This window comes from Phaseolus vulgaris, chromosome 4 (assembly GCF_051622355.1).
Source record: "Phaseolus vulgaris cultivar YP4 chromosome 4, ASM5162235v1, whole genome shotgun sequence".
Lineage (NCBI taxonomy): Eukaryota > Viridiplantae > Streptophyta > Magnoliopsida > Fabales > Fabaceae > Phaseolus > Phaseolus vulgaris.
The window spans coordinates 48,770,682-48,840,287 of record NC_143501.1 but is presented as its reverse complement, the minus strand read 5'-3'; the positions used below and the strand labels follow the sequence as shown (position 1 = coordinate 48,840,287).

The 69,606-nt window shown below is 29.8% G+C and overlaps 7 protein-coding genes across 10 annotated transcripts; 4 read left to right on the top strand and 3 right to left on the bottom strand.

Moving 5' to 3' along the window:
* Positions 1 to 4,538: 4,538 nt before the first annotated feature.
* Positions 4,539 to 9,999, bottom strand: LOC137838049 (uncharacterized). 4 transcript variants are annotated; one of them, XM_068647262.2, is made up of 9 exons: positions 9,594 to 9,999; positions 8,909 to 9,082; positions 7,903 to 8,311; positions 7,508 to 7,788; positions 7,342 to 7,410; positions 6,734 to 6,790; positions 6,263 to 6,315; positions 6,062 to 6,137; positions 4,539 to 5,761 (listed from the first exon to the last, which is right to left on the bottom strand). In XM_068647262.2, exons 1-9 carry the CDS (start codon positions 9,635 to 9,637, stop codon positions 4,819 to 4,821), a joined length of 2,106 nt encoding a protein of 701 aa, XP_068503363.1. In that variant the 5' UTR covers positions 9,638 to 9,999; the 3' UTR covers positions 4,539 to 4,818. The 4 variants fall into 4 exon arrangements, with proteins under 4 accessions (XP_068503363.1, XP_090157426.1, XP_068503364.1 ...); XM_090301300.1 differs by having other exon boundaries at positions 6,066 to 6,137; XM_068647263.2 differs by having other exon boundaries at positions 8,909 to 9,087; positions 9,594 to 9,913.
* A 6,280-nt stretch (positions 10,000 to 16,279) lies between these two features.
* On the top strand, positions 16,280 to 18,725 carry LOC137838048 (ATP-dependent Clp protease adapter protein CLPS1, chloroplastic). Its single transcript, XM_068647261.2, has 3 exons — positions 16,280 to 16,653; positions 16,868 to 17,018; positions 18,152 to 18,725. Exons 1-3 carry the CDS (start codon positions 16,587 to 16,589, stop codon positions 18,414 to 18,416), a joined length of 483 nt encoding a protein of 160 aa, XP_068503362.1. The 5' UTR covers positions 16,280 to 16,586; the 3' UTR covers positions 18,417 to 18,725.
* Positions 18,726 to 21,760: 3,035 nt separating this feature from the next.
* ASPG1 (Eukaryotic aspartyl protease family protein) lies at positions 21,761 to 23,662 on the top strand. The gene has a single exon (XM_068647259.2). It carries the CDS (start codon positions 22,007 to 22,009, stop codon positions 23,465 to 23,467), a length of 1,461 nt encoding a protein of 486 aa, XP_068503360.1. The 5' UTR covers positions 21,761 to 22,006; the 3' UTR covers positions 23,468 to 23,662.
* Positions 23,663 to 28,168: 4,506 nt separating this feature from the next.
* Positions 28,169 to 42,891, bottom strand: LOC137838046 (protein CASP). Its single transcript, XM_068647258.2, has 19 exons — positions 42,518 to 42,891; positions 42,201 to 42,311; positions 41,942 to 42,120; positions 41,231 to 41,380; positions 40,343 to 40,431; positions 36,734 to 36,843; positions 36,473 to 36,567; positions 34,254 to 34,309; positions 33,043 to 33,208; positions 32,447 to 32,539; positions 32,223 to 32,351; positions 31,800 to 31,919; positions 31,543 to 31,629; positions 30,756 to 30,863; positions 30,482 to 30,625; positions 30,280 to 30,381; positions 29,613 to 29,692; positions 28,611 to 28,703; positions 28,169 to 28,527 (listed from the first exon to the last, which is right to left on the bottom strand). The coding sequence occupies exons 1-19, from the start codon at positions 42,618 to 42,620 to the stop codon at positions 28,467 to 28,469; spliced, it is 2,076 nt and encodes a 691-aa protein (XP_068503359.1). The 5' UTR covers positions 42,621 to 42,891; the 3' UTR covers positions 28,169 to 28,466.
* Positions 42,892 to 44,987: 2,096 nt separating this feature from the next.
* HYD1 (C-8,7 sterol isomerase) lies at positions 44,988 to 47,191 on the bottom strand. Its single transcript, XM_068647257.1, has 4 exons — positions 46,891 to 47,191; positions 45,918 to 46,061; positions 45,706 to 45,814; positions 44,988 to 45,505 (listed from the first exon to the last, which is right to left on the bottom strand). Exons 1-4 carry the CDS (start codon positions 47,042 to 47,044, stop codon positions 45,235 to 45,237), a joined length of 678 nt encoding a protein of 225 aa, XP_068503358.1. The 5' UTR covers positions 47,045 to 47,191; the 3' UTR covers positions 44,988 to 45,234.
* Positions 47,192 to 54,797: 7,606 nt separating this feature from the next.
* Positions 54,798 to 58,386, top strand: LOC137838043 (cytochrome P450 CYP736A12-like). The gene is made up of 2 exons (XM_090301591.1): positions 54,798 to 55,499; positions 57,379 to 58,386. Exons 1-2 carry the CDS (start codon positions 54,957 to 54,959, stop codon positions 58,201 to 58,203), a joined length of 1,368 nt encoding a protein of 455 aa, XP_090157717.1. The 5' UTR covers positions 54,798 to 54,956; the 3' UTR covers positions 58,204 to 58,386.
* A 6,150-nt stretch (positions 58,387 to 64,536) lies between these two features.
* Positions 64,537 to 67,720, top strand: LOC150028150 (cytochrome P450 CYP736A12-like). The gene is made up of 2 exons (XM_090301590.1): positions 64,537 to 65,786; positions 66,772 to 67,720. Exons 1-2 carry the CDS (start codon positions 65,112 to 65,114, stop codon positions 67,594 to 67,596), a joined length of 1,500 nt encoding a protein of 499 aa, XP_090157716.1. The 5' UTR covers positions 64,537 to 65,111; the 3' UTR covers positions 67,597 to 67,720.
* Positions 67,721 to 69,606: the final 1,886 nt, after the last annotated feature.

Sequence of the window (69,606 nt, the reverse complement as noted above, 5' to 3'; positions counted from 1 at the left end):
AATCTATCTATGAAATACGGACACTGACATGACACGGATACAGATACGGAGATACGTATAATCTCTAAAATGTAGGACACGGGACACGGATCTATATATTATATAATTTTGAATTATATAAATTGAAAATAAATATTTATGTGCAAAAGTATGTTTCAGATTCTTTTGGGAGCAGGAAGATATTTTTTATGACTATTCAAAAGAATTTGTTCTTTATTTTTATAATCATAATACAAATTTATACAATAAATTTGAGTTTTTAGAAAATTATTGTATTTATACCTTTTAAAATTGTGTTTGAACCGTGTTAAAATTTTAAAAAATCCAACAAATATTTTTTGAATTGAAGACTTACGAGTGTCGACACCGATACATGTGTCCGTCACGAATACGTCCATTTAAAAAAAGTGTCTGAACCTCATATTATACCATCATAGTAATGACAATATTAAGTTTTTACAATAAAAATATACATTGTAGACATGACATTGGTGTTAATGAATATTGTAGACATTGATAAAAAAAAATAATAATCATATAATAATCTTAATTGAAAATATGCAATTCACGTTCACCGAAACATAATTTTACATTATCAAGAAAATTTTAATTAATATTGAGGGAGAAATAATAGTTATCTATTATAACAACAAAATAATCTTAACAATTTAAATAAAAAAATAAATTCTATCAATATTAATAAAAAAATATTTAATTATTCTTTTAGTTTCTATATTAAAGATATTTCATCCCACATATTAAAAATTCAAAAATATCCAAAGACAATACAAAGAAAATTCAATCACTTTTTAGAATTTAATTTCTTTCAAATATTCTAATCCAAACAATATATTTTATTATAAAGTATTTTATATTCTGTATAAAAAAAATATCCTTATAAAGTTATCTGTCCAAACAAATAGTTAGCCTGTTTGGATGACCCACTTTTAAAAGAAATAGTTTCAATTTTAAAAAAAAATGAAAATAATATTAATATATATAATAACTATATTTAAAATTAATTTCATCTTTGTGAATTAAATTTTAAAACATGTATGTCAATATTTGTTTCATCACATTAAATAATATTAAAATTTTAATTTGTTAGTATATATTTCAGTTATTTTAAAAATAATATAAATTACATTACCTTATTCAAATTAATAATATAAAATGTACAAAAATTGAATTAAATTGTCTAAATTAAATATTTTAAAATAAATAAATAAATAAAATTCCTTGAGTCTCCACCTTACAAGACTGAAGGAGTGATGAAGAGTTCTCCACTGTCTTCATTTTCTGCATCTTCCATTGTTTCTTCACTTTTATCTTATTTTCAGTTCCAGAGAATTCAATGATAACTACCTAAGAAATACTTGAACTTGTAATTTACTACTATGTTTAAGCACTTCTTAGTGGTAATTATTAAACCCTCCAGAACTGAAACCTAAGAAAAACAAGAAATAACAAAGGAATAATTGAAGAAGAAACAGAAAAATGAGAGAGATTAATAGTTACTACAAGAAAAATATTAAATAAAAAATAATTTTAAAAATTAAAATAATTAATTATTATTTGACTTAGTTACTATTTCACTAAGTTAGAGATATTTTATAAACTAAAACAATTATTAGTTTCTAAAGTAGTTTTTATTATTAATAAAAATTTATAAAATAGTTTTTAAATTGGTATCTAATCTCTTAATTATCAAGTTACTTACTATTTTATAGTCTAAATTACTATCTATTAGTATTTTAGAGATCAATTTAAAATCTAAAATATTAATAACTAAAATTTAAATAGTTAGTGTAGATACCAATTTAAAAATTATTTTATAAATTTTTATTAATAATAAAAATCACTTCGTATATCAATAATTTTTTAATCTTTAAATTAATATATAATTTAATTAATATAATAATTAATTATTTTTTATTTTTAAATTTAATTAATATAAAATTAATTATCTCATCTTCACCCAATGGTATATAAGGATCTCGTCTTTATCAAATGTTTGGACATTTCGTTGCAAACATGAAAAAAAGAAAAGATTGCAAACATACATTTTGAACTTAGATATGCACCAAATTAATTTTGAAATTTTCAACATTGATTTTCATTCCAGAATTAGAATTTTCAAATTGAAAAATATATTATGAAAAAAGAAATCCATAAAACTTTTTGCATTCTGAAAATAAAACTCCAAAAAACAAAAATCCAGAAAAGTATTATGGAAATTCAAATTCAAAAATATATTTTGGAAATCCAACTCCAAAAATCTAGAAAAGTGTTCTAGAAATCTAAATTATATGTATTTCAGAAATCTAAATTTGAAAAATTCAGAAAAGTATTCTAAAATTTCAAATTTAGAAAATCTAAAAAAGTATATCAGAAATCCAAATTGGAAGTATATTTCAAAAATTCAAATTTAAAATACATTTTGCCATGCATCACACTCCTAAAAGTGATTTATTCTAAATTGTAAGAAAAATTATATTTGTTCTAAACTGTGAAATCAAAAAATTCAAAACAATATTTTAGATTATACAATCTATATCTATAGTATGACTTTCTAAATTTATTTTAAATTATACAATATTAAACTTTAGAATCATATAATTCAAAAATAAAAATTATATTTTAGACTAAATATATTTTAGATTGCATAATAAAAAATATAGCTTAAAATAATATAATATAAAATTCACATTTGTATGTTAATTTTCAAATTAAAAATACATTTACAATAATTTATAGTATAAAGTCAACTTTAAAACCTTACGGTATATATAAATAAATAAATAAAGGGTATTTTCATCTTTACAATAGTAGTGATAGAGGTGCAGGAAGAATCTGCAAAAAGCAATTGCCTTAATTTGAGAGGTTGTATGGCTCAATTTGAAAATTGGGCCGCGGGAGAAAAATCAATACAATCCGGTAAAGCAGTTTCTTCCTGCACCCCTACATTTTTCTTATTGCACCCTACAAGGTTGCGCAAAGACGAAAATGTCCCTATATAAACTGTACATTTATTTATTTTTTGTATTCCAGATTATGAAATTCAGTAAATTTTCGAACTCTTGGATTGATGCTTCCGATAGTGTTAATCCAAATCCAAAATAAAAAAAAATGCAAAACATCCATTCAAAAAACCATTCTGGATCCGTCAATCCGTAATTCAAAATATGTATTCCGGATTCAGAAATCCATAATTGAAAAAAATCATTCAGGATCCACCAATCCGTAATAGAAATTAGGCTTCCGGATTCAGCAATCTTGAAATAAATAATTTATGCAAACTTTGCTTTCGGAACACCCTCATCCAGAATGCAACATGATTCACTTTCAGATTGATTGAATCCGTAGCACGGTCCCAGATCCCAAAATTGTGGGGGTCAGTTTCAGAATTTACAAAATTGTGAGGGTGTGCATGAAAAAAAATGTAGGGATGCAGAAAGAAAGTGTCATCCGGCAAATGTTCCTTGCACACAACACTTTTCAACTTGCATCCAACATAATTTCAAAAAATTCCGAAAATATTTTTTATTTTAGAAATAAAAATCCAAAATTGAAAATAATGCATTCAAAAAAATATGAACCAAATTTTCTATAAACCAAACCGAATCAAATTTTAAAACCAAAACCATTTTCGGAAAAAAAGCGGAGCAAACAACTTTTTGAAAACGGTTTAAATTGAATCGGAACAATCCCAGAGAGATTCGGTTTATTTCACTTTTTTGAAAAAAATCGAACCGTACAATTCAAATGATATAAAAGGGTCAAATCAAACATTTCTTTTATATGGTTCAATTTAAAAACAAAACAATTTTGCATATTAAGAACCCTAAAACTTGCAAAAGGAATTAACACAAAAAGCGGAAAAGAATAAATAAGAAAAGTATAAAAAAGGGAATAAAAAGGTTACCTTCTCCAATCAGTGTTGTGTTGTTGAGAAACTTTGCAATCACCGATCTCCACATTTCCCCAATTTTGGGTTCTTCTACTTCTCTCTCACTCATTTTCTACTTTCTTCCACTGTCACTGCAACCTTTTTAGAGTAATTAAGCAAAAAGAGGGTTGATTTTTAGTGAAAGAACAAAATGGTGATGATGGTGGCTAGAAGAAAAGCTTGAAGCAGAGGAATAAGAGAAAAGGTTTGGTTGCCCTAAATCCAACGACCCAAAACACACTACTTCCTCAACCATTACATTAAAATTAAATGAATCAAATAATGCATTAATATTTCTTAAAATTCAATAACTATTTTTCAATTTGTCTTAATAAAATAATTGGCACCTTGTACGTTTCATTGTTTGTTTATTGTAAAATTCAAGCGTTATAGTTTTGTTTTTTACACAATATTAAATTTTAAAGATAAATTTACACGTATAATACTTCAATTTTTACATAGTTTTACATGTGTCTAATTTCAAAATTAAAAAAAAAATTGTCCATATCATAAAATATCAAATAAAATTACAACTTCTGCAAAAAAAAAAAACATAGTATCATCTTTATGAAGTGGAAATGCAAATGAGTGAGCCTGTGGAAATCTACTCAGAATGTCAAATTGTGAAAGACAAAAACTACACTCTAGACTCTAATGTTCTGGATTTGATAGTGAGTACAATATTTTACAATGTACAAGTACAACACAAACATATTTGAAGGTCTATTTTTCCTCCAAAACGGGAAACAAAGATTTGAAGGAAATGAAGACCCTAGTAAAGAGAAACTCTATATTCAAGCATACATATGCCAGAGACTCTTGCAAGAAATGGCAGAAGTACTTCAGTAAGTATGAACTGTGTAAGATTTTTAACTGCTGGTTGCAACTTGCCCTTTTCTTTTTGACCTTGCACCCTTTTGATTCACTTGCTGTTTTGGATTAGGATCCACTAGCAGCAAGCATGACATAACAAACGACAAGAGTTCTTCACGGTGGGAGAAGGTGAAATCTAGATGTGCATATTCAAACTCATTATATGAAACATCTACCCCAGAACCCTTCATCAATTTATAGTGTCTCTTCACCATTGAAGGCCTTATCACTTTGTCCTTCTGTCCAGCAACAAGATTAACAGGAATGTCTATGAGTCCATAGTGTTCACCCAACTCCAAAGGCATAGGTGAACCATACACTTCCATGTTGGCAGATGCACTGCCATAATCAAACATTATGAACTTTCCTGAACGCTTCATCTGTGAAAGATGGAGAGCAACACGGAAAGATACTCCTGGCATGTCATTCATGTTATAGTGTGGTAATCCTAAAACTCCAACCCAGTTTGAGCTGTCTCCACCAACAACATAGCTCATTAAGGTTTGAACCAAACCTCCAACTGCAGGTAGGTTATGCAGATCCCGCGCTAACTTGTTGACAAGCATCCGAAAAAATCTGGTTGGTATATAGAAGGCAGGAACAAGAAGAGACAAAACAGGAGCCATTAGAACTAGTAGAAGTTCAGCCACAGAAAAAACCATGTTAGAGTCATCGTGAAACCCAGCTGGTGATAACAAAACCAATCTTGAAAGTCTATGGGGTTTCCCTTCTATCCTTCTAGTAATAACATACATAATCACAGCAGCTCCTCCCAAGCTATGGCAAATGGCACAAAGCTTGTAAAGCTGATCGTCATCAGTTTCCTCCTCTATATCAGGTTTGGTAAGCCTCAGTTCAGCAGTTTTTACTTCATGGATTTTCTCTATCATAGCAGGAATATCCTCAGTCCCATGCTCATTGATGGAATACCGCCAGTATCTGCATTACCATCAATTCTTTCTTAGCAAGATTACATCAGAAACCAAAACATAAAACACAGATTATTCAAAAAGATGAAGATAGGGGGAAGAATTGGAAGGAAATACTTCCCCTTATTTGGGAGTTAAATTTTAAAGAATAGCAAACACATGTTTCTCTTCAGATGAATAAATTTGTGGGAGGGGGTTGAGAACCTCTTTTTGAATCCATCTATTCACTTTTCTTTTCTTTTTTCCCTTTCCATTTCATTCTCTCTGAAATTTCCAAAAATATTCAAATAGATTTACTTTGTGAACTTACTGACGTGATGATATGTTCTTGTTGACATGTTCCCGTGAAACCAAACCACGAAAATTCCCCAGAAATACATCATAACCTGCAGCAGATAGAACAAACTATACATGTAATAATTCCAAAAGGACGAATTGTTTATTGCTCAAGTACAGACATTATCTGTTGATAAAAAAAAGTACAGACATTATCTTGACAAACATAGCATACCTTGATCGTATGCTGCAAAAGCTGGAGAGCCAACAATTCCATTAGATACCCAACTGAAACCAAGAAAAAAAAGGTTAGAATATCACTATCATTTTGAGTATAGTCAGGGGTTAAGAAGTAAATTGAAGCAAAAAATTAAATCCAAAGTCGTAACTCTTCTGAATTTCTGCATGCGTGACTTTAGACAAGAACTCAATATGTTTCTGGGAAGTGTGAACAGGTGATTCATATCCTTCCAATGGTAAGATTCATGAACCTACTGACCTTAATAAAAGCTCATTGTTGTAACAAACACATTGTCCAAATCCACTACACAAAATTAGCTTACTCTGACATCATAACAATGCTCAGGCAAAAATATGTTCTTCAAAACGTGATTTCCAAACATATATATTACTCAACTCTTTTAACCCAGGTAAACTAATAACAGAATCAAGTAAAAACTGTGAAAATATAGAGATAATGACTCACCCCATTGATGAATCCAAAACCCCATGCTGAAGATAAACAGCTTTTCTTGAATCTCTCCTGGGAAGTAAGAACAGACATTAGACACTACAAACTGGATGCAATGAATGAGACCACCTTTTTCCTAGAAATTACATTGACAGCCCTAATCATCTCCTGTTTCCCACATAAATGTGTTTTTCCACTTTGTTATCATATCAATTTATAAAAATGAACTTTATTCATAATGATAACATTATGATACATTTTCATGTGTTTCCACCAGCTCTAGACATGAACATGAATGAATTGTACAAGGTCACATCACATCCCAAAATTGCTATATTTTCCATCAGTAAATATTATTAACAAAGAAAATACAACTGTTCAACAAGCTGATGTAATTCACTCCACACTATGACAAAAAATATGAGATATCAAAACATGCCAACTAGAATCACAAGTAGTGTATCCTGTGTTCATTTATTACTTCTGAAGTGATTCATCATATATAACAATCTGTGATGCACTTAATTTCAGAAGATCAAAATAAGTAAAAAAAAATCAAAAAAAGGGTTATGCAGTTAAATTTATGAAGATCCACATAATTTTCTCAGAAATGAATTTTTTACCTGGGTATTCTTTCCAAAAGAAGAATATATCCATCAGAAGTGATCACACGAATGGCTTCATAGGGATACCTGCCATAAGTAGAATGAGAAAGCATGAGGAAGACAAGCAAAGATCTCAAAACAAAAAAAGAATAAATTATAAAGGCAACTACATGATAGACATTACCCAAGGTCCGTTATGACATCCTGACATGTCCGAGCGTCCGTATTCAGAGGCTGATACTTGACATTTCTCTCTGTGGGTATTGGGTCATTTTCTCCTAAAGTCTCTTTATATACGGAGACGTCCTCAACACCATCATGATCTTCTTTAATAGCACTTTCATGAGCCGAAAATAACCTGAATAATGCCCCAAAAGCTTCTGAAGGGGAAAGAAGAAGATGTGCTGCCTTGTGAAAAACATCGAAGACAGCTTCTATAGATAACTCTATGCCTAGATGAAGATCCTGATTGACAAAATAAACTTACTTAGCAACACAATTTTTACATTTCTATGAAATTTATCTGAAAAATACCAAAAAAACATAATAGAAATTAATATGAAGAAATTGTTGCACAACCTCTACGACTCCACGTCTCCTATCAGTAGCACGGTGGATAATATGTTCCTTGAGACTCAGCACTCTCTTATGTGCATGTAAATGAGAAGGACGCTTATTTCTAGCGAAAGATATGGCTTTTGACACCCCATAATAAACTAACCAAAAAAGATGAAGTGGAATCCACAGCAATAACTTTAAAGGAAACAAAATACATATTAAGATGAATTGGATCCAATCCTTCCGATGCCTACTGAATTTGGTAATACCAGCTTCTGAGGTTCTAGAACTCTGAGATGCAGGAGATGGAGGGTATTCAAGTCCATCACTATATATATCACTATCTTCTTCTTCGGATGAGTATTCAAGGCTAGAATTATCAGAATCCATAGAAAGATCGTGGACGAACTGATTGAAAGAGGATACACCACTAGATAAAAGAAAACAAAAATCAACACAAGAACAATAATATCATGAACAAACTAGCCACATTATTAAGCTGTAGATTAAAAGGTATCCATTCCAAAATGGGATAGAATGCATGATATGAACTCTAAATTTCCAAAGAATCAGAAAAACAACATTAGAAAGAAAAAAAAAGTTGATTGTAAAGTACAAAAATGTAAGAGAAATAATAAAATACAGTACACATCTACAATTTTTTTAATCAAATAAGAATAACCCGGAATCTCTGATAGACTCAAATATCTCCCTAACACAATAACTACCTTTTTCTTTATCCTTGTGTACTAGTATCTTGGCATACATTATTTTCTAGTCCACTTTAACTCATTCTCTGCCAATTCTCTGGCAACATTCTATGTCCTAAATTATTATTTTGCTAATCCTTAATTGTAATAATGGAACTAAAGGCTCTTGGCAAATAAATAGTAATTCTACGACTCCATACCAATAGTCTGAGTTCTAACGTAGCAACATATACAAGTATATAAAATCAACTAAGTGACACTAAGAAAATTAAGAAAAAATCCACACAGAAATTACTGATGTTATGATGGAAACTTACTTCTCCATCCAACGCGGAAATCGTGGTCCACGGAAAGTTGGTCTGAGTTCCCAACCATGGATACCTTCAAGTATATTAGCTTTCCCAGGTAGGAATGCCAACAAAAGGGCAGATACTCCATTGATTAGCCTCACAATATTGTTTAAGGACTCATAAGTAAATGCCTTCACGGACCTGCACTAAAACCAGATAAACATGCTCATCCTTTGCCAAGTGGAAACTGATTAATACATTGAAATAGTTTAGGATTCCAAATTCTCTGCCACAAAACAGAATTATTTTCTGCAAAACTAGTATATTAACAAATAAAATAACATTTACCCCCTTCCCCAAAAGAAAAAAGTGCTTAAAATTGCTCTAATAGCATTGAAGCACAAAAGAAGCCAAAGGACTTAACCCCCTCCAACAAAACACATTGAACAGTAAAAACGATACCAAAAATCCTTGTCCAGGAGGATCAGCAGAATTACAGCCTTAGGGAAAAGAAAAACCACGACCAAACAGAAACTATGCCAATACAACAAAGAAAACAAACATGTTCTTATCATTGAATCATCTCCTCAAAAGAAAAAAAAAAAACATCATAATACAATTAAATTAAACTCCACGATTCATTCAAGACATGGATAACCAACAACCACGATAAAATACTCAAACCCAACATAGATAAGTGAAATGTCCTTACTCTTTAGTTACAGCAAGAACATGATCAACCAAGCGTTGCATCATGGGGTTGTGTTTTTCCTTCCAAAGTTCGGTTTTTTCTTCAAAACCTCCAAATCCAAAATACGCGGAAAATCGAGAAATTGGGCGATACCCAGAATCAAATCAAAATGAAAAATAAGGAATTGAAAATGGATATCGGGAATGGATGGTCATGGAAGTTTGAAATCAGTGACCGACCGGAAACCCAACGAAAGGTTCTAAAATAAAACACCAAATCAGAGAACCTTTGCGACGAGGTCGGTTGTTTTCTGCCTGGGAGCCACGTGGACAACTTTGATTGGCGAAAAGGTCTAGTGTCGCTTTTTTGGCTATAATTTTGTCTATGGATCACGATTACACGTAATGTGTGGGGCCCGAGGATTTATGTGGTGCGGCTATATTCGCCCTCGTTTTATAGGAGAAGATAAGAACCGTCGATCAAGTTTAATTGGTTTTGTGTTGGACGGTTACGAGTGAAGTATAATCAATGATGCACTTGTTGCTTCAAAGAAGAGGCACGCGCCATGTTTAGCACATTAATAATTCATATAAATTCTTTATCTTTTGATAAAATATTGTAGCTAGCATCTTCCAAACCGTCTTAAATTTTACAATAACTATTTTAAAAATTCTATCAATAATATTGTTTTATTAATTAATTGTGCATAATCAAGATCATGTAGTACTTCATAATATAACGTGATATTATGAACTTATCTTATTTTGTTATAATTAATTATTTAGGTATCTCACAAGATTTTTTTTTATTATTTATAATATTTTTTTAGGATTTTTTTAATGATCATAAATAATTATTTACTATACAATGTTCTGTTTAAAAGGAGAACTATTACATACTACCTTCAGTCGGTTAGTTATCTTTATCTTTTCCACTTTATTCAGCAACTTCATCTTATCTTGGTCAATTCTCAATCCTTCACTTTAGTCAAACTTTTTCTTTAGACTCTGGATCAAAAGAAACTTGCTAAAGGTGTTTCGATGATCAATTAAGTAGTTGATATAATTAATACGCGATATTAATATATTTTTTTTTCAATAACTATTTATGAATTCATTATTATTTACCTGATTGATTATGATTAAGAACCCTACCTAATATTTACTTACTGTGTTGATCAACTTCTTTATGGTATATAATTTTAGTTTTGTATTTGTAATTATTCTTCTACTTTTTGGTTACTTTTGGTTTTGTATTATTTATTTGTGATTAGTGTGCTACTTTTAAGACGTGTTATTCCACTATAACAACTATCACTCTTGTCATTGTCCGTATTATTATTATTATGTCACTTTAATAAAAAAAACTAGCTAAGGAAAAGAGAGTGGGTAGCATTATTCAATGTATTGAAAATCATTCTTGACAATATCTACTAAAAATCAAGCATTTATTACTGCTGTCGTAGCTCGATTTTATTATGCAACTTCATTTTTATTTTAAAGTTATAGTTTTTAGATTAATTTATTTCTTACTATTAAACAAAAGTGATTAATCGAACACTTTTAATAGAAAAAAAAGGGACATATCCTCGGAATGGACGGAACTAAATCTAAAAAGAAAATAGAGTGAATTTAGAAGTTCGTGAAGTGGTGTTTTAAGTTACGTTTTAAGTTACTTTTACCTAACGACACATTAATCATGTGTTTCACGAAGAACTTGGCATAAAAATCAACGTGATTCATTTTATGGGAAACTCTAAAAAAGATCGATGGACGGAGTCTTGAAGGAGTTTGTTACTTACACTCAACTATGAGAAGACGAAGGAACTCTCCACCAAATTTTAAAGAGTAAATTACATTTATATTTTCAAAGACTTTTTCTAACTTTTTTTTTTACTCTACTCGTATAGGTTAAATATAAGTCATTGATTTTGAGAAAATCGATCTCCCAAGCTTCATGTTGTTTTATCATTAATTTAAAAAAAATTATTGATCTCTGAAGTCTCCTGTTGTTAAAAAGATAATTTTTTGTTATCAATTTTGAGGAGTCTCTTTTGTCCCATATCGTCTGAAAAATGATTTTTAGTCATTAGTTATGAGAAGATTGATTCTCAAGTACTTTGTTGCGTGAAGAATGATCTCTAATAATTAATTTTGAAAAAATTAATCAATCAAATCCCTTAAACGTATTTTGAATGATCAGACCAATATCATCAGTGAAAATTTCAACAATCGACCAACTAATCTACAATTTTTAGAAACTGTATTTTACTTGTAGGAAGTCTTTTTATAAAAAGAATAAGAAAATCGAATTTTGGTGACCAATTAAAAAAAAACAAAGATAAAGTTAATTTATTATACACCATATCTGAATAAAATATATGAAAGAACATTTTTTACATGCTGTGGTGAATTCATTTGGATTGAGGATAGTTAATTTCTTCATATGCATATAGATTCAAATAAAAGTTAAACCATTTAGATATTAAATCTGATTTAAGTTTTAATCAGCCATTATTTAAGATGTGAGTCATCTAACTAACATTTGACTAATAATACTGTAAAAGTTAGACCATTTAGATCTTAAATCTGATTTAAGTTTTAATCAACCACTATTTAAGATGTTTGACTAATAATACTCCACTACATGAAAAAAAAAATTAGTTATGGGAATATGAATCCATCAACTATGTCTAACAAAGTTGTTATAAACACGGCATCAAAAGGAAAAATTTAGTTAATCGTATGTTTGGTTAGGTAGGAAATGAAAAATATGGATAACAATGTATTTTTTTGTTTAGTAGGAAATAAAAATAAAAGTTGACTTTTAGAAATTAGATTTATTTTATTTTTTATCAATTATAAATTCAAACTTTTTTTCCTCATTTATTGTTTTCCATCCATACACCTAAACATACTATAAAAAGATAAATCATGAATTGACATTTCCTTTTCAAAGTAAGAATAATAGCCTTTCAATTTCGAGATGCGTTCTCCAAAATATATATAATTGGTTTCAATAAATCAAGATACATTTATGATATAAAAAAATTAAAATTAAGAATTCATGTTAACCTCCAATATTAGGGTTACACACAAAAAAAATTGTACACGAGAGTTTAATTTGACTGTAGGTAGTTGGTATCATTAATAATTCATTCATTATACTATAATTTTTAATAATAATTATCTTTATCATCCTGCCTAATAAACAATTGATTGTTTTCAGGGATAAATTTTGATTTTATCCTTCAAATTTTAAATTATTTTCACGTCTCTCTAATTAAAAATAACACTTACTTTAATATTTCTATTAATTTTTTTTATGTAAATTTTTGGTTTAATTACTTTTTTCGTCTCTATATTTATAGTCAATAGTCAATTTGGTACAGTGGTTTTTAAAAAATTCAATTTGGTCCCTAAATTTTTTAAAATGTATTCAAAATGGTCATTTCTGTTAAATATAACCAAACGGCGTTAAGTGGTGCTTATGTGACAGACACGTGTAAGTTACGTGGACGGTGTTTACATTACTTTATTGTATACTGAATTAGGGTTTAGGTTATTCAAATTGGGGATTTTGAATTTCTGATTTAGGATTTCTAATACGAGGATTGCTCCCCTGGTTGGATTTTGTGGTGCGCTTCCCTGCTTCGATTCCATTCGGAGGTGTGCTCCCCTCATTCAATTCTGTGGTGCGATCGTGAGTTACGATGGTTAGTTGCGTTCCCATGGTCGATTTGGAGGAGCGATTATGTGGTGTGGTCCAGAGGTGGTGAAGGGGCGGCGATTGCGATCCAAACCGTGGTGTCGTTTTGTGGTTGCTCCTTTATAAGGTTAGTAATTTTTGACTTAGTTTCAGAGTGGTTCTGTTTTTTATTACTTTTAGAGAACATATACAGAGTTGTTTATGACGTAGGGGATCACAGAATCGAATGAGGGGAGCACACCTCCGAATGGAATCAAAGCAGGGAAGCGCATCATAGAATCCAACCAGGGGAGCAATCCTCGTATCAGAAACCCTAAATCAGAAATTCGAAATCCCCAATTTGAATAACCTAAACCCTAATTCAGTATTCACCAAAGTAATGTAAGCACAATCCACATAACTTACACGTGTCTGCCACATAAGCACCATTTAACGCCGTTTGATGATATTTACCAGAAAAGACCATTTTGATTACATTTTAAAAAACTTAGGGATCAAATTGAATTTTTTAAAAACTATTGTACCAAATTGACTATTGACTATAAATATAGGGACGAAAAAGGTAATTAAACCTAAATTTTTTTCATAACAGATATTTTCAAAGAGAAACAAATATCTGTTCTACAATTTAAGAATAAAATGTAAAATTAAAATAAATTATAATTTATTAATCGAACAAGCAAAATTTCTAATATATTTTAAGCAAAGAGATTAAGACGTTTTTTTTTCAAACCCAAAAATATCATTTTTAAAATATAGAGGTGAAAAAAAAAATTACAAATCCAAAAACATGTTTAAGTAAAAATAAATAAATTTCAACTTTAAAAAAAAAAATATGAGAAGCAACCTTGAATTTTTTTTTTTATTACTATAAATGACCTTAATATTCACCGCATTTAAATATTATCTATTTTAAAATTTAATATTTCTATCATTGTGTTTTTAAAAAAAAAATATTTTATCCTGACTTAGTCAAAATGTGGGAGAGACATGACTATTTATATGTGTTGAAAAAATCCATATAAAAATAAAACTCAAATTTAACTCATTATTCTAATAGGATAGAGACGGGAAGATTGATCTTTTGGAGACTTAATGGCTCGGTCACAGGAAGACTTAATACGGAGAGACTCAATAACTATTTTAGGAAATCCAACCGTTTGACCACTAGAAGATCCGACGACTTGATCACAGAAAGATTCGACGGATTGGTCACGGGAGACCCCACCCAATCTCAGCTATATTTGTGGAATAACAACCTACTTGTAGAAAAATTATAACAAAAAAAATCCACAACTAATCTCCAAATTATAACTAATCTATTTTATTTTTACATAAATTTTCAAATTTCATGGCATAAATAATCTATAATAGAAACATCAATAAAAGAAAAGAGGGATAGAAAAATTATTTTGACTAGTTCAAGAGAAAAAGAAATCACTCTAATAACCCAAAAAAAATTACTTTAAGCCAGAACAATAAATAATCTAAGTGTTAAAAGAGAAGAATTTAGAGGAGCATAAATGTTTTGGCATAGTGGAAGAAGACTCTTGATGACTAAAGTTGGAATCTTTTAGACTAAGTTAATATTTCAATCTTTAAATGTGCTAAAATAATATCATTATGCTTAAAATCTGATATTTTCCTAATTTTATTCTTAAAATAAGTTTTTGGTAGATTAAAAATGTATCATATCTATTTAAAAAAGTTTTTTTTTTCTAGTATACAATCAAGAATCACATCTCTAATAACATTAAAGAACCCAATTTTACGTTTTTTTTAATTTGTTCTTTTAATGTTGAAAAATGATAGTTCATGATTGATTGAAGTATTAGTCCAAAATTATTCTTATGATAAAGTGGTATTTAGGGTTTAAAAGTGAATTTTAAATTTAATTCAAATTGAAGGGACAATAAAATTGAATGAACTCAATAATAATAAAAAAGAAATATTAAATGCCTAAAATTTAACTCATTTTTCTAATTGGGTAGAGACGGGGATATTGACTCTGTGGAGACTCGACGACTCGGTCACAGGAAGACCCGATGGCTTGGCCACAGAGAGACTCAATAACTCGCCTTTTAAGAAATCCAACAGTTCGACCACTAGGAGTTCCGACCGATCACAGGGAGACTCCACTCAATCTCAACTATATTTGTGGAATAACAACCTAGTAGTACCAAAATTTAAAATTTAGAATTAAAATTTAAAACATTAAATTAAAAATAAAAATAAGTTGAAAAAAAATTAAAATATTAATTTTCCTTAGTAGGAAAAATGTTCCATCATGTGACGAACACTGAACAACTTTAATTAATTCCTACCCACAATCACAATCTTAAAGTTTAGTTCTATCAAACTCAGCCTCGTCTAATGTTAGATAAATTGAGATTTTGGATTGCGATTTTGCATCTAATCATAATTTATTTTCTGTAACTTTAAGCTTATTTTTATTATTTTATAGTCAAGCTTCTTAATAAATTTATTTTGCGTGTAAGATCATTTTTTTTAATTTAATTATCTTATATAAGTTAATACAACATTTTCAACATATTCTTTTTATCATAAGGACAAAATGTTATAGTATGAAAGAAAATGTTTTTAAAGAAGCAATTTACCTTATTATTTACGTATTAATTATTTTTATATAGATTTTTTAAATAAAAGATTAACCTTATCAATACTTTCTTTAAGATGTGAAAGAGAAAATGTTCAACTTGATTGATCAATATTGATAATTTATCATAGGAAAGTTTTGCCTACCTAAGTAATTGATTTTTATGGCAATACAAAGGATGTTTTATTTTTTTTTTTAAATAAAAATTTGTAGGTTAGATATCAATATACAACCTGACACCTCAAGTAACAATAATTATTTGTTATCGCATGAATGAAAAAAAATATGAATAATCTTAAATTTTATTTTTCCGAAATGCTTTATTAATAGTCTCACAACCCAACTTCTCCAAACCTGAGTAAATTCTTCAGCCATACAATTCAAGCTAACTTCAGCATTTTAGTTTGTGGCTTTAAGCAGTTTCGAACCTTTATTATCAACAACCTCAAAAATTGTCATCTACACGTGTCACACTATTAACGTGTAAAACCAAATTCAGTGTGCACCTTACAAAATTCTCTTTAGCAATTTTCTCTCTGCATCTCTTTCACCCACCCAAAAAAATCAGTGAGGTAACGACAAAGACAACAATGGATTAATTCTCTTGCATTATTGTTGCTACCCTGCATTGTTACAGGAGCTGTCTGCTAAGTGTCAACTACCACAACAAAGAGACTCAAACAGCAGCAATGGAAGCTGCATTAAGCACTGCACTTGCTCTTTCACCCAACCAAGTTTTCAATGCAGTAAATCCTGGTACTGTACCATGTCCACTTTCTAACTATGTTCTTCCCTTTTTTTCATTAGCATATTTTACTAATTGTTTATACTTGTGTTGTGACATATTTATATTTTCCTATATATTTCAATTCCATTACTTTATGTTGCTACTAGATAGTTTTCATTTAATATACACACCCTTAGAAAACAGAAGGGTTCTTGCTTTAATTGCTGTTACTTTTTGTTGCAGGAGATAAAAATTTTGGTTTGAAATATTGCAAAGATAGGACTGTTGTAGTGACAATGGCAGCCACTGGAATATTGGGAAAAGGTGGGGGATTGGCTGAGAGGCCAACCATAGAGAAAACAACACCTGGTCGGGAATCTGAATTTGACTTAAGGTAATACCAACATCAGGAACAGTAAGCACAATTGAGAGGTTCTTAACACTATGAATTGAAGAAAAGTCTTGAAAATCCATGTGTGTGTCAAGATAAATTTCTTAAAAACCAAAAGGGTGTCAGCTGAAAGTGTAAAATTCTTGCCTTTAGGTGAGTTTGGTTGGTTGCTCAACTTTGATAGTTGTGTTGTTATGTTGAAGTAGCTGTTATGATGCATTCAAATATATAATAAGAATAGAAAAAGAATTTTGGAGTAATCTAACATTAGGAAACTGTAACCCCTAGTTCAAAGGTTAGAAATTTCCCTTGTCAACAATCAACACAAATTAAAAACTATACTTTGGAATCAGTTCATCTAACTAGATGCCACAGAGAAAATGTGTCTTTTCCTCTGTTTGGGTTCAAGTCTTTTATATCAGTTCATCTAACCTTTTTCATTTGTAGTCTATCTTCATACCGATATAGTGTTTTCATTTTGATTTTGTTTCTTGAGTTTATATCACTTTCTAATAATATTTAAACTATTTGAAAAACTATAGTTGCTGCCTCTGAAGTAAGACTTGGACCCTTAAAGTCACACTGTCAATTTAAGATGTGTAGAGAGTAGATGCTTCTATTATTACTAAGATCATGGACTAGTTTTTAAATTCCACAATTATCTTTCAGTTGAACTAAACTGCTACTGCAAGAATTGAAAACCACTGATGAAATGAAAGCAACACGACATATCACATCAATACTACAATTGGAATTTTGGAACTGATCTTGGTGAAAGATGAAAAGCCAAAGTAGTGTCAATAGCAAATGTCCAAATTATGTTGTCATGTTTGTTCAAGGTTTCTTTAGTTGTCTGCCATATTAGTTATGTTATTTCAACTGATAACAATTCAACTTTCAATGGGTGGTTCAAATTAAACTGCTAGTGACAGCAAAACTGATTGAACTGTTTTCCTTCACTGGTTAATGGAAAAGAATTGTTGTAACTACGAAGCAGACAAGTCCATTTGTGGAAACATGATCCATCTTTCTGCTTGTGCTTACTCTTATCTTTGTTGTTTGTTCCTGTCTCATTTCATCACATGTTTGAAACCAAAGGGGAATGATCAAATCTTTGATCACATGTTTTGTACCAGGAAATCGAGGAAAACATCTCCACCATTCCGAGTTTTGCTGCACAATGACAACTTCAACAAGAGAGAATATGTTGTGCAAGTGTTGATGAAGGTGATACCTGGAATGACAATTGATAATGCAGTTAACATCATGCAGGAGGCACATCATAATGGACTAGCAGTGGTGATCATATGTGCTCAAGTGGATGCTGAAGACCACTGCATGCAGTTGAGAGGAAGTGGCCTTTTAAGTTCAATTGAACCAGCTGATGGTGGTGGTTGTTGATAGACAAATACACCATTGGCATGAGCTTGTTTTGGCCTAGTAGTTTCTTAGTTGGGTGACAAATCATATATATCACATCTTGCAAATTACACAGTTCCATAATGTGCTTCTTTCCAGTTCCAACCATTAAAGATGGTTGTATAGAAAAATAATGACTAGTTAAGGAAAGGGGTGGTGGCAGTGTCCTTTATAGCTTGGATTAAGATGGCTGGTTGATATACTGATGCAAAAATTCAAGCACCAATTGGTCATGTAGAATGCTTCATACCTAAAAGAATAAATATCACAGAGAATGACCTTTAACTAGCAGTGTTGGTGTCTTGAAAAGCATTTTAAATATTATAGTTTGCAGCATTAAAAACAAACAGATATGTAATATATGCATCAGTACAACATTAGTTGTTATTAAAAAACGGACTTTAAATCTAACTCAACATCATAAAACCGGTTTATAAAGTGAGTCTTGTATTCATTTATATAGTATGAAATATCTTAATCTCTAGTTGATGTGAATCTCCAACCCACACTCCTCACGTCGAGACTATCCACTCGTGCGTGGGATTATATATTATGAATGATCGTGAGTAGTCTGATAAACTTAACAAACAATAGTTAGGATAGATTCGAAATTAGTTTTAATACCATATTAAGAAGTGGACTTTAAGCGTAACTCAACTTCATAAAATCGGCTTAAAGTCTATTCTTAATGCTTATTACTACCAAAGTTAAATTCAGGTTGGTTGCAATCTATGCTCCAGTAAGCAATGAAAAGTGAAAAAATGAAAAGTGAAAATATGAAAAGTGAAAATATAATGAAAGCTAGATAAAAAGAAAATCTAGGAAACAAGAATGGCAATGACATTGACATGCTTTTATGGCCAATACAACAACCTCAACAACAAAGGTAAATTTGAGGAATACACAAATCTGATGTGTTCGATTCGAGATACTACAAGTTTTCTTTTCTTGGTGCATTGACATGACAACTTTACTTGGACCAAAGCTCTATTTACTGTTCAAGAACTAGTCTTAGAAATTTTGTATCTATGCAGTTTGACTTTGATCAACCTTGTTTGATTCATAAATTCATAATATAACTTGGGCTGGTAAGCTCTTTGGGCCAAAGTAACCCATTCAAGCATAGGCAACTTCTTCTGCACCATATTTATTAATTTTGACCCACACCCTATCATTTTTTAAAATTTCTAAAATTATTCTTGTTCTGGATTTAAAAATCCGGAATTTAAAAAAGTATAATTAAAAGTCAAAAAATACATTATGTAAAAAAAAATCCAGAACACAAAATTAAAAGTGCATTTGGATAAGAATTTATAGAATTTGTAAATGTGTTTTGGAAATTCAAATCTCAAATATTTCCAAAAAAAAAGTTTCGAAAGTAATTTTTTATCCACACTCTCTTTTTATTCAAGGTTATTTTCGTCATTTCATGAGGATATTTTCGTCATTTTAATAGTAAATTGGGTGCATATTGAAATTGATATGGTGCAGAAAATTTTTGCCTCAAGCATATTGGGCCTGAAACAATCTGAAACAAAATCAACAAGGGTGTTTCTTCCTGCACCTACCTGTCAAGAATTTTTCTGCAACCCACCAATTAGGTGAAATGACCAAAATATGCCATTTAATTCTCCATCACTCCTGAAAGCTCTTTCTAGTCTCAAGAATTTATTCTGAAAAACACGTTCCAAAACATATATAATAGTTCAAACAAAGTAAATTATGAAAATTCTATTCCAATTTTTTTTCTAGAAATATATTTTATGAATTCCACAGAGTATGTTCAGAAAACATTATGAAAAAAGTAATTTAAAAACCATTTTTAAAAGGGGTAAAACAGTCATTTCGATAATTAATGGAGTGTATGAAGAAATTTGTTGGGATGCTAGAAGAAACCCATGAAACAATCTCTCTTTTCTAAATTGCTTAGCCCAAATAGCTTTCCCAGGTTGTTGCTATGTGAACATTAAGGTGTTATGCAAGAAAACTCAGTATAGCCTACTATACTCTAAACAATTAAAAGCCTCTTCAATCGATTACCTAAGACATATATATCATGTAATCGATTATGTAAATACATAATTGATATATATATATATATATTATTATATTTACATATAATTGCTATATTAAATATATATTACATTTTTATATAATTATTTTTTACTATTAATTCCTTAATATTTATATTTATATTGTAATAGAATAAATTTGACTAATTGTATAATAAAACATAATAAATAAAATAAAATACAAAATAATAATATTATTAAAAATAAAAATACTAATAAATTTATAAAATAATAATAAAATAAAATATTAATAATAAATTTGTAAAATGATAATAATAGAATAATAAAATTAATTAATTAATTAAACCATAGTAAAAATAATAAAATTAAAGTTATTAATAGTAGAATTATAATATTTTTATTTAGTTAGAATTAATTATAGTAATAAGAATAAATTAAGTAATATATATTATTTTATATTTTTAAAATTTATTATATTTATCAAATTATACAACTTTCTCTACACTCTTCACTTTCTTTCTCTTAATCATGATAGTCTCGTTTTTCACTCATTTTTCTTTGTTTTCCATTTCCTCAAATTCATTTGAGTACAAATAAAACACAGTCACTCAAACCAAAACATAAATATTTTTATTTTGTGTTAGTTTAGAAGTTAACGTAAATGATAATTTAAATACACTTTTCTTTTTAATATTATGATGTATTTTTTAAAGACAAAATTATGATAAAACTTTGAGTTTCAAAATAAACAATACCTCATATACAATGATTGATTCTAATAATATTATTTCAGTAAATTTGAGGTCAAAATATCAACATAATTTATAATAAAAAATGAACCTCACTACCTTAATCCTCAATTGAAATTAAAGGAGTGATTTCTCTTAAACCATAATTAAGAGGTTTATTTTCTTAAATTTAATACTCACACATCATTTAAAAACACTAAAAAGAAATCTAAATACACATCTCACTATCTTTTCTTATGCATCCTTTAAAATTAAAAAGAAAGCCGGAATGAAGTTCCAAGTTTGAAGATTGACATTACCTTACATACAATTTATTAACTCCAAATTTGAAAAGTGAGAATACCTTAAATACAAGTATTAACTCCAACTACACTAATAACACATAATTAACTTGTTGACTTCACACTAATCAATCCTAATTAAGTGTTCCTTCATAATCTCTGATAAGTTACCCAGTACGGTTTAATTATTGATTGGAGCATGCATATATCCAAAATAACGAACATGCACATAAAAACAAAATCAGAGATTAGCCATCTATCTGTCTATTTACAATTTATAATAAATAATAATAATGCAGAAGATGCATTACCAAACTCTTTTCCCCAACTTTAATTTCTCCATCCACCAACCAACAAATCAATTAATCAATCAATGAAAAATGCAAGGACCTCTTTCTCTGTGCCTTCTCCTTCTCTCAATCCAATAAAGCCAATCCAATCACCCTCTCTTCTTCCTCACTCACTCACTCACTCTCACACCTTTTTTTCTTTGAACAACACACACAAAAATGGCACATTTCTCTCTTTCACTTTGCATCTTCTTCACAGTTCTATCCCTCACCTCCTCTTTCACCATCACCACTCCTTCACACACCACCATTCTCAACATCTCCTCTTCCCTTCACCAAGCCCGCCAAATCCTCTCCTTCAAACCCCAACAAGCTTTTCAACAAACTTTAACTCAAAAACAAACACCCACTTCACGTTCTTCCTCTTTCTTCTCCCTTCAACTCCACACAAGGGAAACCCTCTTCAATGCACAACACCCGGATTACAAAACCCTAGTTTTGTCCCGACTCGCTCGCGACTCGGCCCGGGTCAACTCGCTCGAGACTAAGCTACAGTTGGCACTGAATAGCGTCAAAAGATCGGAACTTTACCCGACCCAGACGGAGATCCGACCCGAAGACCTCTCCACGCCTGTCTCCTCCGGCACCTCCCAGGGAAGCGGTGAGTACTTCTCGCGCGTCGGCGTGGGCCAGCCCGCAAAGCCTTTCTTCATGGTCCTCGACACAGGCTCCGACGTGAACTGGCTCCAATGCAAACCCTGCTCTGATTGTTACCAGCAAACCGATCCGGTTTTCGACCCGACATCATCTTCCTCGTACTACCCGTTAACCTGCGACGCGCAGCAGTGTCAGGACCTTGAAATGTCGGCGTGCAGAAACGGGAGGTGCCTCTACCAAGTTGCATACGGTGACGGTTCGTTCACGGTGGGGGAGTACGTCACCGAAACGGTGTCGTTTGGCGGGTCTGGATCAGTTAATCGGGTCGCGATGGGGTGCGGGCACGATAATGAGGGGCTTTTCATTGGGGCCGCGGGGCTTCTTGGGCTTGGTGGTGGGCCCTTGTCGTTAACCTCGCAAATCAAAGCGGCGTCGTTTTCGTATTGTTTGGTGGACCGTGACTCGGGGAAATCGTCCACGCTCGAGTTCAACTCACCTCGACCAGGTGACTCGGTCACCGCGCCGTTGCTGAAGAACCAGAAGGTGAACACGTTCTACTACGTGGAGCTCACCGGATTCAGCGTCGGCGGTGACATTGTCTCCATCCCGCCGGAGACTTTCGCCGTCGACCAGTCCGGCGTCGGCGGGGTGATCGTCGATTCCGGCACCGCGATAACTCGGCTAAGGACTCAGGCCTACAACGCGGTGCGCGACGCGTTCAAGAGGATGACTCAGAACCTGCGTCCAGCGGACGGCGTTGCGCTGTTCGACACGTGCTACGACCTGTCGTCTCTGCAATCGGTGCGCGTTCCGACGGTGTCGTTTCACTTCGCCGGCGATAAGACGTGGGCGCTTCCGGCGAAGAATTATCTGATTCCGGTGGACAGCGCCGGAACTTACTGTTTCGCGTTCGCGCCAACGACGTCGTCTTTGTCGATCATAGGAAACGTGCAGCAACAGGGCACACGTGTGAGCTTCGATCTAGCGAACTCTGTAGTGGGATTCTCTCCCAACAAGTGCTAGGGCTTGTAATTTACCTCTTTACCCTTATTGTTATTAATGCTGTGAAAAAAAAATAACATGAATAATAGTAATTTATAATTATATATATATATATAGTTGGTAGGTTTGTATTATTAATTAATGTTGCCTTGGATTGTGATCCAAAATGAGCTCTTTTTAATTTAATGAAAAAAATGAATACTCCATTCCTTGGCATGGGTTGTGAAATTTGATTAAGGTCAATGCCCTTGCATGTAGGGCACATGGCACACAGTGTGAGAATTTATGAATTTCTTTTATTTGGATAATGAAGGAGATTTGAGGATGTTTGTCTCTTGATCCATTTTTTATTCTTTTAGTTGTGATTTGAGTAATTTCTGAATGAGGAGTAGAAATAAGGACAAGGGTCCTACAGCAAGAGAGGTGAAGGGTAGCATATGAATTTGCAAATGGTGAACATTAAAGAGTGGGGTAGAGTGTCCGTGATTGTAGGGCAAATAATGCATGGATTCGTGGATGGTAGCAGTAAATAGGTTTGGTTTGGTTCTGTCTACTTTGCTTCCTTTAATGTTGTCATGTTTTCAATAGCTGTAATCCACTTTCAATTTCTCTATTTTCTTTTTCTATCAAACTTTTTACCAATTTTACTCTTTCCTATTTTTTATTAATAAATTTCACAAAAATATTACATTCACTACTTTATAGTTAAAATCACGAGTTTATAATGGCTTATAAATACAATTCATTTAATTTCATAATTATTCTATCTCACTAAAAAATTATTTATTTTCTAATATATTCTGCTGTAAACTTCTCAGATTCCTTTTAAAATTGATCTATTTCAGAAAAAAAAAATATTTTTCTTTTCAATTTTATAACATTTTACACTTATACAAACAATTTTTTATGATGGTTTAACAGATTTTTTTATGACAGTTTTACTTATGACATAAATACAGATACAGATGACAAAATATGTATAAAAAAAATAAATTCCTTTTAGATTATAATTAAATTTATAAGAATTTTTTATTTTCAATTATAATTTTCTGATACGTTAAGTTTAATTCATTGTTTTTTTTAAAATAAAATCTCTCTTCTCATTATTATTAGTTAAAAGATGTCACCATTTTTATTTAAAACAATCTCTTGCAATCACACAAATTTATTTGATCCTTCTTTTATTTTATAGGATAATGAGACAAAGCTGGGAGTACTTTTAAGATTTTTTTTTAAGTTATAGGTTATTTACGTATGATATAAGGTTGTTGTCTTTTGTATTAAATTTAAATTTATTTTTAAAATGCAGATACATTATGCATTTTCTTTAAATTAGTATTTTTTTAAATCTTAAATTTGATTAAAGTAACATAAGTTTTTTTAACTATAGTTTTTCTTACGTGTTTTTAAGTTTAAAGTATTGTTTATTTTAACTAAGTTTTACTTTTAACAAATTAAAGTACCAATTAAACTAATATTTTACTTATTTTAATGTATTTTATATATGTTGAATTTCATTAAAAATATGATAAATGTATTATGTACGAAATCTTTATAAGTATTTATTGATATAGTGTTCCTCCTAAAAGTAGATGAAATAAATTAAGGCCTATAAAATAAAACCTCGAGTATCATTAAAGGGTCCCAGTTAACCATTATTAAGTAACTGTATAAATTAAAAAATCATAGTATTTTACATATTAATAAAATTCAAGATTGTTAATTAAAAAAATCAGTAATGATGATATGATTTTAACTTTTCAGTAGAAAATTATGGCATTAAACTATATATAAAGAACATCCACTGTTTCATTAGATGAACTTTTGATATGTTTTTTTTTTATTCATTCAAGTTTTATAATGTTAACTTAAGAAAATAAGAAATTAACATGTCTAACATAGAATCAAAAAATTATTTTTATATAAGAAAGCCTATTTCACGAAAAATACAATGGATGAGTTAACTTTTAAAAAGTATTATATCATTAATAATTTTATATTAAAATAATATTAATTCAAATTTTAAATCATAATTTCATATCATTATAATTATTTGTATTAAATATTTTTAAAATTATATAATAATAACGTGATCGTTATTCATATTTAACTATATTTTAAAGATGAAACATTAAGTTGATTTTAATTTATAAAAATTGGACATTATTTATAAAAATTGAAAGTGGTGGTTGGGATGTTGAAGCAGAGTGGAAGAAAAGAAGGAGTTTATGAAATGATGCATTGAAAAAATGGTTGAATGCAGGTTGGTCAACTACAAATGCTGCATAAAGTAAGTGCAATGCAAGTTCCAAAATCTCTTGGTTCACAGGTAAATATCTTGCACGTGTTGTGCCACTAATTAATTAATAAATAACCCTCAAATCATGCACCTTTTTCCTCATCCATTCTTTCCTCTACCATGCCTCCTGCTTTAAGGATTATGGTTGGAGACAAAATATCAAACAAAACTAAGAAAAAATTGTGTAAAGTTTTGTTTTAAAAAGTAGTGTTTTTGTCACGATTTTGTTATTAAAAAGCATTTTTATGAATAGAAGGAGAAACGAGTTTATAAGATGTCATTAATAATGCATACCAGAACAATGGTAAACATTTCATAAATTGAAACATAAAATGTTTGAGTTCAATTGAATTTAATTTAATCATTACTATGAATAGAGAACACTCTAAAATTATTATTAGATAATTTAATTTTGATTATGAACTATTTTACATGAATCAAATTGACTTAGAGTATAATTGAATGTATTTCTATAACAAGATTAGAAATTCGAACAGAATAAAGACCAAAAAAATCATAAACTCAAAAAAACTAAAGATTCGAAAAAGACCAAAGACCAAAAAAATCAAAGATCTCATATCTCGAATTTTGATCAAACTAAGGAAAAATTTAACCTGCAAGAATAATTGCTATTTGTTTAAAATTGTATTATTAATATAAAGCTTTTACACATTTCGTTGATAACAAACACAACTTTAAATGACTATTTTTAATGGAATCTTTTTTTTTTAATTATATTTTTCACCCACAAAACCATTCAAGACCTTACTGTTTGATACCATTTTTCAATTAATGATTTATAGTTCACTTTACGGTTTTATGATGCAAAAATCTATAAAGTGTTTAAGGCAGGAAAACTTTTGTATGTTGACCACTTGTTACACATTGGGATCATCCAAAGAGGTATGATGAAAAGAGTGTGAAAAAGGAGAGTAAGTCAAAGAGGAAAAAGTGGGGTTGATTAAAACTTGATTTCAAAATCAAGCACTTTATAAAGATAATTTGATTAATTTCCAACTACTATGAGACTATTGTTGAATAGTATATTACTTTCTGTGAACATAGTTGTTCTGTTCTGTTCCCCAAACTATTTTGGAGGTGACTTGATATGGCAACTGATTCAAGTCTAGATAAAGATAAAAGATTGAACCCTTTTACCCATCAACAAGTTTAAGAATGCATTTGGCAATTTTTTGCAAAAGAAATTAACCTAATGTATCAAACGTGCTTCTGAAGGAAGTTGACAATTTCCATTTTCAGACTGAAGGTGGGGTGTGCACATTATGAACATGACAACAAACCTTGCAAATATTTCTTTATTTTCTCTGATATGGTCAAAAAAGGAATTGTATAATCTCAATTGAAGAGTAGAACTGTCCAAAAATTCAATAGAACAGTTACCATGTCGCAGACTTTTTCATCAAATAACACAACAAACTTTCTTTGAAGTGTGGTGGCTTCCAGAGCTAACAATCAAAGATGGTTTATTTTATTCAAAACAAGAACAAAGAAGTTATTTGATCTTACCATAAAAAGAGGAAATGAAGTTTAGTTCTGAGGTAATTTTAGAAGACAACCTTGTTTGTTTCTGATTCAACAACTCTCCACTCATGCTATATATTTTTGGCAATCATAACAATACTTGTATTTGTCAAATCCCTGCAGAAAAATACTTGTATTTGTCAAATCCCTGTAAGAACACAACCTATTTTAATTCTTTTAGAATCAAAATCCATGTGTTTTGGGTCCTTTTGTCAAATCAGATATTTGAACAACAGGAAGAACAAAGATAATCATGCTTTAGTTCTTCATTTAACATGAAGACTAGTCAATAAAAGTGTATTATAATAGTATAAGATCAACACAAGAATCATGACACGCCTTAAGAAGAGAAACACTGCAAAATATGCATTATCAATTCAACCATTAAGTAACATTATTGCAATAAAAATGTATTAGAATTTTAAGCAACTTAGATATTCTCCAACACATAATTTTATGATACTAATAATATAAATGTTTTAATAGCATCATACAATACAACATGAATTAGTTTTAAAATTTAATTTATTTAATGATTTTTTAACAATTTAGTTGCTAAAATTTGTTTGTATAAGTCAATAAAAACAAAATTTTATCGAATTTATTAACTGATCCAATTAATCATATCCCATAAGAATAGTCTATAATTAGAGTACTCCAGAGGTATTTAGAATTAAACAAGGTTGTATAACAATGTTTTCAGCATGAGTTAATTGTTTCTATGAATAACAAAATACTATTTTTCACATACAAAATTTAAGGACTTAAGCAAACATAATTAAAGCGAGCTTTTATAGAAATTTCTTAAATCTATATACCAATTTAAGACACAAATTTAAGATAAGGAACTAATTCAAATGCATGTTCAAGTAACAAGACTGTGAGTTAAAATTTGTTAATTTTCAGTCCACACTTCTTTCATGGGCCCGTGAACAAGGACTTTATAGTGGTTTGCTATTGTCGTGTACAAGAAAAAAAAAATCCTCTATATTTCATTGCAACAGTGTATAGAGTAAAACAACAGCCATATGTACAATACATTTGATATTTGAATATTGACAATATGTAATCGTTTTGTCTGCAACAAAAAGACCACTGAAAAGAGGTTGCATTCCGACCACATGCACCATTCAATTTGAGAAATCGATCACTGGAAAAGGAAACTGAGATGCAGATCCACTACAGTCCACGTGGAAGATCCACGTTTTTATCTCCAACAAGGAATTCCTCTGGGCCATTGCTGCAGGAAAAGGGAAGGGTAAGAGTGGCTGAAATCCATCTATGATAGTTATAACAGTGAAATTAGTCATAAGATATTTTTACCTAAGATAACTGAGAGCAGACATTCGGTAGAGACAGGTGAAGACCAAGATATGCAATCCAATTGTATAAAAGAATGCGAAAGTTCGGGCATACCTGCAAGTGCATTCTTTATCAATTAACTTAAAGGACAACCAAGCCAAAGACTGGTAAAATAAACAACATTAAATCATTACAATTTTTCATTAATATTTTAATATAAAAAGTATAGGTATATACGTGGTTCTGAAAAGCTTGGGGGAGCCATGGCTCCTCTCTATCCACTCATAGCTTCACCCGTTTAGGGCAGTAGAAAGAGACATTGTTTTCGGCAGACAGAAGCAGCAAGAAATTGGAGATTCGAAAGCATGAAAGCTAACCTTTTTCAAAATTAATGGTTGGCGAAAAAATTAAGACTTAAATATGCTTCAAGTCCCCGTATATGACCGATTTTTATTTTGGGTACCCGATAAATTTTTCCTTTAAATTGGATTCTTAATAAATTAAGAATGTTTAAGTCTCTTAGATGAAATATTTATTTTGGTTCAATTCCTTGAAATATTTCTATTTTTTTAATTCCTCGGTATTTTATTTATCATAACAATTGATATATTTTTCATTATATGATGACGGAAAATGTTAATACAAGTAACAAAAGAAACTTAGTATACAAATCATTACTCAACACAACATATCTTGTGACATGTTTGACAACTTAACGGTCACGTGGACCATAGAACTGATGAAAGAAACGAAAGGGACTGAACCAAAAAATTTGATTAAGTATTCAATTTGAAAGAAAATTGTATTGGATATACTCAACACAAATCCTTTATATATTGAAGAGCTGAGACATATTTAAGCCAACAATTAATGATGAGTTATGAGCTTGCAAGTCAATGCATTAGAAGAATTGAGAATTTTTTTTCCCATTAATTTGATATCAAACGGGTTAACAAATAATTTAAGTAAAAGAACAGGAGCATTGGAGAATGTCAAAAATATTGTAGAAGCATTCAAACATACTTGTTACCAAGGAGAAAACGCCCACTGCTGAGTGTAATTCTGTCCCTGAATCCCAACTCCTTGTATCTTTGATCCCTTTCCTAATTAAATGAAAATAGATGAAACGTTCTTAATTAAAATTAAATAACATTGATAAGAGAACACAATAAAGATAACTTTTACATATTTCCAACTAAATCACTTCTTTCATCCAGTCCCAATCTGCCCTCCCTTTTCTAGGTGAGGTGCTAAATAGGAGACGGAAATCTATGCATAAAGAGAATCCAGTGTTTAATAGCAGCTCCAATAAGCAACAACAACTATTTAAATGCATGTTTAACCAACAAAATTTAGATTCTCAATCAAGGACATAACAGGTATCTTCCCTGTACCAAAGACTAGTCAGTCACGTACAATTTTTTAATACCAGTAATAGTACACCTGAAAACTCAAGTTATTTCACAAACACAAACATTTATAAGAAGTCAATTTTGACGGCAGCATCAACCTTAGATAGAATTCATTCAAAGATTGTATTGTATGGTTTTAGGCTTTTAGTTATCTTGGACAGAAAAACACCACAGCATAAAAATGTGTATTTCATTAAGGCAGTGACACCAATACAAATTATAATGTAAGAGCCATCTTTTAAAATGCCTGGTTTCATTACATTAGCAAGCTGGATCACCTTTTTCGAGAATGCAGCAAAAGGATTTATATCATCCTCATATATCTTCTTGTATTTAGATTCAACATCCGACGAGAAACCACTTTCAATATCTTCAGCATACTAAACAAAAATCACAAACAAATCTCAAGTTCAGGGTAAAAGGTAAAAAATGATCTTGTTGAAGAAAGAAACATAATGATGCAAGCACAATTTAAAAAACCTTTTTCGAACCCCTTGAAACCACTTTCTCAATATTATAATCTTGTACATAACGAATCTTCCCATATAGTTTGACATTATCAGCTTTACTCTTTTCCACTTCCACTGTTAATACCCCGATCTTCTCCTTCAACTGCCTTATTTCCTATTAAAAGCAAAAATTTCACCCAGGTCAACACTTGTTACACTGCCATATCCATAATCTAAAATTTGGTTTAAATAATATTAGATAGAAAGAAATAAAATAAATGAGGTAATGTTGATTATACATATACCTCTTCTGTCTCTCGCAAGCGGTTCCTAAATCGATCTCTTTGATTACAAATCACTTTAAGCATTGAGCTCTGATCTTGGTCCAAGGATACTTGCCTTTGGTCTGTATTCTGATGAAAAAGAGCCAATTTAAGAGTTCTTCAAATCTAATTTTAAAGAACTGCTACATACAGAAGAATATTTGGGTGTGTGCACTACTTAATTACCCAGTAAAATAATTTTTTCATTTTTCCCAAAATCTTAATCTTCTAATTGCAAAAATCAACTTTTGTACCTAAAGGCATCATTAAAAAAAATCAAAGAAAGTAGATTGTATCATTAAACCATCTGATCTAACTCAAATCTCAAGCTGTAAAGAAAAAGTTGAATAATGGTGTACATCTCTTCAAAGCATGTTAACTTGAAGCACGTCTAATGTTCATCTCAGTTTGAATGTGAGAATGCGAATCATAAGAACCAATCTATCAATTGTTTGGTCAAAGAAGCTTTCAACCACCCCATGAACTAGCTATCCCAAAAGCATAAGTTGGAACAGGCTTGTGATGAATTTTGCTTATATCTCTAAGAGATGCATCTGAAATTAGAATTATATTTCTCCATTGTTATGCACACTCAATTCAACTCCACCCAACAAATCACTGATTAAGTTCTTTTGTTAACCTAAAAGAAAACAACACTTGAGGCAGCATCTATTTCCAATTTCTGAATGCATGACATTAGTTTCTTTCAAGATTATTCTTTGAAAGAAATAAAATCCAGAAAGAATGGAAGCACGAGAGAGGAATCTACCTCAGAAGCTTCACCCCCTCCTGCTTCTGAAAGATCCCAATCATCAAGGAAGTTCCCTTTACGATCTTTTGAATTGGAACTATATCCCTGTATCAAAAGGATTTAAGTGCATTAAAATAATAATAAGCACAAAATTTCATCATAATTCACAAATACATAAACAGACTAACAGAGATTAGCAAAAGAGAGCAATTCATATTCTACTCAAAGTGGGGAAAATGAATGTAAAAGTGATGCCAGAGACAATTATTCAAAACCTTCAATATGTCATCTTCCAACTTCTGTATCAATTTTTGTTGTTCATTAACCTTTGTCGTAAGTTCTGCTATCTTTTCTTCAGCTGTTTCCAGTAAAGATGTTTTCTCAGAAAGTGTGACCTGAAAATGTAGAACTTCATCTGAATAATAAAAGTAAAGGTCTTTTGAAATGCACAGCAACAACACTTGTTATCATCTTAAAGAGCATCCTTCTACATGATATTGTCATTGAATCCACAACAGGAACAATGCTCAAATAAAGGAAGTACAGAGGATGCTTTTGAAATTGGTCTTGTTTTCTTCAAAAGAAGGCCGGTGCTATGTTTGTTGATAATTTATTTCAACCTATTTTTTTCAAATTTTTCTTTATTTATAGGGGCAGGAGGACTGGATGTCCCATTGCTTAATAAATCACATTCATACCTTCAACTGTGTTAGTTCATGTTCCATTTTACGGTTCTTATCAAGAAGAAGAAACTCCATCTTGCTCATCTCTTCCCCACTTGTAGCCACTTCCCAGTCTTCAGCCTCAATTGAATTATAACCCACTGCCTGTATGTATAGCTCACAAGGAGTTACATAAATAGTGAAATTACAAGAGGTGGCCAAAATAATAAATAAGAGAACGCAAAGAACAATAACAACACCTGCAAAATTTTCACTTTCTTTCGCAAATCATCTACTGTTTTTTCTGTAGGTCTTGCTTGAAGTTCTTTCTTCATCTCCTCAAGGGCAGCTTCCTACATCAAGAGAAGGCAATAAGATGTGTGTTAGCTCCCAAAATAATTTAGAGGCTCAAATCAGCAGACATGTTCATACTATTAGCTTTTGATAGACAGAACAAATGCTTGTAAATCAGGGCATCATGCACAAAGTTTCACAAAGGAAAAGCACTATCAAGTTGCATTTTTATATCTCAAGTAATGGAAAAGAAATTTCCATCATTAAAGTAAAAGTTCACAGACCCACATGCCAAACCACAATTTGAATTGAGAATTTTGTGACGGGAATAGTTAAAAAATAGTTTCAAAGTTTCATGAACATGAAAGAACAAAATTATGTGCCATGTAATGATGCAGATGGAATATCAACTGAAATGCATCATTTACTGTGGGGCCTGTCCAGTTTGAAACCAAATATATTGGATCAAAATAAGTGCATATTCATAAATCACAAAAACTTGTAATGCATTAAAGTATCATTAAGGAGGTTGGCTGTAGACTTTGGCAAACCAAAATATTACCTTTTCATTGAGCATTGCAGTAAGTTTCTTGACATCATTAATGTGTTCATCTCTTTCATTTGATAAGGTTGTTTCAATATTGTGTAGTTCCAAGTTCAATTCAGAGATTTGCTTTTCTTTGGCATTTAAAGAATTCTCAAGTGCACTAGTTGAGTCTAAACTATCACTGCAAAAATAAAAACAAACAATAATCCGAAGACTGTGATCCAGTGTAAAAGATAGGAAATTAGAAGGATTTGAGCAGTATCAATGAGTAAGTATGCATATCCTATAGGATCAGATAGACAGAAAGCACAAACAAGTCAAGTTGCTCTCCCCACTGAAAAACTTTTTGGAAGACTAATAGGTTGAGAGGTCCAAAAATCACTTCTGTTAACAGAAAGAGATAAAACCAAAGGTGAAATGGATTTTGCTTCACAAACCATGCTCTGAATTTTATCAAGAGAGTTTTTTTACAAGCTTTTAAAGCTGAATAAAATAATTAAAATAGTAACACATAAAGCTAAAATTACCAAATTAGAATGATAAGACTAGCAGAAACAATGCTATATATCCAACAACTTCTGGTGTGTTGCTTAGCATATTCAGAGAATTGTTATAATTTCTTCAATAAGCACCTTACTCATTTTGGAACAAGAAGCTGCAACTTTCACTTTCTTCCAAGAAATAGCAAATTGATCATAAGAATAAAACTGGATTTCTTGATGAAAACATGAATTTGAACTGGGATCGTCTTTAATTATCATGATTGGAAGAAAGAAGACCAAAAGATCTTTAAAGGAAATGCAGAGCAGAAATACTACTCAACTTAAAAGGGATGCTAAAGATGGATAGTGTACTTACAACAAATTGCTCTGGTTTAAGGTAAAACTTACATACGGTTCAATAACTGCTGTTCTTCAATTAGAATAGGAGTTTCACCTTGTTAATATGTGGAGAAAGCTTTACATTAAAGAATTATACATATTACCAAGGTGAAACTCCAATTCTAATTAGAGATCAGTACAAATCACATCCATAGAAGCGTAAGTAAGTACTGCTTAGTTCAACTACCAATAAAAAATGTTTTTGTGGAATTTGGAAGTTAGAAACTTGAAATGCAGATAATATTGATTTTAGAAAAAAGAAGTTGACTAATGCTTTGTATGTCTCAGTAACAGAATAAGAATAATAACAATAACAATAATAGAAAACAAAGAGGACTGACATACCTATTCTTTGTTTCAGTATCTTCATTTGCTGTTTGTAACTGCGATCGGAGAACCCCCTGCATAGACACAGAAGTATCACAAGCATAAACAGTAAGTCTGATTGAATATGAAAAAGCATCAGCACTCAGCAGCTTGAGACAATGAGACTCATAAAATTCTCTTCCTCTCTACCCTTAATTGATACTAAACAACCAATCCTTTTGTTCCCCTGTTCCTTCCCCTCTAACCCAAAGTTTGCATACCAAACAGGGCCTTAGTTGTTTTAAGATTTGATCATGAGCTAGTAATAACTATCCCTACATTAAAGACCCAAGAAAGTCCAAACAGTTCCTTCAGCATAACAATTATAAAATATATTTAGCTTACAGTCAATGATAACCTTTGCATATAATAGCATATAATATAATCTAGTAATTCAATTCTTTATGCCTGGTGGGGAGAACACTGTTAGTGAGACCAGAACAGTAAAGAATATTGAGGGGTAGATTGTAAATAAAACTTTAAAGTTGATTATAACGGATATTAAATGAAATTTAAAAGAAAGGAATTTTCTTTTGAACTCCCAACAATTTAATAACTAACAAACCTTATAAGAGTTGGATCTGCCGTGAATGAAGAAGCCCAATCCAACAGGCCTAAAAGGATCGTCTAGCAGAAACGTGACTCTGAATGAGTTTATAATAGATAAAAGAGCAATAGTGGTTCTAGAATATAGTTCTGATATTACGCAGCTAGCTGACAATTTGTTAGGACAAATTCTGTTAGAATGAGGCATGGACTACTAAAAGATTCGGACCCGGGACATTCGCAGGTAAAATCTGTAATGGATACTCGTGGGTGGTGGATACGGATATTTTAATTACTTGCTTGTTAATGGGGTGGGTACGGTATTATTTTATTGGAATTGTACTTTTAAATTTTTTTTATCTGAGTGACTTGTTTTTAAATAATTTTATTTAGAACTAAAAAAATAAAAATAGAAAATATCTGCGGGTATAAAAAATATCCATGGGTATTTTCTCATGGATACCAAATGGGTAGCGGAACAGGTAATGGGGCAATTTTTTTTAGACGGGTGGGTAGCTAGCGGGTACCGTACCCGCCCTCTTGCCATCCCTGTATATAACCATGTACTCTAATATTATGAGATATGCTGAATATAATCTGAGAATTCCTTCAAATTCAGAGACCTTATTCCCATCAAGTTCACTACAAGAATCAATTAATAGTTGAATACTCAAACCCATGGAATAGTTAAAGAAGGATTTAATGTTAAAAAGCCTTCTCCCTTGGTTACCAACATATTTTTTCTTTTCCCACTTTTGAGTATAGAAGGAATCTGATGGGAATGGGATTCAGAGCAAAGTAGTCACAGCAGTCATCGAATTAGTTAGAGTTGTTAATAGTAGGATGGGAATGAAAGGAGAAAGCATTGAGAAGTGTTGGTATTGGAAAACAGAGAAGTAGCTCAGATGTGAAAGCATAAAAAGGGAACCCCTTTGTCAATGGGAAACCCTTAGAAGGAGATTTCTATCTTTCATTCTATTCTTAAATTCTAGATTGTAGGTTTGTAAAAGACTCCCAGCTATGTAATTAAGATGCATATGGAACATGAATTTATTGCAGCAGTGACAATTTTTTTAAATGATAAAAGCAACAAACAGTTACAACACAACAGAGCACCTAATATAGAACAAAAAAGAATACAAAAAAACTCAAGCCTTATCTCACTAGAAAATGTTCGCACCATGGATCCAACTCTGCCACTAGGCTCTATAAAATCTATTTTTTCAAAAGAGCAATTAGAGCAAAGTTTGTCTTAATAGTTTCTCCAGAAGTTTCCTCTTGGGTTAACCATCCTAACTCTTTTAAATCAATTTGAATTCTATCTGATTTCAATTTTAGAAACTGTTAATCAACTCATATCACCAAACCACCTTAGTTGAGGTTCTGTTCTGTCATCATCTCAAAATAGGTGCTATTCTAATTTATTTAAAATCATATTTCTGATCTGGTATGTTCATTCAACCACCTCAACATCAATCATCTTCACTACACTTAAATAGATCTAAAGACAGTGCACTATACTATTTCATAACTTCTAAAACAAATAGAGAGAAAACCGAAAAAATTGAAGAATTTGATCAAACAGGTAAACACAAATACAAACAATCACACTTCACAATCAAACTATTCAGATAAAAGTTTGTAAATTGCACCTTCTCTCTTTCTAAACTAAGAAGCATTGTTTGTGCACGTTCCACTTCATCCATCAGAAGTGTAACCTCAGATTGCTTAGATGCCCTCTCTTCCTCTGAAGTTTTCAAGAACACAGGAGAATCATGGTCTTAATTCTAGATAAAATCAGGAGAATCACGGTCTTAACTCTAAATATGCAGATTATAAAGTAATGAAAGAACCAATGTTACAGATTCAAGTGAAGTGTACAACTATAATTGCAATCAAAACTATTAGATTACCAGATTGGGCACGGAGTTCAAACAACTGGTTTTGTGCAATTTCGTGCAATTTCTGCATATTAGAAACACTGCCCTTGGCATGCTGCAACTGGTCTTGCAGTGCTTGTTCCCTGCATACATAAAGAGATCATCATACTAGGTAAGCAATGCCAAAGCAGAGGACAGTTCTGATGCAGTAATAGTCAGTCTGTATGTACAGAACAAGAGGGACAAACTAATGGGAACCTGGGTATTTCATATTTGAATGTAGAAAAAGAGGGATAATTCCAAATAGCATAAACAGAACTCACAAACATGGACTCTCCGTCACTCACGGCAAACAGAAAGCAAACGGAAAAACTTACACACAAAGGAATAAAAAAAAAAAGTCAAGGTCATTCAAGAGACCTTAACATCCATCCAATCTCACACTAGGTCCTTGTTTGCCCCTCCTTTCCCTGTCAGACCTTCTTATACTTCACATCATAAACAAATTTTGTTTCTTCCTCCCACCACCTTGCCATGTGTGCAGGTAATACTTGGAGCCAGTGTTTATTTGGCTCACACAGGATGCCGAAGCCATACTTCCCCTCCCTTCTTTCAATGGTTCACATTGGCAACAGTAAGAATACTACAAACATATACCTAATGCAGCTTTTGCATGTACTAAACTGAATAAACAAACATTAAAGGAAAAGAAAGAATAGGGTAAATCCCTTGTGTATATTGAACACATAGGGTTATGTTTATATAGGAAAAAGAAACATATGGGCTAAGCCCATTACATAAATATGAGATATCTAACAATATCTATAATATCTCATAATATCAAATAATATCTAATTATATCTAATAATATCTAACACTCCCCCTCAAGCTGGTGCATATAGATCATATGTACCCAGCTTGTTACAAATGTAATCAATCCTAGGTCCTCGTAAGGGTTTAGTAAAAATATCTGCTAATTGATTATTTGAATTAACAAACTCAGTCTTGATATCTCCTGATATAATCTTTTCTCGAATGAAATGACAATCAATCTCAATATGTTTTGTCCTTTCATGAAAAACTGGATTTGAGCTAATATGAAGAGCAGCCTGATTATCACATATCAGTGTCATTTGAGTAACCTCTCCAAATTGCAATTCTTTAAGTAACTGTTTAAGCCAAATAAGCTCACAAGTAGCCGAGGCCATAGCTCTATATTCTGCTTCTGCACTAGATCTTGCCACAACACTTTGTTTCTTGCTCTTCCAAGAGATCAAGTTATCACCAATGGAGACACAATAACCAGAAGTTGACCTTCTATCAGATGGAGATCCTGCCCAATCAGCATCTGAATAACAAACGACTTTAGTATGGTTATTATGACCATATAACAAACCTTTTCCAGGAGAGCCTTTAATGTACTTCACTATACGAATGACTGCATTCCAATGATCTTCACATGGAGAATTAAGAAATTGACTCACCACACTGACTGCAAAGGAAATATCAGGACGAGTAACAGTGAGATAGTTCAATCTTCCAACTAATCTCCTGTACTTCTCAGGATCTGAAAGAGGTTCCCCCTGATTGGGTAGAAGCTTGACGTTGGGATCCATGGGAGTATCAACAGATTTCGAATTCATCAACCCAATTTCCTCCAAAATATCTAATGCGTATTTTCTTTGAGAGATAACAATACCAGTATTGGATTGTGCTACCTCAATCCCCAAGAAATATCTGAGTTTGCCAAGATCTTTGGTCTGAAAGTGTTGACAAAGGTGTTGTTTTACTTGTGAGATGCCATGGTGATCACTGCCTGTAAGAACAATGTCATCAACATATACTACAAGATAGATACACCCAGCACTCGAGTGACGATAAAAAACTGAATGATCGCCTTCACTGCGAGTCATACCAAATTGTTGAACAACATTGCTAAATTTTCCAAACCAAGCCCTAGGAGACTGCTTGAGGCCATATAAGGATTTGCGAAGACGACATACCAATCCAGAAGACTCCCCCTGAGCAACAAAACCGGGAGGTTGCTCCATATAAATTTCTTCCTGCAAATCCCCATTAAGAAAAGCATTTTTAACATCCAGTTGATAAAGAGGCCATTGTTGAAGAGCAGCCATAGCTATGAATAAGCGAACAGAGGCCATCTTTGCTACTGGAGAAAAAGTATCACCATAGTCTAAACCAAAAATTTGGGTATAACCCTTAGCCACAAGACGAGCTTTGAGACGATCAATAGTACCATCAGGACCAACTTTGATAGCAAAAATCCACCTGCAACCAACAACAGATTTCCTAGATGGTAAAGGAACAAGTTCCCAAGTTCCATTATTCTGAAGCGCATTCATTTCATCAAGCATGGCCTGACGCCAACCAGGATGGGCTAAGGCATCACCTACAGATTTTGGAATTGATACAGAAGAAATAGACGAAAGGCAGGTATAAAAGGGGGAGTACGATCATTATGCTGAGATACTAAAGCAGAAGAGTCATCAACATGAGACGTTATATCAGCGGTGTGTTTACCTGGCACGCGCAAAAGGGTAGAACAAGTGGAAGTAAAATTGGGCACAATAGGAGATCCCAAAATTTGATCACGAACGTGAGAATAATCATCAGGAAGACCATGTAAACCCAATAACATGAAGAACTTGGATCTTTGTTCTAGTTCTTGAGAAGGAGTAGAAGCAGGAGGTAATAACTCATTAAAATCATGAAGAAGAGCATGAATTTTACCTAGATATTCTGCCATTGTACCATCAAGACGTTTGGGAGCAACAATTGTGAGAAGATTTTGACACACACCATAAAGACGTTGAGTATCATTGGTGTATAATAATTTTGCTTGTTCCCAAACTTCTGAACATGTTTCATAGGTACGAAAAATTTGTTTTAAAGATGAGTGAATGGTCGATTTGATAACAATGCATAATTGAGCATCAATTTTCGACCAACGAACAACCTCATTTTCAGCAAGAGTAGGATGAGTAAGATGATCAACATAACCTTGACTCTTAAGCCATAATTTAATATCTGATGCCCAAGTGTCATAATTGGTTCCATCCAATTTGTCAATGGAAAGATGAACATTGACGTAATTAGTATAAATAGATGAATCCGGCATAATGACTAAAGAAGAAGCCATAGTGGCAGCGGAAGCGGAAGAAGCCATAAAAGATAAGGACAAATCCAGTCACCGGTTAATTGGCGGGAGCAACAAAGATGAAGGCTCCGATAGCGATTCCGGCGAGATTCCGGCGAAGGTCCGGCGGAGGTCCGGCGAAGGTCCGGCGAAGGTCCGGCGAAGGTCCGGCGAGACAGTGGGGGTGGTGGCTGGAAAATTCCAGTGAATAGTGGATTCACCAATAAAAATTGAACCCTAAACCCTAAACTCTAACCTTATGCTCTGATACCACATTAAAGGAAAAGAAAGAATAGGGTAAATCCCTTGTGTATATTGAACACATAGGGTTATGTTTATATAGGAAAAAGAAACATATGGGCTAAGCCCATTACATAAATATGAGATATCTAACAATATCTATAATATCTCATAATATCAAATAATATCTAATTATATCTAATAATATCTAACAATTCTCCATAGCAGACAACATTGCAGGATACCTTTCTTTCAGAACTTCCAATGTTTTCTGGTTCTCTTCTGCCAGACTGCGTTGTTTAATCTCCACAATTTCTTTCACTTTCTCTTCCATCTAATTCACATAAATTCAAGTGAAAAATTAAAAATCATGAAAGAAAACTAGGTCTAATTTGTAATTGAATTTAAAGATATTGGGGATCTAGAGCACTCGAATAACTGCAAATGTCATAAAATAACAAAATATCAACATACAGATTGCAAGGAACTTTATCAATTTGACAGTAGGGAGTTGAATTCAGTTATGCTAAGATAATAAACCGGCATAAAACATGGAAATGCATCCCATATTCACCCGCCTGCACCATATATGCATAAAACAGGCATGAAACATGGAAATGCAACTCAAATTGACAAATTAGCAATTCATGAGAATTTTTTTTACTTAAAAATAGGGTACAAAATGAGCAACTTGGTAAGTCCTACTTTGCCCCTTTTTGAATAGATTTGGGAAAGTTGTAGGATACAGTATTAGATAAAACACATGTAAAGCAACCTTTAGTCAATAATACTATACTTGTAGTTACAGTACTCCTAAGTTTATTCATCCTTAAATTATTAAGAAATTAAATTAGAGAAGAAACATGATAAAGGATTAGGATTTAGAGATTTAATATATTAAAAACCATTGTTGTGCTTTCACCTAAAAGCTTAAGCTTTTGGGAAAGTGGTTTCAAAACAGAAATGAAAAACAGGTGGTCAAAATAGGATCCCGATCCCGACAATAGACCAGTGCATATAAGATTGAAAACAGGAAGCAACATATAAAGACATCAACGGGTATTGTCCTCAAGAAATGAAAGAAATCGTGACATTATGTAACTATATACAACAATATCAGAAGCATTAATAACCTGTTGCTCTAATTGCCTATTTCTTTCCTCAAGCCTTCGTATTGTAGCCTGCTGATTTTTCAAGTGAGTAGCCTCTGTTCTGAACTCCTCAAGCTCAACTTTCATTTTCCGGTTTTCAGATTCAAGCTCAGATAACTTGAGATCTTGCTCCTGTACAACGAAAACATATCAGAAATATGAACAAGCATCTGTAAACATGCACATGGTTTTCCCATCGTACATAAAACATATGTGCCAATGCACAAAAGCATTGTACGTACAAATTAGCAAGCAACAAAAATGGAACTGTTTAGTTGCATAATAAATTAATGATGGAGGCCTAAGTTGATAATCTTTAAATATACAAACTAAGAAAGTATGGTTGTCAAACTCTCTGAAAGTCAAGATGAAAAGGCGTTAATTAAAGCAATAATGGGCAGAACACAAAAGAGATAATAGAAACAGAATATTGTCTCAACATAGATTTGATGGCTCGGAAACACATTAAAGTTGCATGTATTTCAAGATGGAAGGACTGCCCAGTGCTCATTACTAAAAAAAAGCATTATTACATCGGTATATCTAGATCAGAGAATCATGCATTCATTATACATAACCAACTCGTGCATGTATATGTAATTCATCCAAAAACATTGCATGAGTTCTTTCACGTACGAACAAAAAACTGAAAATAAAAAGAACAGGGAACGTAAGCTAAATCCTAGAACTCACAGCAATCGATGCAAGAGCTGGATAAGGGTCGGGAGCTTCATAGAGCTTTTGATAGATGTTGAGAAAAGCATTTTCTCCAAACTTGGCTCTCTTAGTAAGATTATCAACCTCTTCCTGGTAGCCCTTAAGCAAGGAACTGAACAAACTTAACTTATCCTCCGGGGAAGCCTTTCTGAAATCTGTAAGAAGCATAATGTGTAATTTCTCAGATACGTCCATTTAAAACACCAAACAATAAATAAACACTAACTACGCATACCTCTAGTGTTCTCTGCAAGCTTGCGTCGATTTTTCTGACTGTTCTCCTGATTCTCAGCAATTCGAAGCCCTTGCTCATCCAATACAGATTTCTCCTTCTCCAACTCAAAATCTGAAAATACAAAAGAAAAAAAATAAAGTCCCGAAACAATCGTAATTGAAGCAATGCGGCAACGCATCATGGATTAGAGATAACAAAGTCAATTGCCGCACACAGAAACACAAACTAAGAAGAAAGCTGCGAATAATATTAATGGAAAATTGGAAAGGGCGAAATGGAAGAATTAGCGAGACGTGGAAGTGAAGTTTCGATGATACCTTTCCAGAAGGCGGAGACGACGGAGATCGGAGAAGAGGATGGAGGAGCGGTGGATTTGTCCCTCTCGGGTCCGGATCCGGATCCACCTAACTGAGCCTCCATTTTGTTGTGCAGTGTCTGAATTGGTTGAAGAAATTGTATTGTATTTTGTTCTTCTCTTTTTTTTTTTGTCTCGGTTTCGGGTTTTGTATTCACCTAACCGGAAAACTCTTCAATGTGGGATCAGAAAAACGGATCTGAATGTGTTGCAGAGTTAATTAAATTAAGTAGTATTGGTTTAGCTGGGTTGATAACTTATCTATCTCATTATTATCAATTTTTTTCATTATCCATGAGTAATTTTTACATTTACAGGTGAGGTTTTGAAGGAGACAGGTTCTTGCTTGTAATAATTGGGCAGAGTTGGTCCTCTGGGCTTTGGGCTTTGGGCCCACGCACTTTGAGCAATGTTGGCCCATTACCTTCAATCTTATCGGGCTTTTTCACTGCACCCCATAATTTCTAGGCTGATTCTCCCTGCACCATATCAATTCAGATCTCCACTCAACGCACTCACGTGAAATGTCAATTTTATCTTTAATGATTTTAAATTTTTGTCTTTCGGATATTCATATCCATAAGTTCAATTACAAAGTTTTGGATATACAAATCCGGAACTAATATGTCACTTCTGGATTTCACCATCTGGAAGCTTATTTGGACAGCATAAATTACCTTATGGATGTCAAAATCCGTAAGCAAATAAAAATAAGTTTCGGATCTCAATCTTCAGTACCATTTACAACACACCATTCCGGATATGAAAATCCAGAACTCATAATTCACTTCCGGATATAACCATCCAAAAGCTTAAATGAAATATGAAAATGACCTTCCAGATTTTGAAATCCAGAATGTATAAAAATGACTTCCAGATATTGAAATTCGTAAGCAAATGTGTGAAAATGACAGAATGGATTTTTAAAATTTTTGTTGGATGCGAATCAAAATTGATTGGGTGCAGGAACAATTACCCTAAACCCTAAACCCTAAACAATTACCTAATTTCTAACTGAATCGCCATAACTTTTAACTTCCATAATGTTTAAAATGACCATTTTACCTTTTTTAGTGACTTCCGAAATATCTCTTCTAGAAATCTCCTAGAACAAGTTTTTCCAAAAAAATTGAAATATGATTTTCTCAATAAAATTTTAGACACATATGAAATGCAATCTAAAATGAGCTTTTCAAAACAAGATTTTCATGATAAACTTTCCAAAATATGAGATATTTTTCAAAAACAAAATTTTCAGTAGAAGTGCGCTTAGTAATTATAGGATGGAGAAAGCAAAAGCATCTTGACACCTTGAAAGTCATGGGTATTTGTTAATTTTGTCCTTTTATTTATCTTAGAACAAACTTTTATAACTTAAGAATTAAATTTTTAATTCCTAATATTTGAGGTGAACTTAAAAAAAATTAAAATACATTTTAGTTACAAGTACAATATTTGAGATTAGAATAAATTTTTCAAAATTGTTTCATTTTTTAAAAATGCATTTGAGATATTAATTTTTTTTAAATTTGAAAATTTGGGAACCAAGCTAAAATATATTTGTAGTTTTGAAGAGTAAACTATTATTACTTTTATTGATTGTATTGGGAAATAAAAATAATAATTTCCAAGAGAATTTTACACAAAATTATATTAATATTTAATTGATAATTTAATTATATGTTATAAACCTATTTAAATAAATACAAAAAACATTTTAATAATATTGTTGTTGTTAATTTTATTAATTTCTTAATTATATACATTTTAAACAAACAAACAGATTTTTACACTCTAAAAGAAATTGAAACCACAAAAAGTACATATTTAGATTGAAGTCCAAAACACTTAAAAAGTACTTTTACATGAAAAGTAACCACTTTTGACTTTTCAATTCATTTTCTTTTCTTTGTAGTAGTGCATGTCAAGAGACAAAACATTGTTGGAACAAAAATGGACTGAAGTGAAAAAAACAAGGTTTTCTTCTACCTATCAGAAACTTAAAAGGGTATCTCAAAGCTCAGATGCATATATGTGATTTCTCAAAGGATATAGCTTGCTAGGTTTCTGTTGGATGTGCAATCTTATTAAATGTTTTCTATATGAACAGTAGACTGAAAGGTCGAATGACTTTTAGAACAACCTTAAAAACAAAACTGATTTAAGGTTAGGAGAATTTCTACAGATACCTCAACCCTCTTATATCGAAAAGTGGACAATCTATTCAGTGTTGCAGAGAAGGTAGATCAGAACTAAAGAAAGTTACTAAACTGAAGAACAAGTTACTAGGAGGAGATCCAATAATCAAAGATACTCTTCCCTACATTTTGTGCAAGAACACTGTACTTTTTAATGTTAAGAAAAAAAAGTTTCACTCTTATTTAATCTAAATATCTAGATGTGCCAATAAATAAATAAACACAATACCCAGCTTTAAACAATCAAACTTTCTGTTTTCTAAATAAAAATTACACCAATGTATATATGCTGCCATGTAGCACATAACATTCCACATCAATGTTTCAGAAATACTTGTTCAAAACATAAAACATCACCTCCTCAAATTACAGTGGCTTTTTCTTTTTCTTTTCTCCTTGACAAGTGTAGTTCAAGAGAATCAATTCACATAAATCTTACAACAATCCTATCCCAAACACCCCTAAGAGTCAAATGTCTGTCTCAATGAACTTTAGGCCTTTTTGTCTGGCCTCCTTGAAGCCGAAATGCTGTACAGATCTTCTTCCAAGAGCGGATGGCAATGATAGAGGGTATTACAATCCAAGAGGCATTGGCTCCAATGAAGTATGAATAATAGTAGAATGTGTTACTAGAAAAATTATCACCTTCCAAAATTGCTGTGATAAAATAAACAGCAGTTCCATATAGTTGACCCAAAGAAATGGAAAACTGAAGTATGTGGCTATATGACTTTCCAGTAGCAATTGCATATCTGTCATCCACAAGGGCAACACAAACAGTAAGGAGTAATGAAAAACAAGACAACATAAACCATAGAATTTTATGTAAAATTACTGCAACAACAAGAGTCTTGTCTTATGAGATTGGAAAACATAAATCAGTCACATTACTAAAGCAGTGTCACACTATAGTTATCTTAGTCATGTCTTTTGTTCTTTAAGTTCAACTTACACTGCTAAAAGGCTAGCTGGACCCTCCAAAACAGCTGTTATTCCTTCAACAGTGACCACCCCTGCATCCCTTCCTGCATACCTTGAGTCCCCTTTGCTATATTCCTTCCCTGTTCATTAAAAACTTCCATCAACTAAAACAATGCAAATACCTTAAAGGGAAATCCAAATTTCAATTTCTATACATTTCTGCTAAATGCTAAAGAAACTTACAAACTTCAGCCAGGTAGAAGCCACTCTTATCCTTGAAAAACTCAGGTGAGAAAACAAAATAGCCCTCAAGAATCATGTGTGTAAGGCCTGTGAAGGCCCACCAGCACATCAGCAGTCTGTCAACTTTGCTTTTCTTAAGACCTCCTGAGAAAATACAAAATCATCTAAACACAATCAGAAAAGAAAACCTACCATCATTCCCACTAATCAGCTCACAGAAATTCAAATAACAATCATAGTGAAAAGCCATAACGGATAACCTAAACCTTGAACTTCACAACAAATGATATAGCATATTAGCATATAGAGTAAATGATACAGGATACCACTCATTGGACTTCCACTCTCCAATACATTATACGTTGGTCAACTGATGAAATGTGGACAAAACTTAGATGCAAAAGTGCATTTCGTACTGTTCTCCAATTATAGGACAAATCTTTATTATTTAGATTACCAAGATAAAACTTCTACAGCAAATCTTCATTGAAAGCACATATTGTATATAATTCTGTTCTATTACACAATTAGTCACTATGCAGGTGGGTTTGACAGTCACTGTGCAGGACTAAATCATAGTTAAACAGTAAATCACATGCATAGCAAATGCAATTCAAGACTAGATGACAAAAAGATGACAAAAAAAGAAAACAGATCTATTCAAATGTTTGACAGATGCAAATCAAAAAGAGGATAAAAAAGCCGTCTTTTCATTTCAATCACCCAAATGGTCGCACCTGAAAATGCTCTCTCAGTAACATTAAAAATCAAATTTTGAAAGTAACCCATCACTCAATACTCCAGCTTTAGCTGAAAAATGAAACGTTTCAAACAAAGGGTTTTTAATTGTGACCAATCATGGTCACAAAAAACCTCCCCAAACACACACCCAATACGCAGCTTTATAATCTGTTACGGAAAACAATTGAAATGAGAAGGGTTTGGATTAAGGTTGGGAAGAAAGTGCTGGAACCTGAGAAAAACCAGATGAGTGAGACTATGAGCAATGAGGAGAAGGCGAAGACGAAGAGAATGTTGGACATGGAAAGTGAGCAGGGAGAGTAATCGGGTAGGTGCAAATCCAGTGGGACATAAGGGTGACCCTGCGAGACTTGGGATGGAGCCATCGTCGTCGTCTTCTTCTTCTTCTTTTCGGCGTCCGCAATGGCTATAGAGAGTGCCCACTGTTGACTGATGAGTTTGAGAGAGAGAGAGAGAGAGAGAGAGTGTGAAAGGAGATTTGCTATTTGATTGGTTAATGTATGACAGAATCATTCATTCATGTTACCTTCGTTGTTTCTGTTTTTTTAATTAATTAATTAATTATGGTGAATAGATATTTTATTAACAATATTTTTATAAATATTTAGAGTTTAAGGTATTGGTGTTTCTCTCTATTCACATGGACCAACTACTTCCTTTTATTAGGGAGTTTTTTCCTCCACCACAACATTACCCTTTCACAATTTTCACAATTTTGGTGATTTCGAAATAGAAGTTTTATAAGAAAGAAGTGTTTTTAAATAGGGATTCTATAAATAAGGGGTATTTTTGGAATAAGAAATATCGAAAACAAAAAATTATTTTGAAATATCTTTTATCGAACATAATTTTTTATTATTTCTAAATTGATAAATTAATAAAATATGTTTCAGAAAATATGTTTTGAAAATATTTTGGAAAGAACAATACATAAGTCGTTTTTAAAAGAGGTAAAACAATTCAAGTGTATTTTAGGGTTTTAAAAATATAAGAGGGATATTTTGGTCTTTGCATAATATTTTGGGGTGCAGGAAGAAAAATGTAGGGGTGCAGGAAAAGAAAATCCAAAAAATATGGGATGCAAGGAAGAAACAACCCTCTTATTATTAGGTCAATATTAAGGAAATTACTTCATGCACCCCAAAAATGTTGAACCTCACCCTATGCTAAAAATGCCCTGCGCTAATGTGAAATGATAAAACTACCCTTAAATAAGAGAGGGTGTTAGTGCTCATGCATTTCAAATTTCATTTTTTTCTTGAATACGATTCTTATAACACTTTTCTGATTTTTCAGAATTTGTTTTTCATAATATATTTTTGAATTTGTTTTTCAAAATTTATTTTTTTATTGGGTTTTTTTAATGAGATTTTGATTTTTTAATTTGATTCTAAAATTTCATTTTCATAATATAAAAATCTATTCTAGATTTGTTTTTCAAATATATATTTTTTAATTTTAGATTTTCAATCCTCAAATAAAAGACAATTTTGGAAATTTTAAAGTGAATCGGTTGAAGGCCACATTTTATAAGTTGCATTAAGAAGCAACCGAATCACTCAAACTATAAAATAAAATAAAATCAAACAGATCTACAAGATAATTTAATTAATTTGAAAATTGATTAAAATTGATCTTTTATATTTTTTTAATATACTTTTCTTTTTCATTAATTTGATACGGATTTTGGTTTAAAAATCAATAATTAAATCAAACTCTTAATTTAATTTCAACATAATGCATATATATTTAAAGTTAATTAACAACTAATAAATGTTTTAAAAGTTATTTTACGGTTTATTATATTTCACTCACAATATATTTATCAAAATATAATAGTATTTTTTTGTATAATTTATAACAATAAAATTATGTCATTTGTTTATCAATTGATCAAATTAAAATCATGAATATAATAATATTGAGAAAAAATATCGCAACATATATTTTTATTTAACAATATTTTTTGTCAAAAAATGTTTCATAATTTTATAACTAATCCGAATTGAATGGAATATTACAAGACCTAAATTTTATTTAAGATAATTTTTAAAGAATAATAATTTAATGTTTACTAACAGAAAAACAAGCGTTTCTTGCATATATCTGTGTTTTATATTTTATATTTTTATTATAAACTTATGTATATTTATATTTTTAAATATTATTATAAATTTATATTATAATATTTTAATTTACTAAAAATTTATGTATTTTTATTTTTTTAATATATTATTATAAACTTATAATATAATATTCTAATTAATTATAAACTTATGTATTGTATTTTTTAATTTTTTTAAAATATTATTATAAACTTTATGTTTGTTATAAAACTTATATTGATCAAAAACATAGCTAATACAGTAATAATAGTTATAGATGGTAAATCTTATAAGTTTTTATTCTTCTACATAGTTCATTTATTTTTTTTAATGATCATTATTCGTCCTTTTATTTACAGTATTTAGTCTCTATGTTTGTTTTAGTGTTTATCTTTTATCAGTTATATTTTTTATTTTGTTATGAAATCTATTAAACTGTAAAAAAATATAAACATTAAAAATAAGATATAATTACCTTTTTAATCCTTACATTTGTGGTCAATATCTAATTTAATATAGTTTTAAAAAAAATCATTTTGGTCTCAAGATTTTTTAAAAAGGTTGTTAAGTTTCCACCAACGATGTTAACGATTGATGATGTGTCATGATCATAGTACACATGGACATTGGTTCGTAAGCGTGAATTGAAATTTTAAGGTTTAAAAATTGAAAAAATAAAATTCCACGGAAAAAAATTGAAGTGGGTATGTTTTGACTTTTTTGAGGAGGAGTGATACTTTCACCATAAAGTAAACTACATCTACTACTCAACTCGAAATGTTAATATTTTATTTTTAATTTAAAATACTATTTTTTGTTATATTATTAAAATAATTGTCAAGTGAATCAAAGCAATCAAATATTAAAAACATGAAGAAGAAAAAAAACTAGAAGTTTTAATTGTTTAAACTTTCTCCACAAGGAAATATTTGTAAATAAATTCTGGATTATATAATTACTATTATACTAAAAAATCATTAATTAAAAATTAATTTTAAAAAAATATTAGTTTTTATATTAAATAAATTAAATATTTTTTTATAGATTAAAAAAATTAGTGATTATTAAATTAATTTCTATTATTGATAAATATTTTTTAAATTAATATTTAATTAATTACTTAAGTTTCAATTATTAGTTATTTAGATTTTAAAATTAACATTTAAAACTTTGGTATTTAATTATATATTGATTTAAAAATTGTTTATCAATAATATAAATTAATTTAAATACTAAGAATTTTTTTTAAATATAGTAGTTCATTATATTTTATTTTTAAGATTAATTTTTATTTAATAATTTTTTTTTGAAATGAATGAAATGTAAGTGAGTTTTAAAAGAATTTTTTGTGTAAGAAAGATGAGAATGGATTTGTGTAAGAAATTTTTCAACATTGCATACACAAGCATAATTGAAAGAAATGGATTTGTGAAACCAATTCACCACATACAACACACATAAATTATGATTTAATATCACAAACATGAAATAGAAACCAATTTTAATGACAAAAAAAATAGTTGCTATAGTAATTAAATTAGAGACCATTTTAGAAACTAAAAAAAAATGGTTTTAAATTAATATCTAATTAGAAACCAAGGTTTTAACTACCAACTATTTAGTTTCTAAATTTGGTAGCAAAAACCTTGGTTGCTAATTAAATACCATTTTTAGAAACCATTCAACAATAATAGAAACTAAATTAGAAACCAAAATTTTTTTAGTCTCTAAAATAGTCTAATTTAGTTACTATAACAACTAATTATTTTTTCTCACTAAAAATTAGATTCTATTTCATTATTTTCAAGTAGTGTATATATAATATTTAGGATTTGTTTATTAATTTTTAATATTTTTCTATTATAAGAAAACGAATAATTAAAATAATGTAATTTAAATTTTGATATTTTATAAAAAAAAATTATTTTATTATTTTAAATATAATTTTTATTAGTATTTTTTAATTATTTTTAATTATTTTATTTTATCACATCAATAAAAAACACTCACTTTTCATACATGTTAAATAATTTAAAAAATTATTATTTTTCTCTATTTTTTCTTGCCTTCGTGTTCTCCTTCTCATCCTCACAAACCTCAAAGACAAAGATAAGATAGTAAAAAAAAAGCTTACCTAGTGGTTGCCAGCTGTTATCCTTATTCCAATCTATAATAAAGGTATACCGAAGTTATTGTATCTTACGAAACAAACAGAAACTTATGTCAGAAAACAAAATAACCATTTTACCTTATCTATGTGAAACTATGTATCTAGTCTATGAAACTGAACCAAACACAAAACATGTGAAATATTAACAATAGTACGAAACTATTATGATGTGTGACAACAAAAATTATTATTCATACAAACATTTGTTTTTCTTAGAAAAAAATAATTATCATTGCATGTGATTCTTATATTTTTTAATTATCTTTGTTTACATAAACATTTATTTATGAAAAAAATATTTTAATTAAATTTGAAGTTACTTGTAAGTTTAATATATTTAATTATTTTTTTATTATTAATCAGCAAAAAATTTATATTTTTTAATTTAAGTTTTTATTGTTAATTGGAGTGGCATAATAATTTAATTTTATAAGTTATTTTATCATACTATGATGACATTATATATTTATAAGAAAACTACTTTATTAATTATTTAAACATAATAGAGTTACGTATATAAATCTATAAATAATACTAATGTAACTTATTTTCAAGGTATCTATATACATTGACAATTAATGATGAAATATTTTTAGTTGTTTTATTATATTGTATTTTTTAATTATTGTTACTTATATGTTTAGCTTTTTTGAAACTGAGAATTGTGTGTTTGTGCAATGTTCATTTACTAAGTTAACGTAAGGTAGTTTATTTTTTTTTTATAATTGAGATTTGATTCAATATTTGAATTTCAAAAATAATATATTTGTTTTAAAATATTTTATATCAATTATCTACTTCTCACAGTATTAAATTGTTTTTGTTCTATAATGTTTTTTAATAATTGTTTTTACTCATTTACTAATTATATTTTTGATTTTACTGAAAACTTATTAAAAGTTGTGTATAGTGTTAAATGATAATTTATTAATTATTAAAATAATAAATCTCTTCACTCTTTTGTAAGAGTTGAGATATTTTATAATATTTAAATTTAAAAAACAATAAATTTGTTTTTAATATTTAGAACTCATTATGCTTTTATAATATTTAATTGTTTTACTTTATCGTGTTTTTTTAATTATTATTAGTATTTCATTATTCATTTACGAAATATTTGCTTGGTTTTATTAGAAATAAAAAAATTACTATAATATTAAATTATAATTTATTGAGTTACGAAAAATTAAAATTTATTTACTTCTTTTAATTATTAGGATTTGTTTCAATATTTAAATTAAAAAATAATAATTTTTTTCTGAATATTCTGCCTCCATTATTATTTTATAATATTTAATTATTTTATTGTAACATGTTTTTTTAATTATTATTTTATGTTTAGTTTTATTAAAAATTAATTTTTTTTCTTTTAAATAAAAACTTTCATCTGAAATTAAAAAATTTATTAAAGTATTAAATAATAATATGTTGAGTCACCAAAAACATGTTTTTTATTTGTTCTTATCTTTTTCAATTATTGAGGTTTGATCTAATATTTAAATTTTAAAAAATAATAAATTCTATTTCTAAAGATTTTTACATCAATTATCTCTTTATAATATTTAATTATTTTATTTATCATGTTTTTGTTAATTATTATTGTGCGTATAGTATTATTATAAAATTGATTTTCTTTTAAATATTAAATAATAATTAGTTGAATTATCAAAGTGTGATATCAATTATTCTTTTTAAATCAGTTAAATATGTTTCAATATTTTAATTTAAAAAATATGTAAATCCATTTAATACTCAACAATCAATAGAGAGTAAATAGTTGCTTGCGAGAGTTTCTTAATCCTTAATTGTTCTTAATTACAAAACTTAACAAATGAGATTACCGAAAGGTTCCAAGTTTATTACTTAAAAATAAAAATATGAAATTACTGAATAATTTATTCTAAATTATTTAATTCTTACTCAAATAAAAATCTAAAATAAATAAAATTTTTAAATTATTCAAAATTTCAAATCAATAAAATTTTAAATTACTTAATGTCTTACTTAAATAAAAATTGAAAGTAAATAAATTTCTAAATTATTCAAAATTTTAATAAATAAATTTTTAAATTATTTAAGGTCTTTTTAAATGAAAGTGTGAGATAAATAAAAAATTTAAATTATTTAAAATTATAAATAAACATAAATTTTAAATTATTTTATGTCCTACTCAAATAAAAGTTTAAAATAAATATTTTTTTTTTAAATAAATAAATTTTATAATAAACTTTAATAGGAATCATTTGATAAAAAAAAACATTATACACGAGTTTGTTGATAATGTTATATTAAAGGTGGATGTGAAGGACACGTGGTACTCAAATTCACATCACAAACAGTAAAATTTGGTACCATTCATTCATGTCCTCTCAAAAATTCTTTTTACAGTAAATTATTAGTTTCATTTTTCTATTTAAAATTAATATCCTTGTAAAATATTATTCTTCATCATTATGTCTCTTATACTATTTTGATTTTCCTCTGACATTTTTCATTCAATGTGAGTCACATCTCATCCACATTGTGATGAAAAAAATTCTAATAAAGTTATTTCATCTCTTTAGTAAGATAACTTTTTATTTATTTTAAAAAACTATTTATATTGAAATTTATATTTTACTATGCTTTTATTTATTATTTTGAAATAAATTAATTTTACCAGAAACTTTTAATTATTTTTTTTCGATTTTTTCCTATTTTTTAAACTTTCATACAACTTTACCCATAGATTCTCTCGATACTGTATCAATCGGCGATAAAGATTAACAACAAAATCTTAAAATTCAAATCTCACGCTATAAAAATCACTAAATAAAAATTAATTTTTGAAATAAAAAACAATTAATTAGCATATTGAATAAATTATATATTACTTTATAAATTAAAAAATTATTAATATTTAAAATATTTTTTTTAATATTAATATAAATAATAAACTAATTTTTAAACTGAGTAGTGTCATTATTTTAATTAATTAAATATTAATTTAAAAACTAGTTTATAAATTTGTATTAATAATCTATATTATTTTAGATATTAATAATTTTTTAGTTTATAAAATAATATTTAATTTAGTCAAAATTATTATTTTTTATTTTAAAACTAAATATTTTTTTTGGCATAATAAATTGTACTTGTTTGGATAATAATTTAAATTTATTTATTTGCTATAACAGAGATAGTAAATGCATATAAAATTATCATAACTAAGTTAAAACCTAAGAATAATCCAAATAACAGGGGAAATTTAGTTTAGTTTGAATTTAGCAATAAGAATTAAGAATATTCAAATTATTGTTTGGTTTCAGATAAATTTGAGGCCAATCAATGCAAAGCATTGGACCCACCTCAGATGTAGTTCCCCACTCCTTGCAGACCAATCATAATGGCAACTATCTCAGAGCCACAAAAATAGAAGGAAAAATAAATAAATATACAATTAAAGTAACTTTTATTAAATACTGTATACAATTTCAGGAAAGTAGCTGGCCACTTTACTGTATTAAGAAATTTGAAAACGACAATTGTTTTTTATAAAATTTCTCCTGTTTGTTTTTTTGTTAAATCAGAATAAAAAATGAAATATTTTAATATCATAATTTAAATTATTCATTATAAATTTAAAATACAATTTATACTTTTAAAGGTATTAATCTATCTGGAATTTTAACTATAACATTTTATATATATAAAAAATATTTATTATTACACTTTATTTATATAAAAAAATATTTTTCCTCCAGTTATTATTTACCTTTTATTAAAATCTATATATATATATAATTTTATTTTCACATCTTGTTGTGTATAAATACCCTAAACTCATCTCTTATTTTTCATCAAGCAAAGAAACAAGTAAACAATGTTGCTTCAAGAAGTAGCTATCCCTACAATATTTCTTGTGACCATATTCTCTCATTCATTGTTTTTTTTTTCCAAAAGAAAAATGATAGAAAAACTGCACCAGGTCCCAAACCCTTGCCAATTATAGGTAACCTTCACATGCTAGGAAAACTCCCACATCGAAACCTTCAATCCCTTGCCACAAAATATGGTCCTATAATGTCCTTAAAGCTGGGGCAGGTCCCAGCCATAGTGGTCTCTTCCCCAGAAACTGCAGAACCGTTCCTCAAAACCCATGACACTGTTTTTGCCAGCAGACCCAAGATCCAAGCCTCTGAATTCCTTTCACATGGCAGCAAGGGTTTGGCTTTTTCTGAGTACAGTGCATACTGGCGCAACATGAGAAAAGTGTGCACTGTGCAGCTTCTGAGTGTCTCAAGGGTTGAGATGTTTGCTCCTATGAGGAGAGAGGAGTTGGGAGTGTTGGTGAAGTCTCTGAAACGTTCTGCTGCATCTGGTGAGGTGGTGGATCTGAGTGAGTTGGTGGCGGAGGTGGTGGAGAAGATGGTGTTTAGAATGATGTTGGGGCGTGTGAAAGATGATAGATTGGACTTGAAAAAGCTTATTCAAGAGGTGATGAACTTGGTTGGAGCTTTTAATCTTGCAGATTACATGCCTTGGCTAGGGTTTTTTGATCCTCAGGTATCAAATTCAATTCAATTATATATGTTATATACTCTTTAGTGTTTAGTGTTACAAACTAATTTAGAATTAAAATATTAGTAATTAAAATTTTAATATTAATTTAAAAATTATTTTAAATATTAATAATTATGAGTAAATTCTACTCATAATTCTTTTGAAATTTATCTATATGCAAAAATTGAAAAAAAATGTACCATTATAATAAATTGATATGAATATTTGGTATAAACAATTTTCTGTGAACTACTTTTACATAATGCTGCTAAAGAATATAGAAAAATTTAGAACAGTATACGCAAATCATAATATTTTCTATTCGAATTAAAACACAATTAGTGATTATAGTAACTAATATAAATGATAAATATGATAAATAAAAAAAGTTTAGAAAATTTGGATTAAAGTGAACAAAAAAACTGTCTTCATTAGATAAATATATTCCAGTAATAGTTGCAACTTTAAGCCATCATCGATCATAGATTGAAAAATATAAAGTTGCGTGGCTCTTAAGAATGGTTAAAAACTGTCGTCTTTTTGGTTAAAAAGTATTATTTTTTAGGGTTTTTGTAATAATTTTTTTTTCAAGTTTTAATAATATATTTTTTATGTTTATTGTGATTTTTTGTTTTACTTTGGTTGGGCATGATTTTTTCAATTTTAATTATTTAATTCTTTTAAAAAGTTCTTGAATATAATTTTGTAATTTTAGATAATTTAATCAATTAATGAAATACAGTAATTAATGGAATGCAATTTGGAAAATTTGAAACACTAGTAATAATATAAAGCCTTTATTGTAATAAAATAAATTCAATTAATGGAGAAAATAGATTTTATGAAAAATATTTTTCGTTGTCCGAGAATTTTTTGCTATTATCACCTTCATTCCAACAATAAAATTTGAATTTTTTTTTACTTATTTTAAGTTAAATAATTCATTTAGTTATTTTTATCAGTAAAAATAATAAATAAATAAGGTATTTCAGACATATCTCAACCTTATACAAAATTCACTAAACCAATCTACAAGCTTCTAACACAAGTCAAACATATACTATCTATCATTTCTCAACCGAACTTATACAAATTCATTTAATTAGTATTTGATCTTATTCAATGTTTAAAATTAATGTGAGAGAGACATAATTAGATCAATAATCCTGATTTTTTCCCTAGATTATAATCTATTAATTTTATTGCATTTCATTACTTAATTAAATTATTCAAAAAATAAAAATTATGAAATTATATTAAATATTTTTTTTAAGTTAAAAAACACACCCAACCTCAACCAAAAACATCACAATTTTATAACTTGAAAATGACAAAAAAAAATTATTGAAAAAACCCGAAAAACTGCAAAACCATTTAAAATAAATAAAAAATCATAAAAAAGCACAAAACGTGCCTAGACACACGATTTTACTTTTTTTTTAAAAAAAGAGAAAACTGCCTAGTGGTACGATAACAAATAAAAACTTTTAATAAACTAAAAAACGTCACACTAGGCACGAATTTAGAAAAATAATTAAAAAAAGTTTAACCTAAAAGAAGTGTCATTAGGCATAATTTGATTTAAACAAAAATCTTGAAAACAAGTAAACACAACTTCAGAAAATATAAAAAAAAAAAATTGAAGTAAAATTGTGCTAAAAAAATTGTACTAGTAAGTTTGTCACTTATTTATATTAGTGTTTATCTAAATTTTACATTTTTTTATTAAATAAAATTTGCATGCGACTCCATAAATAAATAAACCAAAATATATAAACCAAAATGTTTGTTATCACATTTGTACGAAATAATATAAATGAATTATATGTGCTATTTTATTTTATGAATATGGAATATTTATACATATGTAACTATTGTTTAGGGAATAACAAAAAGATTAAAGAAAGCAAGTAAATTATTTGACGAAGTATTGGAGCAAATAATCCAAGATCACGAGAGAAATTCATATGACAAAGATAATAAACGTAATATGGACTTTGTGGAGATTTTGGTGTCACTCATGCACCAATCCAATGATGTTCACAACAACGAAAACATCATTGATAGGACAAATGTCAAAGCTATCATATTAGACATAATCACTGCAGCATTGGACACATCTTACACAACGATAGAATGGGCCATGTCAGAACTTTTGAGGCACCCAAGTGTGATGAAGAGACTTCAACACGAGCTAGAACATGTGGTTGGAATGAATAGACACGTGGAGGAAAATGATTTAGAAAATTTGTCTTATTTGAACATGGTGGTAAAGGAAACACTAAGGTTGCACCCGGTTGCACCTTTGTTAGTACCTCGTGAGTGTAGAGAAGATGTTATCATTGATGGTTATTTCATAAAGAAAAAATCAAGGATTATAGTAAATGCATGGGCTATAGGACGGGATCCTAAAGTTTGGAACAATGCTGCGATTTTCAATCCTACAAGGTTTGAGAATGACAACATAGATATTCGTGGAAAGGACTTTCGCATTTTACCATTTGGGTCTGGTCGAAGAGGGTGTCCCGGGATTCATTTGGGTTTAACCACGTTTAGCCTTATTTTGGCTCAATTGGTGCATTGTTTTGATTGGGTGCTTCCATTGGGCATGTCTTGTGATGAGTTAGACATGCAAGAGATATTTGGACTCACCACACCAAGAAAGAAGCATTTGTTAGTTAGACCGGTTTATCGACTAACTGGTTAGGTTAAGATAGAGGATAATAATGGAAAGCAAGGTCAATCTAGATATGTTTGTGGTTGATTTCAATTCCAATTTCAATTTGAGACATATTACACATTTAGCCATATGATAAAATAATTTGAATAATGATTTTGTTTTTCGATGTAAGTTATCAAGAGTTTTATCAGTTCAATGGTTTAAGTATAACTATTTTTGTTTGTGACACAACTCGTGACGGGTGAGAGTTTATCTATTTTTACAATTGTTGTATCCATATTTTCCATCGATGTCATTGCATTTTATGTTGGACGAGTGAAGAGCCAACACAATTGTCTTTTATTTAGCTTTTGTCTCATACTATCACCAACGAATAGTTCTTAAAATAAGAGCTAGTTCAATTGATAATTTACTAATGAAGACAATTTTCAGTTTAAGATTCCCTAATTTAACTATCTTGATTTCATTTACACAATGATTCCTTCTTTAGTATAGTAGTTAAAATCAATAAATTTAAAAAGCTCTGGGTAACTGACAAAATTCATATAATTGTTATAAAATGCATAAATATCATTGTTGTCAAAATGTAATTAATTTTGTTGTTGTTTGATACTACTCAGGGGTAAAACCAATCTGTCGAGACTACACTTTTGTCTTTGAACTTTCATGATTTTGCTCTTCATTATTAGAATATTGTTTGTAAGAAGAAATCATCTCTTGACAATAAGAAATATAAATCATGTCTCCTTATGAGAACCTTTCCTTTAAATCATTCCCATATGTCAAAGGTATCATCCATACAAATGATACTCTGTACAATGGATGAACAAACAACATTGAGCATCCAGGAAACAACCAACATATTGGCTCTCTGCCATGCTAAAAATAATAAGCTAATATGAGTGGGAGTATCTATGGTTCCATCAATAAAACCTATCTTATTTTTTTAAATAAAAATCATTTAAAATAAACGAGATCAATTATGATAGTTTGGTTACTCAATAATAATGAAGTCAATGAAAAAAGAAGAATTATAAGATGAATTAACGTAATAACATAATAAATAGAACAAAATTTGTAAGATTCACATAAATATGAAATTTAATATTTACTCAAAAAGAAATAGAATGTGGTGTTAAAACATTTAGGCTTCTGTAAATAGAATGCATTCGACCCATCTACACAAGGTCAGGTTTGGTCCAGTGACAGGTAGTACTAAATAAATAAAGTTGATTAAAACAAATAATAAGGGTTGAATTTGGATCATAGATTAGAATTTATGAGTATCTAAACTAATCTTAAAAAGAATATTTTAATATTTATAAATTTGTAAGTATATTTTAAATTTTAAAATTTATTTTTGGTTAATACTTTTTAAAATTTAATAATAAACTATATAAAATTAAATAATCATTAAAATCACACATATGATTTTTTTTAAAGATTTGGTGTATTTATTTCATTTATTTAAAATAAAATATTTTATTAAAAAAATAACTTGATATGAATTCATAATCTGAATAATTTGTTCAAATTAACTTGTAATTTATATTTGACTAACTCAATAAATTAAATGACCGGATATAAAATTTAAAATATTCAATTTAGATAATATTAGATTGATCAAATTGGATCTGAATTCGACCAAATTCGATCCAATCCATGATAAATAAAGTGTTGATAAATAAGATAATTTTTTTATAAACAATCAATTTCTTACCTTTCATATTATATATGTAATTTTTATATAAGCTTTAAGTAATGAAACATTAGTTATTTCTTTTATAGTATTTTTTTTTTAATTTAAAGTACATACAAAAATTAAAGAATACAAATATTAATTAATAATTAACGATAATGAATTTTTTTTATAAAATTAAATAATTAATAATAGATAAAAAATTAAAGATACTGACCAAATATATTGAAATATAAAAAGAATGAACTACAAACTATAAATTAACAGCTAATTTATTAATCTTACCGTATACATTAAAAATCAAACTCTAACATATTTAATTAATATTAATAACTATTTAAACCCTTGCAGGTATATAGTAAAATATGTATGTTCATCATTTGTAAGTATCCACATATTCTGGTTTTATTTTATTTAGTGTAGATTTGATATGCATATATTTGAGGAAAAACGGAATTTTCTTCTGACGTAAATGAGAAGATTTTTACCACCTCTTAAGTATACTAATGCATAATAAACTATTTATTTTAAAATTTTAATAATTTCGTTTTGATTTCTGTTGAGATAAAATAATTAGGAATAATCACTCATTCAAAATATTGCTTACTTTTTTTATTAAATAAAAATTTTCATATTAGACATCATTATATAACTTAAAATATCAGATGTTGATACTTCAAGTAACAACAATCATTTGTCATCACATAAAAAAATATTTTATTAAGGAGACTAGACAAAAACTCACATGTTAACAAAAAAGATACATATGTAGACTATACATATTCATAAAGAATTCCAAGAACAGACTAGATGGAAACCTATTATACCAATGAAAAGATTTTCTATGAATAAATCATAAATTAGCTAACTTATCAATTACTGCATCCAAAATATTGTCCACTTTGGAGCTCAAAGTTTCATTACGTTTTGAAGGATTATAAGAGTAATGTGTAATTAAATTATCCATGATCTCGACTCATAAGCAATGTGAGACGGCTGGATGTTACTGAACAAGCCCATAGTCAAGGACTAAAGATAATGAGAGTTGTCTTTTAATATAAAATAGAACAAAGATGAACAAAAGAGAAAAATGAAGGCAAGAGACGCGCACTGCTTTGGTTTCCTTTTCCAGTTGGTGTTTGAAACCTTTGGAATATATGCGTTTGGTTATTTGATGTTTTTTAGGTTTTTAGGTTCTTAGTGTGGACTTGCCTGTTTGGTTTGGAGGGTCGTGTTAGACGTTGGATTATGTATTTCTTGTATAAGGGTTGATCCACCCCTGAAGTGGTTCACTTTTATTTAGTTGTTGTTGTTGATAAAAAAAAGAGATGTGAGAAGGAATAATTCTTCTATTTTTCTATTGAAATCAAAACAAATAGTCTGAATATATACAATTATTATACTCATCTAGGTCTAGCTAAGGAGAGAAAATGGAAAATAAAAAGTCAATCAATAAAGACTAAAATCTGAAAAGACAAAATAAAGGTTATACACCTTTACATAGACAAACAAATAAGAATTAGAAAAAACACAATTGATATTGATTTTTTTATAGAAATCTTGTATCCATATCATTTAATATATTTGAAATCATTTTTCAATTGTCATAGATTACACCCATATTTCAACCTCAAATATTTTGAGATAACATCAGTCAATCACGTCAAAAAGTTTTGTTACGATTTTATCCTTACAAAATGTTTTAAAGTACTAAGAAAGAAATATGTATTAAAATTATACTTGATCTCATCTCCTAGATAATGTGAGACTATTTGACTCAATTGAAAATATTCATACTTATAAATGACTTAAAATTTAACTGTATCGACTAGTCCTCGGTCATCGACTCCAGAGAGGACCTCAGACATCAGACATCGGTGTCAAATAGTAAAGATGGACCACGTAAGGTGGGCCCTAGAAATCATATTAGTTATTAGATAAAACACTCAGATATCAGAAAGCCTAAGTCACAAGGGATCCATGCATGTGGGGTGTATGACACATTTGTGCACAACACAAGTAAATAACTCTTAGAGGCGCTAAGGCCCATTAGAGTTAGGGTTTCCAAGGGTAGGCTGCATGCATGGCACACGAATACTTGGGGCACCCATAGAACAGATGACCCCGCCGCATTGGTGCATGAGTTGGTACCTTGGCGACCATTCTGTTAGTCGTTGCACTCCAGTAAAGGGAAGTCCTATGTGCCAGATTATGCTAAGATTGTGTAATAGCGGCGCATGAACATTCTCCAAGGAACCCTAGATGTGGGTAACAGAACAGAAGTAAACCCTAGTTACAACCTATATAAAGGGTGGTAAGAACCCTAGCAATGTACACAGTTTCTAAGACTGAAAATACTTTATACACTTATTGTTTTTTGCTCCAGTACTGACTTGAGTGTGAGAGTGCAAACGGCCGCCAAGACGCCCTTTGTCTTTGCAGGTAAAATGTTCTTCAACCCTAGGAAGCATGATTCACAGGCGGAGACAGACGGGGCATAGACTGCCGTTCGAGTCAACCGACAAGCGAGTCAACCGACGAGAACATTAACTAAGTATTTATTTTTGTAATTCTTATTATATGTAATTTTATATAAGTTTAAGTAGTGAAACATTAGTTATTTCTTTTATAATATTATTATTTTTAATTTAAAGTGATAAAGAAACTAGAGAGTACATATATTAATAATAATACAATAATTAATTGTTCTTATAAAATTAAAGTAATGGGTAAAAGATAATTTTTTTTAAAGATACTAACCACATATATTAAAATATAAAAGATAGTAATATATATTTAAAATATAAAAATGATAGCTAATTTATTAATTTTACCATATATAGTTAAAATATTTTGATATCATTTTTTGGTTACATTATAGTAAAAAGAGGAAATATTGTAACATCCATTTTCGCTACTCTAACTACTCACAATATTACATTAAAAATTATTTTCCCTTTTTATAGAGATTTAAAAATGTATATACATCAAAAGATTCAAATTTTTTAAAAAATCTCTATTAACTCTCCGGCTCCTCAATAATAAGATCCATTACTTATAATCTCTACTCTTTTTGTAAAGCACGATCATCTTCGGTTTTAAAAAATAATAATAACCATAGACAAAAGAAAATGGGTAAACTAGTATTTCATTATAACATCTGAAACATCACACTTCATTTAATCCAATGAATGCAATCACAATTTTTTATGTACTACACAATCAAGTGTCTACATTTTTTCACATGTTCGACATAACTCATGCTAGAAATCTACTGACATCCACACATAGACATTTGACTCTACTTTTGGAAGAACCATTTATTGAAATTATAGCACTTAGAGACTTGCACTTGTCATGTTATCATGTTCTCATCACAACATATAGTCTTCCCTTCAGGAAATCCATCACATATGATACGGGTAATTCCATATAATTTGCTTTGATAAGTTCTTTCAAACTGCATACTCAGTCATATGAACCTCTCTCGATACTCGCCACCTGATACCTGTCATCTACATGATTCCAAAATATCACTAGAGTCAGGATCGTCCCTTTCACATAGTACTCACAAATAAATACACTCTCCTAACAATATCAACACGGTGTTTGCTTTCCTAAAAATACTATGTCTTGGTTACATTTTCACATAAATCATATTCCATACCATACATCAATACACCATTAAAACATACAAAGTTTAGAATTTTAAAAATCCAAAAATATTCAAGAAATTACATAAACATATAATCAAATGCTTTTTCAATTACATATATGACTAAAATTTCAAATAAATTTAACAAAGTAATAGACAATAATAAAACAGTGTTTTAGAAGCAATTTTTCAAAATTGAAGTTTTTTTTAGCTTGAGCATAAATGAGTCTCACCTTAGTAAAAATCTCGTCGTTTGAGTGAAAATAAATCCAAGAGCACCCCAAACTTTAGCCCCATTTTTTCTTGAGCAAGATTTGCTCTCGCTTGAGCGAAAATGAATACGAGAGACTCTATTTTTTAACTTGAGTTAAAAAACTTCACTTTAGTGAAAATAAGTTTAGGAACAACCCAAAATTCACTGTCTACTTTTAGCTTGAGTGAGGATATTTCACTTAAGAAAAATTATCTCACTTAATCAAAAAAAATTACTGATTTAACTTTCATAAAAACTTATATTTTTTGAAGCCTTCTTTCGAGAATTCAATTCCGAATCTATATTTTTACAAAATCTAACAGCCAAAATAGATACCACCTTGCTTATGATTAGACAAATACTCTCTCAATGAGCTTATATACTAAACTATATATCTATATATTCATATTCAAACACCCAATAATCCCAAATCTTACATTTCAAATAAATCATAATATAATTAGAATAAATTCATACACTTTCCATCACAAGACTTAAAAAAGCAAAACTCACAAAATTATTCCAACACATAATAAAAGGTGAAGTTTAGTTGAGTTTGAATTTCGTAATAACAATTAAGAATAATCAAATTATTGTTAGGTTTCACATAAATTTGATGCCAATTAAGGCAAAGCACTTGGACCCAGCTGAGATGTAGTTTCCCATTCCTTGCTGACCAATCATAATGGCAACTATCTTAGGGTTCAGGACCACCAAAGACAGAAGGAAAACAATTGGTCTATGTTACTTAATAAATAAATAAATATACAATTTCTAATTATATTAACCTAATTTTTATTAAATTACTATATACAATTCAAGGACTTATGGAAAGGAGTACTGAATTAAGAAATTTGCAGCTACCATTTGAAAACGACATTTTTTAAAATTTCTCCTGATCAATTTTTGGTCACAAAAAGATTTATATAAAATACAAATTGTTTTCCTGCGCAATCTAAAATATCTTCTATTATTATTATTTTTTATAACAGATTTCCAACGTTAAATTTTAGAGATTTATTTTAAAATTTTATAACGATTTTTTAAATTTTTTTATAAAAATTAAATAAAATAAAGAAGATTTTTTAACTTTAGTTAAATTTTAAAAGTTTATTTTAAAATCTGAATAAAATAAAGAAGTTTTTTTCTAAAATTTCAAATGTTTATTCTAAAATTTCTAACAAAATGTTTGTTCTAAAATTCTTACAAAATCACTTATTCTAATACATTTGAAAGTCTCTCTCTATGTACAGTATGTTATATATTAAGGTCTATAAATACCCTAAACTCATCTCTTAATTCTCATCAAGCAAATAAACAATTTAGAAATGTTGTTTCAAGCACTAGCTATCCCTATAATACTTCTCTTAATCTCATTCATTGTTTTTCTGTTCCAAAAGAAACATGATGGAAAAACTGCACCAGGTCCCAAACCCTTGCCAATAATTGGTAACCTTCACATGCTAGGAAAACTCCCACATCGAACCCTTCAATCCCTTGCCACAAAATATGGTCCCATAATGTCCTTAAAGCTAGGGCAGATCCCAGCCATAGTGGTTTCTTCCCCAGAAACTGCAGAACTGTTCCTCAAAACCCATGACACTGTTTTTGCCAGCAGACCCAAAATCCAAGCCTCTGACTTCCTTTCACATGGCAGCAAGGGTTTGGCTTTTTCTGAGTACAGTGCATACTGGCGCAACATGAGAAAAGTGTGCACTGTGCAGCTTCTGAGTGCCTCAAGGGTTGAGATGTTTGCTCCTATGAGGAGAGAGGAGTTGGGAGTGTTGGTGAAGTCTCTGAAACATTCTGCAGCATCTGGTGAGGTTGTTGATCTGAGTGAGTTGCTGGGGGAGCTGATGGAGAAGATGGTGTTTAAAATGGTGTTGGGGTGTGCAAAAGATGATAGATTGGACCTGAAAAACCTTATTCAAGAGGCTCTCAACTTGATTGGAGCTTTTAATCTTGCAGATTACATTCCCTGGCTAAGAGTGTTTGATCTTCAGGTATCAATTTAATTATATATATGTTGCAACTAAAACTTGTTATAGTATATATGCATGCATTATAATATATAATATATATAAAAATTTATAAAATGACAAATTTAATATTTCTTTTATAAATATTTAAAAAGTCTAAAATTTGGATAAATTATGAAAACTAATTTTGTTTATATGAAAATATATTTAATTCTTCTTTTATATTAATACTAAAATGATAGTAATTGAGGTTCTTATTAACTGCTTATTGAACAACCATTACATCTTGGCTGTGCTGAGGGTTCCGGCACTTGCTCAAGTTATATCTCATAATACGAATTTTAAGTTTTTTTTTTAATAAAATAATATTTGGAAACACGTTTTCTAGATTATTTTTTTAAATATTATTTTATTAAAGATGTATTAAGTGGTATGTTATAAAGTTTTAGTTTTCCTTTTTTTTAATGTGAAGTTATGACACTAGACACATTTTTACTATTTATTTTGGTTTTTTAAATCATGCCTCTTGGCTAGTTTTTGTGTTTTATTTTATTTTTAATGTGATTTGTATTTATTTTAAATGGGTTAGAATTATTTAGGGTTTTTTGCAATAATTTTATTTAATTTTAATATTTTAATAATATTTTTTATGTTTATTTCTGATTTTTTTTTACTTTGGTTGCATGTGATTTTTTCAATTTTAATTATTGCAATTAAAAAAAAAAAATATAACTTTTTAATTTCACATAATTTAATTAATTAATGAAATGCAATTTGGAATAAAATAAATTCAATTAACTCGAGAAATAAATTGGTGTAAATTGAAACTAAATTCGTCTTTATTCATACTAGTGTTTATCTAACTTTTGACATATTTATTATTATTGAATAAAAATTACTTGTGACTCCATAAATAAATAAATCCAAATGTTTGTTGTCATATCTGTACCAAAGAATATGTTATAATTATATTTTTTTTTTCATATTTATCCATGAAAACGTTGTTCAGGGACTAACAAAAAGATTAAAGAAAGCAAGCAAGTCACTTGATAAAGGCTTTGAGCAAATAATCCAAGACAAAGAGAGTAATCCATATGACAAAGATAAAAAATGCAACATGGACTTTGTGGAGGTTTTGCTCTCACTCATCCACCAACCAAATGAAGTTCACAACAACCAAAACGTCATTGATAGGACAAACATCAAAGCTATCATATTAGACATAATTGCTGGAGCATTAGAAACGTCTTCCACAATGTTAGAATGGGCCATGTCAGAACTCTTGAGGCACCCAAGTGTGATGAAGAGACTTCAACACGAGCTAGAACATGTGGTTGGAATGAATAGACACGTGGAGGAAAATGACTTAGAAAATTTGTCTTATTTGAACATGGTGGTAAAGGAAACACTAAGGTTGCACCCGGTTGCACCTTTGTTAGTACCTCGTGAGTGTAGAGAAGATATTATCATTGATGGTTATTTCATAAAGAAAAAATCAAGGATTATAGTAAATGCATGGGCTATAGGACGAGATCCTAAAGTTTGGAACAATGCTGCGATTTTCGATCCTACAAGGTTTGAGAATGACAACATAGATATTCGTGGAAAGGACTTTCGCATTTTACCATTTGGGTCTGGTCGAAGAGGGTGTCCCGGGATTCATTTGGGTTTAACCACGCTTAGCCTTGTTTTGGCTCAATTGGTGCATTGTTTTGATTGGGTGCTTCCATTAGGCATGTCTTCTCATGAATTAGACATGCAAGAGATATTTGGACTTAGCATACCAAGAAAGAATCATTTGTTAACTAGACCAGTTTACCGACTAGCTAGTTAGGTTAAAAGAGAGGATAATAATGCAAAGTTTGTGGTTGATTTTAATTCTAGTTTGAGACATGTGACACATTTAATCATGTGTTCAAATAATTTGAATAAGCGATCAAGTGTTTTTATCAATTTAATGGTTTGAGTATAACTATTTTTGTGTGTGTCATAAACTATGACAAGTGGGAGATTCTTTGATTTTGCAATTGTGGTACCCATATTTTGCATTGTTATCATTGCATTTTATTTTGAGTGACTGAGGAGTACACATGATTGTCTTTTATTAAGCTTTTTTCTTATACCACCACCAATGAATGGTTGTTAAAATGAGAACTAATTCTATAATTTAATAATAAAGACTATTTTCAGTTTAAGATTCTGACGTTGAAATATCTTGATTCCATTCGCATACTATTTTTTTTTCACACAAATGGAGGAAAAAAAAAAGAAAAAACTATAAGAAAAATGAAAAAATTATCTCATTTAGTAGAATAGTCAAAATAAATAGATTTAGAATATCTCGTGTAACTCGAAAAATTCATATAATCATTATAAAAGAATAAATATCATGCTTGTCAAAATGAAATTTATTTTTTTAAAACATAGAAAAATAAGTAATTATTCCAATAATACATTATTTATTTATTTAATTGAGTAACACATTTTATTATTCCTAGTGAGAAATGGGCTGAGAAACCTACACAGTGGAGGAAAGACCATTTATGTATGACCTCCCTAACCACGACATTAAAAAAGCCAGGTAAATTTTTTGAAGTGTTTTACATCGGATCATATAGGGTCTGACTTTCATCATATTTTCCACAATATTCACCATCTGTATCCAACCTGACAATTTTCACATTTCTGCCTAATTGTCTTTCCACTTCATTTATATAAATTTCTAGGACATTCACTGCTTGAGATTTCTCATGTAGTAAATAGACATATCCATAACATGAAACCTATAAGAGTATCCAACAACATCAAGTTTAGACAAAGAACTAAATTCCTAGAAATGTTAGGTACATAAAAAATATCAAACAAATATAAATAAAATCCAGTGTTAATGATTAAACGATAAGTCCTATAGCTTTACATGCAACCTTCACTCTATTTCCATGAAGACAAATTTCTCATTTGTGTTTATGGTTTGGATTAAAAGGAATTCATACATCATATTAGAAACATCAGTTGTACATCCATAATAAATCCACCAAATTTTATAGCGAACTTCAGTTAAGTTTGATTCAAAACATACATAAGCATTATGCTCACCTTTATTTTAAACCAAGCTTTACGTTTGGGGCAATTCTTTTGCAAATGTCCAAACTTCCCACATAGCAGAGAACACACTAATCTTTAATGGTTATTTGCCATTTTCATGTTGTTTATCAACTTTATATCCAGCTCTTAACTATTCACATAATGAATAAAATGGTACCTTGATTCTTAAGTTTGGTTTCCTCATGAACTTGTGCAATTCAAGCATATTCTATTTCTCTTTCATGGTATTATAGTTCATTTAGAAATGACTTTACTCAGATTTAAAATCATAATGATGAAATGAGAAAGGAAAAAAAATACACTTCTCATAAAATAAACAATTTAGTAGGGTAATGTTTTTATTAAAATCGTTACTCTATAAATCGTCTAGGAAACTTGGGTTCAGTTGCAGGAGGAGTTTCAAAAAAGTGATACATCCAAGAAGATGTATGTTCAAAATTTGATAAGAGAATTTGAAATTGTTAGAATGAAGGACAATGAATATATGAAAGAGTTCATTCACCATGTAAGACTTGAATATCAAAATAGTAGAGAAAATTTTAATTTATCTTCTAACAAAGATTGAATAGAAAATTTTCTCTCATGAAAAAAAATAAGGAATTTTCTGTGATAATATTAATAAAACTGATAGATGTTCTTACAAGCCACTAACTACAAATGACCTCTCGCAATAGAAAAGAGTAGCAAATATTTTAGTATCACAAACTAAAGTTAAGATCTAATAATGGAAAAAAATGTT

Bases quoted from the DNA above. Each gene is read 5' to 3' on its own strand.
- LOC137838049 (XM_068647262.2), bottom strand. From the start codon at position 9,637: ATGATGCAACGCTTGGTTGATCATGTTCTTGCTGTAACTAAAGA. The intron at 6,316-6,733 runs GTGAGTCATTAT...TCTTGGTTTCAG, and splicing joins GTTTTGGATTCATCAATGGG to TTGGGTATCTAATGGAATTG. The intron at 6,138-6,262 runs GTATGCTATGTT...TATCTGCTGCAG, and splicing joins TTTTGCAGCATACGATCAAG to GTTATGATGTATTTCTGGGG.
- LOC137838048 (XM_068647261.2), top strand. From the start codon at position 16,587: ATGGAAGCTGCATTAAGCACTGCACTTGCTCTTTCACCCAACCAAGTT. The intron at 16,654-16,867 runs GTACTGTACCAT...TTTTTGTTGCAG, and splicing joins TTTCAATGCAGTAAATCCTG to GAGATAAAAATTTTGGTTTG. The intron at 17,019-18,151 runs GTAATACCAACA...GTTTTGTACCAG, and splicing joins GAATCTGAATTTGACTTAAG to GAAATCGAGGAAAACATCTC.
- ASPG1 (XM_068647259.2), top strand. From the start codon at position 22,007: ATGGCACATTTCTCTCTTTCACTTTGCATCTTCTTCACAGTTCTATCC.
- LOC137838046 (XM_068647258.2), bottom strand. From the start codon at position 42,620: ATGGAGGCTCAGTTAGGTGGATCCGGATCCGGACCCGAGAGGGACAAA. The intron at 30,864-31,542 runs GTAGATTCCTCT...CTTTTTCATCAG, and splicing joins GAGGGGGTGAAGCTTCTGAG to AATACAGACCAAAGGCAAGT. The intron at 30,626-30,755 runs GTATATGTATAA...TGCTTTTAATAG, and splicing joins GCTTGCGAGAGACAGAAGAG to GAAATAAGGCAGTTGAAGGA.
- HYD1 (XM_068647257.1), bottom strand. From the start codon at position 47,044: ATGGCTCCATCCCAAGTCTCGCAGGGTCACCCTTATGTCCCACTGGAT. The intron at 46,062-46,890 runs GTTCCAGCACTT...GTATTTTCTCAG, and splicing joins ACTCATCTGGTTTTTCTCAG to GAGGTCTTAAGAAAAGCAAA. The intron at 45,506-45,705 runs GTAAGTTGAACT...TGTGGATGACAG, and splicing joins CCAGCTAGCCTTTTAGCAGT to ATATGCAATTGCTACTGGAA.
- LOC137838043 (XM_090301591.1), top strand. From the start codon at position 54,957: ATGCTAGGAAAACTCCCACATCGAAACCTTCAATCCCTTGCCACAAAA. The intron at 55,500-57,378 runs GTATCAAATTCA...ACTATTGTTTAG, and splicing joins TAGGGTTTTTTGATCCTCAG to GGAATAACAAAAAGATTAAA.
- LOC150028150 (XM_090301590.1), top strand. From the start codon at position 65,112: ATGTTGTTTCAAGCACTAGCTATCCCTATAATACTTCTCTTAATCTCA. The intron at 65,787-66,771 runs GTATCAATTTAA...AACGTTGTTCAG, and splicing joins TAAGAGTGTTTGATCTTCAG to GGACTAACAAAAAGATTAAA.